Raw genomic sequence first — 72,089 nt, 5'->3', positions numbered from 1 at the left:
TCAGAGAAAACACATGGCCCTAAAGAGGCTGAGGGTTTTTTTGTTCTACCTATAAATGTATATGTATATTCACCTATATTCTACCTATGTATAAGTAAGAGAATGAGTTTTTGTTTTGGGGATATATATTTACACGTATCTATACAGACAGATATACACATACTTAATTTCTGTGTACCTATTAAGGTGCGGTGAGAGATGGAAAGTATTTTTAAGCATTTAGATAGCTTATTCTATAGCATATGTGTGCATATAGCCCCCCCCATAAAGCTTTGTCTCTTTTCTGGATATATTTAACAAGAGGCTAGAACAGAGTCCAAAATGTCAGAAATGTTTGAACATTCCATAGAAATGAAGGAGGTGTTTCCAAATGACCTATGTTTCTATGGCAATAAATAGAACTTGTGCTGCGTTGGATGGGTCAGGAGTAAGGAATATAAACAGTGTAAGTATGGCTATTCCAAGCAGAAATCTACCTTGTAAGAACAGCTTTGTGCAGTGAGCTCGACAACATTGATCAGTTAGCAGTCCGGTTCAGTACAACATTGATCAGGTAGCAAGACGGTTCGGCAGTGCCAGTCGGAGACACAGATGGGGACAATCAAAGAAGATGCAGGTCAGGACAAGGATGCAGACATGTACCTGTCACTACCATGGACTTCAGCAGCTTCTGAGTGAGCAGGTTTATGATCAAAGAAGAAAGACATCGTTGATATGTAAGCATGTTACAATTAATTTGCTGTTTAGTTACTAGCAAACTACATCAAGTTTTTAGTTTTTAGGTTTTTTTTTCTTTTTTCTTTTTTGAAACAGGTTCTTGTTCTGTCATCCAGGTTGGAGTGCAGTCGTTATCCAAGCTCACTGCAGCCTTAAAATCCTGGGCTCCGTAGATCCTCCCACCTCAGCCTCCCAAGAAGCTGGGACTACAGGTGCACACGACCATGGACAGCTAATATTTCTAATTTTTTCGTAGAGATGAGGCATTGATGAATTGCCCAGGCTGCTCTTGAGCTCCTGGCAGTGTAGATATTTCCATGTTTATACAGGTGATGGTGTAGATATTTCCATGTTTATACAGATGAGTGTGTAGATATTTCCATGTTTTTAAAGATGGCGGTGTAGATATTTCCATCTTTATAGAGATGGCGGTGTAGATATTTCTAGGTTTATACAGATAGCGGTGTAGATATTTCCACGTTTTTAAAGATAGCGGTGTAGATATTTCCATTTTTATACAGGTAGCGGTGTAGATATTTCCATGTGTACACAGATGGCGGTGTAGATATTTCCATGTTTATTGAGATAGCGGTGTAGACATTTCCATGTTTATACAGATAGTGGTGTAGATATTTACATGTTTATAGAGATAGCGGTGGAGATATTTCCATATTTATACATATAGCGGTGTAGATATTTCCATGGTTATAGTGATAGCGGTGTAGGAATTTCCATGTTTATAGTGATAGTGGTGTAGATATTTCCATGTTTATACGGATAGCGGTGTAGATATTTCCATGTTTATACGGATAGCGGTGTTGATACTTTCATGTTTATACAGATAGCGGTGTAGGTATTTCCATGCTAATACAGATAGCGGTGTAGATATTTCCATGTTTATATAGATGGCTGTGTAGATATTTCCATGTTTATACAGATGGCAGTGTAGATATTTCCATGTTTATGCAGATGGTGGTGTTGATATTTCCGTGTTTACAGAGATAGCGGTGTAGATATCTCCATCTTTGCACAGATTGCGGTGTAGGTATTTCCATCTTTACACAGATAGTGGTGTAGATATTTCCGAGTTTACAAAGATAGCTGTGTAGATATTTCCATGTATACACAGATGGCGTTGTAGATATTTCCATGTTTACACAGATAGCGTTGTACATATTTCCATGTTTATACAGATAGCGGTGTAGGTATTTCCATGTTTATACAGATAGCGGTGTAGATATTTCCATGTTTATAGAGATAGCAATGTAGATATTTCCATGTTTGTACAGATGGCGGTGATGATGTTTCCGTCTATACACAGATTGCCGTGTAGGTATTTCCATGTGTATACAGATGGCATTGAAGATATTTCCTTGTTTATACAGTTGGTGGTGTAGATATTTCCATGTTTACACAGATGACTGTATAGGTATTTCCATGTTTATACAGATGGCGTTGTACATATTTCCATGTTTATAGAGATAGCAGTGTAGATATTTCCATATTTATACAGATAACGGTGTAGAAACTTCCATGTTTATACAGATATCGGTGTAGATATTTCCATGTTTATAGAGATAGCGGTGTATATATTTCCATGTTTATACAGACCGCGGTGTAGATATTTCCATTTTTATACAGATAGCGGTGCAGATATTTCCATGTTTGTACAAATGGAGGTGTTGATATTTCCATCTATACACAGATGACCGTGTAGATATTTCTATGTTTATACAGATGGCGGCGCAGATATTTCTATGGATATGTATATGGCGGTGTAGTTATTTCCATGTATATACAGATAGCGGTGTAGTTATTTCCATGTTTATATAGAGAGCGGTGTAGATATTTCCATGTATGTACACATGGCTGTGTAGATATTTCCATGTTTATACAGATGGCGGTGTAGTTATTTCCATGTTTATACAGATAACTTTGTAAGTATTTCCATGTTTATACAGATGGCGGTGTAGATATTTCGATGTTTATAGAGATAGCAGTGGAGATATTTCATGTTTATACAAATAGCGGTGTAGTTATTTCCATGTTTATATAGATAGCGGTGTAGATATTTCCATGTATATATACATGGTTGTGTAGATATTTCCATGATTAAACAGATGGCGGTAGAGATATTTCCATGTTTATACAGATAACTTTGTAAGTATTTCCATGTTTATACAGATGACGGTGTAGATATTTCGATGTTTATAGAGATAGCAGTGGAGATATTTCCATGTTTATACAGATCGCGGCGTAGATATTTCCATGTTTATACAGATCGCAGTGTAGATATTTCCATGTTTATACAGATATCGGTGTAGATATTTCCATGTTTATGCAGATAGCGCTGTAGATATTTCCATGTTTATACAGATGGCGGTGTAGATATTTCCATGTTTATAGAGATGGCGGTGTAGATATTTCCATGTTTATAGAGATAGCGGTGTAGATATATCCATGTTCATAGAGATAGCAGTGAGGATATTTCTATGTTTATACAGATAGCAGTGTAGATATTTCCATTTTTAAAGAGATCGCGGTTTAGATATTTCATATTTATACAGATAGCGGTGTAGATATTTCCATGTTTATACAGATTGCGGTGTAGATATTTCCAGGTTTATTCAGATGACTGTGTAGATATTTCCATGTTTTTACAGATGGCAGTGTAGATATTTCAATGTTTATACAGATGGCGCTGTAGATATTTCCATGTTGATACAGATAACGGTGGAGAAATTTCCATGTTTATACAGAGAGCAGTGGAGATATTTCCATGTTTATACACATAGCGGTGTACATATTTCCATGTTTTTAGAGACAACGGTGTAGGTATTTCCATGTTTATACAGATAGCGGTGCAGATATTTCCATGTGTATACAGATGCCTATGCATATATTTTCTTATTAATAGAGAGGGCTGTGTAGATATTTCTATGTTTATACAGATGGCAGTGTAGATATTTCCATGTTCCTACACATGACTGTGTAGGTATTTCCATGTTTATACAGATGGCTTTGTAGATATTTCAATGTTTATAGAGATAGCGGTTCAGATATTTCCATGTTTATACAGGTAGAATTGTACATATTTCCATGTTTATACATCTCGTGGTGTAGATATTTCCATGTTTATACAGATACCGGTGTAGCTATCTCCATGTTTATACAGACCACAGTGTAGATATTTCCATGTTTATAGAGATAGCGGTGTAGATATTTCCACGTTTGTACAGATGGCGTTGTTGATGTTTCCATCTATACACAGATTGCCGTGTAGGTATTTCCATGTGTATACAGATGGCATTGTAGATATTTCCATGTTTATACAGATGGTGGTGTAGATATTTCCATGTTTACACAGATGACTGTATAGGTATTTCCATGTTTATACAGATGGCGGTGTAGATATTTCCAAGTTTACAGAGATAGCGGTGTAGATATTTCCATATTTATACAGATCACTGTGTAAAAGTTTCCATGTTTATAGAGATAGCGGTGTAAATATTTCCATGTTTATACAGATCACTGTGTAGATATTTCCATGTTTATAGAGATAGCAGTGTAGATATTTCCATGTTTATAGAGATAGCGGTGTAGATATTTCCATGTTTATACAGACCGTGGTGTAGATATTTCCATGTTTATACAGATAGCGGTGCAGATATTTCCATGTTTGTACAGATGGCGGTGTTGATATTTCCACCTATACACAGATGACCGTGTAGATATTTCCATGTTTATACAGATGGTGGCGCAGATATTTCCATGGATATATATATGGCGGTGTAGATATTTCCATGTATATACAGATAGCGGTGTAGTTATTTCCATGTATATATAGGTAGCGGTGTAGATATTTCCATGTATATACACATGGCTGTGTAGATATTTCCATGTTTATACAGATGGCAGTGTAGATATTTCCATGTTTATACAGATAACTTTGTAAGTATTTACATGTTTATACAGATGGCGATGTAGATATTTCGATGTTTATAGAGATAGCAGTGGAGACATTTCCATGTTTATACAGGTAGCGGTGTAGATATTTCCATGTTTATACTGATCGTGGTGTTGATATTTCCATGTTATAGAGATGGCGGTGTAGATATTTCCATGTTCATAGAGATAGTGGTGTTGATTTTTCCATGTTTATAGAGATAGCGGTGTGGATATTTCCATGTTTATACAGATAGGGGTGTAGATATTTCCATGTTTATAGAGATGGCTTTGTAGATATTTCCATGTTTATACAGATGGCTTTGTAGATATTTCCATGTTTATACAGATGGCATTGTAGATATTTCCATGTTTATACAGATGACTGTATAGGTGTTTCCATGTTTATACAGATGGCGGTGTAGATATTTCCATGTTTATAGAGATAGCTGTGTAGATATTTCCATGTTTATACAGATAGCGGTGTAGATATTTCCATGTTTATAGAGATCACGGTGTAGATATTTCCATGTTTATACAGATCGCGGTGCAGATATTTCCATGTTTATACAGATACCAGTCTAGATATTTCCATGTTTTTACAGATACCGGTGTAGATATTTCCATGTTTACAAAGATTGCAGTGTAGATATTTCCATCTTTCTACAGATGGCATTGTACATATTTCCATGTTTATACAGATGGCGGTGTGGATATTTCCATGTTTATATAGATGGTGGTGTAGATATTACCAGGTTTATACAGATAGCGTTGTAGATATTTCCATGTTTATACAGATCGTGGTGAAGATATTTCCATGTTTATACAGATCGCGGTGTAGATATTTCCATGTTTATAGAGATAGCGGTGTAGATATTTCCATGTTTATACAGATAGCGGTGTAGATATTTCCATGTTTATAGAGATAGCGGTGTAGGTATTTCCATGTTGATAGACAAAGCGGTGTAGATATTTCCATGTTTATATAGATGGTGTTGTAGATATTTCCATGTTTATATGGATAGCGGTGTTGGTATTTCCACGTTTCTACAGATAGCGATGTAGATATTTCCATGTTTATACAGCTCGCGGTGCAGATATTTATATCTTTATACAGATGGCATTGTAGATATTTCCTTATTCACACAGAGGGCAGTGTAGATGTTTCCATGTTTATATAGATGGCGGAGTAGTTAGTTCTATGTTTATGGAGATGGCAGTGTAGATATTTTCATGTTTATAGAGATGGCGGTGTAGATATTTCCATGTTTATAGAGATAGCAGTGTAGATATTTCCATGTTTATACTGATGGCTGTGTAGATATTTCCATGTGTATACAGATGGCATTGTAGATATTTCCATGTTTATACAGATGACTGTATAGGTATTTCCATGTTTTTACAGATGGCAGTGCTGATATTTCCATGTTTATAGAGATAGCAGTGTAGATATTTCCATGTTTGTACAGATGGCGGTGCTGATATTTCCATCTATACACAGATGGCCGTGTGGATATTTCCATGTTTATACAGATGGCGGCATAGATATTTCCATGGACATGCAGATGGCGGTGTAGATATTTCCATGTTTATACAGATAGCGGTGTAGATATTTCCATGTTTACACAGATGGTGGTGTAGATATTTCCGTGTTTATACACATGGCGGAGTAGATACTTCCATCTTTATGGAGATGGCAGTGTAGATATTTTCATGTTTATAGAGATGGCGGTGTAGATATTTCCAAATTTATAGAGATAGCGGTGTAGATATTTCCATCTTTCTACAGATGGCAGTGTAGATATTTCCATGTTTATACAGATGGCGGTGTAGATATTTCCATATTTATACAGATGTCTGTGTAGATATTTCCATGTGTATACAGATGGTATTGTAGGTATTTCAATGTTTATACAGATGGTGGTGTAGATATTTCCATGTTTATTCAGATAACTGCGTAGATGTTTCCATGTTTTTACAGATGGCAGTGTAGACACTTCAATGTTTATAGAGATGGCGCTGTAGATATTTCCATGTTTATACAGATAACGGTGGAGGTATTTCCATTTTTATACAGAGAGCAGTGGAGATATTTCCATGTTTATACAGATGGCTTTGCAGATATTTCCATGTTTATACAGATGACTTTGTAGGCATTTCCATGTTTATACAGATGGCGGTGTAGATATTTCCATGTTTATAGAGATAGCTGTGTAGATATTTCCATGTTTATACAGATAGCGGTGTAGATATTTCCGTGTTTATACAGATCACGGTGTAGATATTTCCATGTTTATACAGATCGCGGTGTAGATATTTCCATGTTTATACAGATAGCAGTGTAGATATTTCCATGTTTTTACAGATATCGGTGCAGATATTTCCATGTTTACACAGATTGCGGTGTAGATATTTCCGTCTTTCTACAGATGGCATTCTAGATATTTCCATGTTTATACAGATGGAGGTGTAGATATTTCCATGTTTATATAGATGGTGGTGTAGATATTACCATGTTTATACAGATAGCGGTGTAGATATTTCCATGTTTATACCGATCGTGGAGAAGATATTTCCATGTTTATACAGATCGCGGTGTAGATATTTCCATGTTTATACAGATAGCGGTGTAGATATTTCCATGTTTATACAGATAGCGGTGTAGATATTTCCATGTTTATAGAGATAGCGGTGTAGGTATTTCCATGTTGATAGACATAGCGGTGTAGATATTTCCATGTTTATATAGATGGTGTTGTAGATATTTCCATGTTTATATCGATAGCGGTGTTGGTATTTCCACGTTTATACAGATAGCGATGTAGATATTTCCATGTTTATACAGCTCGCGGTGCAGATATTTATATCTTTATACAGATGGCATTGTAGATATTTCCTTATTCACACAGATGGCGGTGTAGATGTTTCCATGTTTATACAGATGGCGGAGTAGTTAGTTCTATGTTTATGGAGATGGCAGTGTAGATATTTTCATGTTTATAGAGATGGCGGTGTAGATATTTCCATGTTTATAGAGATAGCAGTGTAGATATTTACATGTTTATACTGATGGCTGTGTAGATATTTCCATGTGTATACAGATGGCATTGTAGATATTTCCATGTTTATACAGATGACTGTACAGGTATTTCCATGTTTTTACAGATGGCAGTGCTGATATTTCCATGTTTATAGAGATAGCAGTGTACATATTTCCATGTTTGTACAGATGGCGGTGCTATTTCCATCTTTACACAGATGGCCTTGTGGATATTTCCATGTTTATACAGAGGGCGGCATAGATATTTCCATGGACATGCAGATGGCGGTGTAGATATTTCCATGTTTATACAGGTAGCGGTGTAGATATTTCCATGTTTACACAGATGGTGATGTAGATATTTCCGCGTTTATACACATGGCGGAGTAGATACTTCCATCTTTATGGAGATGGCAGTGTAGATATTTTCATGTTTATAGAGATGGCGGTGTAGATATTTCCAAATTTATAGAGATAGCGGTGTAGGTATTTCCATCTTTCTACAGATGGCAGTGTAGATATTTTCATGTTTATACAGATGGCGGTGTAGATATTTCCATATTGATACAGATGTCTGTGTAGATATTTCCGTGTGTACACAGATGGTATTGTAGGTATTTCCATGTTTATACAGATTGTGGTGTAGATATTTCCATGTTTATTCAGATGACTGTGTAGATGTTTCCATGTTTTTACAGATGGCAGTGTAGATATTTCAATGTTTATAGAGATGGTGCTGTAGATATTTCCATGTTTATACAGATAACGGTGGAGATATTTCCATGTTTATACAGAGAGCAGTGGAGATATTTCCATGTTTATACAGATGGCTTTGTAGATATTTCCATGTTTATACAGATGACTTTGTAGGTGTTTCCATGTTTATACAGATGGCGGTGTAGATATTTCCATGTTTATAGAGATAGCTGTGTAGATATTTCCATGTTTATACAGATCGCGGTGCAAATATTTCCATGTTTATACAGATACCAGTGTAGATATTTCCATGTTTTTACAGATATCGGTGTAGATATTTCCATGTTTACACAGATTGCGGTGTAGATATTTCCGTCTTTCTACAGATGGCATTGTAGATATTTCCATGTTTATACAGATGGCGGTGTAGATATTTCCATGTTTATATAGATGGTGGTGTAGATATTACCAGGTTTATACAGATAGAGTTGTAGATATTTCCATGTTTATACAGATCGTGGTGAAGATATTTCCATGTTTATACAGATCGCGGTGTAGATATTTCCATGTTTATACAGATAGCGGTGTAGATATTTCCATGTTTATAGAGATAGCGGTGTAGGTATTTCCATGTTGATAGACATAGCGGTGTAGATATTTCCATGTTTATATAGATGGTGTTGTAGATATTTAAATGTTTATATCGATAGCGGTGTTGGTATTTCCACGTTTATACAGATAGCGATGTAGATATTTCCATGTTTATACAGCTCGCGGTGCAGATATTTATATCTTTATACAGATGGCATTGTAGATATTTCCTTATTCACACAGATGGCGGTGTAGATGTTTCCATGTTTATACAGACGGCGGAGTAGTCAGTTGTATGTTTATGGAGATGGCAGTGTAGATATTTTCATGTTTATAGAGATGGCAGTGTAGATATTTCCATGTTTATAGAGATAGCAGTGTAGATATTTACATGTTTATACTGATGGCTGTGTAGATATTTCCATGTGTATACAGATGGCATTGTAGATATTTCCATGTTTATACAGATGACTGTATAGGTATTTCCATGTTTTTACAGATGGCAGTGCTGATATTTCCATGTTTATAGAGATAGCAGTGTAGATATTTCCATGTTTGTACAGATGGCGGTGCTGATATTTCCATCTATACACAGATGGCCGTGTCGATATTTCCATGTTTATACAGATGGCGGCGTAGATATTTCCATGGACATGCAGATGGCGGTGTAGATATTTCCATGTTTATACAGATAGCGGTGTAGATATTTCCATGTTTACACAGATGGTGGTGTAGATATTTCCGTGTTTATACACATGGCGGAGTAGATACTTCCATCTTTATGGAGATGGCAGTGTAGATATCTTCATGTTTATAGAGATGGCGGTGTAGATATTTCCAAATTTATAGAGATAGCGGTGTAGATATTTCCATCTTTCTACAGATGGCAGTGTAGATATTTCCATGTTTATACAGATGGCGTTGTAGCTATTTCCATATCTATACAGATGTCTGTGTAGATATTTCCATGTGTATACAGATGGTATTGTAGATATTTCCATGTTTATACAGAGGGTGGTGTAGATATTTCCATGATTATTCAGATGACTGTGTAGATGTTTCCATGTTTTTACAGATGGCAGTGTAGATATTTCAATGTTTATAGAGATGGCGCTGTAGATATTTCCATGTTTACACAGATAACGGTGGAGGTATTTCCATTTTTATACAGAGAGCAGTGGAGATATTTCCATGTTTATACAGATGGCTTTGCAGATATTTCCATGTTTATACAGATGACTTTGTAGGTATTTCCATGTTTATACAGATGGCGGTGTAGATATTTCCATGTTTATAGAGATAGCTGTGTAGATATTTCCATGTTTATACAGATAGCGGTGTAGATATTTCCGTGTTTATACAGATCACGGTGTAGATATTTCCATGTTTATACAGATCGCGGTGTAGATATTTCCATGTTTATACAGATAGCAGTGTAGACATTTCCATTTTTTTACAGATATCGGTGCAGATATTTCCATGTTTACACAGATTGCGGTGTAGATATTTCCGTCTTTCTACAGATGGCATTGTAGATATTTCCATGTTTATACAGATGGCGGTGTAGATATTTCCATGTTTATATAGATGGTGGTGTAGATATTACCATGTTTATACAGATTACGGTGTAGATATTTCCATGTTTATACAGATCGTGGAGAAGATATTTCCATGTTTATACAGATCGCGGTGTAGATATTTCCATGTTTATACAGATAGCGGTGTAGATATTTCCATGTTTATACAGATAGCGGTGTAGATATTTCCATGTTTTTAGAGATAGCGGTGTAGGTAATTCCATGTTGATAGACATAGCGGTGTAGATATTTCCATGTTTATATAGATGGTGTTGTAGATATTTCCATGTTTATATCGATAGCGGTGTTGGTATTTCCACGTTTATACAGATAGCGATTTAGATATTTCCATGTTTATACAGCTCGCTGTGCAGATATTTATATCTTTATACAGATGGCATTGTAGATATTTCCTTATTCACACAGAGCGCGGTGTAGATGTTTCCATGTTTATACAGATGGCGGAGTAGTTATTTCTATGTTTATGGAGATGGCAGTGTAGATATTTTCATGTTTATAGAGATTGCGGTGTAGATATTTCCATGTTTATAGAGATAGCAGTGTAGATATTTACGTGTTTATACTGATGGCTGTGTAGATATTTCCATGTGTATACAGATGGCATTGTAGATATTTCCATGTTTATACAGATGACTGTATAGGTATTTCCATGTTTTTACAGATGGCAGTGCAGATATTTCCATGTTTATAGAGATAGCAGTGTAGATATTTCCATGTTTCTACAGATGGCGGTGCTGATATTTCCATCTATACACAGATGGCCGTGTGGATATTTCCATGTTTATACAGATGGCGGCGTAGAGATTTCCATGGACATGCAGATGGCCGTGTAGATATTTCCCTGTTTATACAGATAGCGGTGTAGATATTTCCATGTTTACACAGATGGTGGTGTAGATATTTCCGTGTTTATACACATGGCGGAGTAGATACTTCCATCTTTATGGAGATGGCAGTGTAGATATTTTCATGTTTATAGAGATGGCGGTGTAGATATTTCCAAATTTATAGAGATAGCGGTGTAGATATTTCCATCTTTCTACAGATGGCAGTGTAGATATTTCCATGTTTATACAGATGGCAGTGTAGATATTTCCATATTTATACAGATGTCTGTGTAGATATTTCCATGTGTATACAGATGGTATTGTAGGTATTTCCATGTTTATACAGATGGTGGTGTAGATATTTCCATGTTTATTCAGATAACTGTGTAGATGTTTCCATGTTTTTACAGATGGCATTGTAGATATTTCAATGTTTATAGAGATGGCGCTGTGGATATTTCCATGTTTATACAGATAACGGTGGAGGTATTTCCATTTTTATACAGAGAGCAGTGGAGATATTTCCATGTTTATACAGATGGCTTTGCAGATATTTCCATGTTTATACAGATGACTTTGTAGGTATTTCCATGTTTATACAGATGGCGGTGTAGATATTTCCATGTTTATAGAGATAGCTGTGTAGATATTTCCATGTTTATACAGATAGTGGTGTAGATATTTCCATGTTTATACAGATCACGGTGTAGATATTTCCATGTTTATACAGATCGCGGTGTAGATATTTCCATGTTTATACAGATAGCAGTGTAGATATTTCCATGTTTTTTTAAGATATCGGTGTAGATATTTCCATGTTTACACAGATTGCGGTGTAGATATTTCCGTCTTTCTACAGATGGCATTGTAGATATTTCCATGTTTATACAGATGGCAGTGTAGATATTTCCATGTTTATATAGATGGTGGTGTAGATATTACCATGTTTATACAGATAGCGGTGTAGATATTTCCATGTTTATACAGACCGCGATGTAGATATTTCCCTGTTTATACAGATAGCGGTGCAGATATTTCCATGTTTTTACAGATGGCGGTGTTGATATTTCCATCTATACATAGATGACCGATTAGATATTTCCATGTTTATACAGATGGCGGCGCAGATATTTCTATGGATATGTAGATGGTCGTGTAGATATTTCCATGAATATACAGATAGCACTGTACTTATTTGCATGTTTACATAGAGATCGGTGAAGTTATTTCCATGGATGTACACATGGCTGTGTAGATATTTCCATGTTTATACAGATGGCGGTGTAGATATTTCCATGTTTATACAGATAACTTTGTAAGTATTTCCATGTTTATACAGATGGCGGTGTAGATATTTCGATGTTTATAGAGATAGCAGTGGAGATATTTCCATGTTTATACAGGTAGCGGTGTATATATTTCCATGTTTATACTGATCGCGGTGTAGATATTTCCATGTTTATAGAGATGGCGGTGTACATATTTCCATGTTCATAGAGATAGCGGTGTTGATTTTTCCATGTTTATAGAGATAGGTGTGTGGATATTTCCATGTTTATACAGATAGGGGTGTAGATATTTCCATGTTTATAGAGATGGCGGTGTAGATATTTCGATGTTTATAGAGATAGCAGTGGAAATATTTCCATCTATACACAGATGGCCATGTAGATATTTCCATGTTTATACAGATAGGCGTGTAGATATTTCCATGTTTTCACAGATGGTGGTGTAGATATTTCCGTGTTTATACACATGGCGGAGTAGATACTTCCATCTTTATGGAAATGGCAGTGTAGATATTTTCACGTTTATAGAGATGGCGGTGTAGATATTTCCCTATTTATAGAGATAGCGGTGTAGATATTTCCATCTTTCTACAGATGGCAGTGTAGATATTTCCATGTTTATACAGATGGCGGTGTAGATATTTCCATATTTATACAGATGTCTGTGTAGATATTTCCATGTGTATACAGATGGTATTGTAGCTATTTCCGTGTTTATACAGATGGTGGTGTAGATATTTCCATGTTTATTTGATGACTGTGTAGATATTTCCATGTGTATACAGATGGTATTGTAGCTATTTCCATGTTTATACAGGTGGTGGTGTAGATACTTCCATGTTTATTCAGATGACTGTGTAGATATTTCCATGTTTTTACAGATGACAATGTAGATATTTCAATGTTTATAGAGATGGCACTGTGGATATTTCCATGTTTATACAGATACCGGTGGAGATATTTACATGTTTATACAGACCGCAGTTTAGATATTTCCATGTTTATAGAGATAGCAGTGTAGATATTTCCGAGTTTGTACAGATGGCGGTGTTGATGTTTCCATCTATACATAGATTGCCGTGTAGGTATTTCCATGTGTATACAAATGGCACTGTAGATATTTCCATGTTTATACAGATGGTGGTGTAGATATTTCCATGTTTACACTGATCGTGGTGAAGATATTTCCATGTTTATACGGATAGCGGTGCAGATATTTATATCTTTATACAGATGGCATTGTAGATATGTCCTTATTCACACAGATGGCGGTGTAGATGTTTCCATGTTTATACAGATGGCAGAGTAGTTAGTTCCATGTTTATGGAGATGGCAGTGTAGATATTTTCATGTTTATAGAGATGGCGGAGTAGATATTTCCATGTTTATAGAGATAGCAGTGTAGATATTTGCATGTTTATACAGATGGCTGTGTAGATATTTCCATGTGTATACAGATGGCATTGTAGATATTTCCGTGTTTATACAGATGACTGTATAGGTATTTCCATGTTTTTACAGATGACAGGGCAGATATTTCCATGTTTATAGAGATAGCGGTGTAGATATTTCCATCTTTGTACAGATGGCGGTGTTGATATTTCCATCTATACACAGATGGCCGTGTAGATATTTCCATGTTTATACAGATGGCGGCGTAGATATTTCCATGGACATGCAGAATGCGGTGTAGATATTTCCATGTTTATACCGATAGTGGTGTAGTAATTTCCATGTTTATATAGATAGCGGTGTAGATATTTCCATGTATATACACAAGTCTGTGTAGATATTTCCATGTTTATACAGATTGCGGTGTAGATATTTCCATGTTTATACCGATAACTTTGTAAATATTTCCATGTTTATACAGATGGCGGTGTAGATATTTCGATGTTTATAGAGATAGCAGTGGAAATATTTCCACGTTTATACTGATCGCGGTGTAGATATTTCCATGTTTATAGAGATGGCGGTGTAGATATTTCCATGTTCATAGAGATAGCGGTGTTGATTTTTCCATGTTTATAGAGATAGCGGTGTGGATATTTCCATGTTTATACAGATAGGGGTGTAGATATTTCCATGTTTATAGAGATGGCGGTGTAGATATTTCCATGTTTATACAGATCACGGTGTAGATATTTCCATGTTTATACAGATAGCGGTGTAGATATTTCCATGTTTATACATATCGCAGTGTAGATATTTCCATGTTTATACAGATATCGGTGTAGATATTTCCATGTTTAAACAAATAGCGGTGTAGATATTTCCATGTTTATAGAGATAGCGGTGTAGGTATTTCCATGTTTATAGACATAGCAGTGTAGATATTTCCATGTTTTTATAGATGGCGTTGTAGATATTTCCATGTTTATACCGATAGCGGTGTTGGTATTTCCATGTTTATACTGATAGCGATGTAGATATTTCCATGTTTATACAGCTCACGGTGCAGATATTTATATCTTTGTACAGATGGCATTGTAGATATTTCCTTATTCATACAGACGGCGGTGTAGATATTTCCATGTTTATAGAGACAGCGGTGTAGGTATTTCCATGTTTATAGACATAGCGGTGTAGATAATTCCATGTTTATACAGATGGCCGTGTAGATATTTCCATATTTATACAGATGTCTGTGTAGATATTTCCATGTGTATACAGATGGTATTGTAGCTATTTCCCTGTTTATACAGATGGTGGTGTTGATATTTCCATGTTTATTCCGATGACTGTGTAGATATTTCCATGTTTTTACAGATGGTATTGTAGATATTTCAATGTTTATAGAGATGGCGCTGTAGATATTTCCATGTTTATACAGATAACGGTGGAGATATTTCCATGTTTATACAGAGAGCAGTGGAGATATTTCCATGTTTATACAAATAGCGGTGTACATATTTCCTTGTTTATAGAGACAGCGGTGTAGGTATTTCCATGTTTATACAGATAGTGGTGCAGATATTTCCAGGTTTACACAGATGCCTATGCAGATATTTCCATATTTATACAGAGGGCTGTGTAGATATCTCTATGTTTATACAGATGGCAGTGTAGATATTTAAATTTTCCTACACATGACTGTGTAGGTATTTCCATGTTTATACAGATGTCTTTGTAGATATTTCCATGTTTATAGATATAGCGGTGCAGATATTTCCATGTTTATACAGATAGCGGTGTATATATTTCCATGTTTATACAGATCATGGTGTAGATATTTCCATGTTTATACAGACCGCAGTGTAGATATTTCCAAGCTTATAGAGATAGCATTGTAGACATTTCCATGTTTGCATAGATGGCCGTGTTGATGTTTCCATGTATACACAGATTGCCGTGTAGTTGTTTCCATGTATATACAGATGGCATTGTAGATATTTCCATGTTTATACAGAAGGTGGTGTAGATATTTCCATGTTTACACAGATGACTGTATAGGTATTTCCATGTTTATACAGATGGCAGTGTAGATATTTCCATGTTTATAGAGATAGCGGAGAAGATATTTCCATATTTATACAGATAACGGTGTAGAAATTTCCATGTTAATACAGATAGCGTTGTAAATATTTACATGTTTATACAGATCACGGTGTAGATATTTCCATGTTTATAGAGATAGCGGTGTATATATTTCCATGTTTATACAGATAGCGATGTAGATATTTCCATGTTTATACAGATGACTTTGTAGGTATTTCCATGTTCATACAGATGGCGGAGTAGTAATTTCCATGTTTATAGAGATAGCTGTGTAGATATTTCCATGTTTATACAGATGGTGCTGTAGGTATTTCCATGTTTATGGAGATAGCTGTGTAGCTATTTCCATGTTTATACAGATAGCGGTGTAGATATTAACATGTTTATACAGATCGCGGTGTATATATTTCCATGTTTATACAGACAGCAGTGGAGATATTTCCATGCTTATACACATAGCGGTGTACATATTTCCATGTTTATAGAGACAGCGGTGTAGGTATTTCCATGTTTATACAGATAGCGGTGCAGATATTTCCATGTTTATACAGATGCCTATGCAGATATTTCCATATTTATACAGAGGGCTGTGTAGATATTTCCATCTTTATACAGATGGCGATGTAGATATTTCCATGTTTATAGAGATAGCGGTGCAGATATTTCCATGTTTATACAGATAGCGGTGTAAATATTTCCATGTTTATACAGATCATGGTGTACATATTTCCATGTTTATACAGATACCGGTGTAGATATTTCCATGTTTAACAGACCGCAGTGTAGATATTTCCATGTTTATAGAGATAGCGGTGTAGATATTTCCATGTTTGTACAGATGGCGGTGTTGATGTTTCCATCTATACACAGATTGCCGTGTAGGTATTTCCATGTGTATACAGATGGCATTGTAGATATTTCCATGTTTATACAGATGGTGGTGTAAATATTTCCATGTTTATACAGATGACTGTACAGGTATTTCCATGTTTTTACAGATGGCATTGTAGAAATTTCCATGTTTATACAGAGAGCAGTGTAGATATTTCCATGTTTATACAGATGGCGGTGTAGATATTTCCATGTTTATAGAGATAGCGGTGTAGATATTTCCATATTTAAACAGATAATGGTGTAGATATTTCCATGTTTATACAGATAGCCGTGTAAATATTTCCATATTTATACAGATCACGGTGTAGATATTTCCATGTTTACAGAGATAGCGGTGTAGATATTTCCATGTTTATACAGATAGCGAAGTAGATATTTCCATGTTTATACAGACAGCATTGGAGATATTTCCACGTTTATACACATAGCGGTGTACATATTTACATGTTTATAGAGACAGCCGTGTAGGTATTTCCATGTTTATAGTGATGGCGGTGTAGATATTTCCATATTTATAGAGATAGCGGTGTAGATATTTCCATCTTTCTACAGATGGCAGTGTAGATATTTCAATGTTTATACAGATGGCGGTGTAGATATTTCCATATTTATACAGATGTCTGTGTAGATATTTCCATGTGTATACATATGGTATTGTAGTTATTTCCATGTTTATACAGAGGGTGGTGTAGATATTTCCATGTTTATTCAGATGACTGTGCAGATATTTCCATGTTTTTACAGATGGCAGTGTATATATTTCAATGTTTATAGAGATGGCGCTGTAGATATTTCCATGTTTATACAGATAACGGTGGAGATATTTCCATGTTTATACAGACAGCATTGGAGATATTTCCATGTTTATACACATAGCGGTGTACATATTTCCATGTTTATACAGACAGCGGTGTAGGTATTTCCATGTTTATAGAGATAGCGGTGCACATATTTCCATGTTTAAACAGATGCCTATGCAGATATCTCCATATTTATATAGATGCTGTTTAGATATTTCTATGTTTATATAGATGGCAGTGTAGATATTTCCATGTTCATACACATGACTGTGTAGGTATTTCCATGTTTATACAGATGGCCGTGTAGATATTTCCATGTCTATAGAGATTGCAGTGCAGATATTTCCATGTTTATACAGATAGCGGTGTATATATTTCCATGTTTATAGAGATCGTGGTGTAGATATTTCCATGTTTATACAGATAACGGTGTAGATATTTCCATGTTTATACAGACCGCAGTGTAGATATTTCCATGTTTATAGAGATAGCAGTGTAGATATTTCCAAGTTTGTACAGATTGCGGTGTTGATGTTTCCATCTATACACAGATTGCCGTGTAGGTATTTCCATGTGTATACAGACGGCATTGTAGATATTTCCATGTTTATACAGATAGCGGTGCAGACATTTCCATGTTTATAAAGATGGCGGTGTTGATATTTCCATTTAAACACAGATGACCGTGTAGATATTTCCATGTTTATACAGATGGCGGCACAGATATCTCTATGGATATGTAGGTGGCGGTGTAGATATTTCCATGTTGATACGAATAGCGGTGTAGTTATTTCCATGTTTATATGGATGGTGGTGTAGATATTTCCATGTATATACGCATGGCGGTGTAGATATTTCCATGTTTATACAGATGGCGGTGTAGATATTTCGATGTTTATAGAGATAGCAGTGGAGATATTTCCATGTTTATACAGATAGCGTTGTAGATATTTCCATGTTTATACAGATCGTGGTGTAGATATTTCCATGTTTATAGAGACGGCGGTGTAGATATTTCCATGTTCATAGAGATAGTGGTGTTGATTTTTCCATGTTTATAGAGATAGCTGCGTGGATATTTCCATGTTTATACAGATAGAGGTGTAGATATTTCCATGTTTATAGAGAGAGCGGTGTAGATATTTCCATGTTTATACAGATAGCGGTGCAGATATTTCCATGTTTGTACAGATGGCGCTGTTGATATTTCCATCTCTACACAGATGACCGTGTAGATATTTCCATGTTTATACAGATGGAGGTGCAGATATTTCCATGGATATGTAGATGGCGGTGTGGATATTTCCATGTTTATACAGATAGCGGTGTAGTTATTTCCATGTTTATGTAGATAGCGGTGTAGATATTTCCATGTATTTACACATGGCTGTGTAGATATTTCCATGTTTATACAGATGGCGGTGTAGATATTTCCATGTTTATATAGATCGTGGTGTAGATATTACCATCTTTTTACAGATAGTGGTGTGGATATTTCCATGTTTATACAGATCGTGGTGAAGATATTTCCATGTTTATACAGATCGCGGTGTAGATATTTCCCTGTTTATACAGATCGCGGTGTAGATATTTCCATGTTTATACAGATCGCGGTGTAGATTTTCCATGTTTATGCAGATCACAGTGTAGATATTGCCATGTTTATACAGATAGCAGTGTAGATATTACCATGTTTATACAGATAGCGGTGTAGATATTTCTATGTTAATACCGATGGCGATGTAGACATTTCCATGTTTATAGAGATAGCGGTGGAGATATTTTCATGTTTATACAGATTGCGGTGGAGATATGTCCATGTTTATACAGATAGCAATGGACATATTTCCACATTAATACACATAGCGGTGTAGATATTTCCATGTTTATACAGATAGCGGTGTAGGTATTTCCATGTTTATACAGATGGCTGTGCAGATATTTCCATGTTTATACAGATAACTTTGTAAGTTTTTCCATGTTTATATAGATGGCGGTGTAGATATTTCGATGTTTATAGAGATAGCAGTGGAGATATTTCCATGTTTATACAGATAGCGGTGTAGATATTTCCATGTTTATACTCATCGCGGTGTAGATATTCCCATGTTTATAGAGATGGCGGTGTAGATATTTCCATGTTCATAGAGATAGCGGTGTTGATATTTCCATGTTTTTAGAGATAGCGGTGTGGATATTTCCATGTTCATACAGATAGGGGTGTAGATATTTCCATGTTGATAGAGACGGCACTGTAGATATTTGCATGTTTATACTGATCACGGTGTAGATATTTCCATGTTTATACAGATCATGGTGTAGATATTTCCATGTTTATACAGATCATGGTGTAGATATTTCCATGTTTATACAGATCGCGGTGTTGATATTACCATGTTTATAGGGATAGCGGTGCAAATATTTCCACATTTATACAGATAGCAATGTAGTTATTAACATGTTTATACAGATAGCAGTGTAGATATTTCCATGTATAAACCGATGTCTGTGTAGATATTTCCATGTTTCAACAGTTGGTGGTGTAGATATTTCCTTGTTTATACAAATAGCGGTGTATTTATTTCCATGTTTATACATATAGCGGTGTAGATATTTCCATGTGTATACAGACGGCTGCGTAGATATTTCCATGTTTATACAGATGGCTGTGTAGACATTTCCATGTTTATACAGATGAGTTTGTAGGTATTTCCATGTTTATACAGATTGCGGTGTAGATATTTCCATGTTTATAGAGATAGCTGTGTAGATATTTCCATGTTTATACAGATACCGGTGTAGAAATTTCCATGTTTATACAGACCGCAGTGTAGATATTTCCATGTTTATACAGATAGCGGTGAAGATATTTCCATGTTTGTACAGATGGAGGTGGAGATATGTCCATGTTTATACAGAGAGCAATGGAGATATTTCCACGTTAATACACATAGCGGTGTAGATATTTCCATGTTTATACATATAGCAGTGCAGATATTTCCATGTTTGTAGAGATGGCGGTGTTGATATTTCCATCACTACACAGATGACCGTGTAGATATTTCCATGTTTATACAGATGGCGGCGCAGATATTTCCATGGACATGTAGATGGCGGTGTAGATATTTCCATGTTTATACAGATAGCGGTGTAGTTATTTCCGTGTTTATAGAGATAGCAGTGTAGATATTTCCATGTATATACACACGGCTATGTAGATATTTCCATGTTTATACAGATGGCGGTGTAGATATTTCCATGTTTATAGAGATAACTTTCTAAGTTTTTCCATGTTTATACAGATGGCGGTGTAGATATTTCGATGTTTACAGAGATAGCACTGGAGATATTTCCATGTTTATACAGATAGCGGTGTAGATATTTCCATGTTTATACTGATCACGGTGTAGATATTCCCATGTTTATAGACATGGCGGTGTAGATATTTCCATGTTCATAGAGATAGCAGTGTTGATTTTTCCATGTTTATAGAGATAGCGGTGTGGATATTTCCATGTTTATACAGATAGGGTTGTAGATATTTCCATCTTTATCCCGATAGCAGTGTAGATATTACCATGTTTATACAGATAGCGGTGTAGATATTTCCATGTTTATACAGATGGCGATGTAGATAATACCATGTTTATAGAGATGGCAGGGTAGATATTTCCATGTCTATTTAGATAGCGGTGTAGATATATCCATGTTCATAGAGATAGCAGTGAGGATATTTCCATGTTTATACAGATAGCAGTGTAGATATTTCCATTTTTGTAGAGATAGCGGTTTAGATATGTCATATTTATACAGATAGCGGTGTAGATATTTCCATGTTTATACAGATTGCGGTGTAGATATTTCCATTTTTATACAGATAGCGGTGTAAATGTTTCCACGTTTATACAGATGGCGGTGTAGATATTTTCATCTTTCTACAAATGGCAGTGTAGATATTTCCATGTTTATAGAGATGGCGGTGTAGATGTTTCCATGTTCATATAGATGGCAGTGTAGATATTTTCTTGTTTATGTAGATTGCGTTGTAGATATCTCCATGTTTAAAGAGATGGCGGTGTATATATTTCCATGTTGATGGAAATAGCGGTGTAGATATTTCCATGTTTATAGAGATAGCGGTGTAGATATTTCCATGTTTCTACAGATAACTGTGTAGATATTTCCATGTTTGTACAGATGGCATTGTAGATATTTCCATGTTTATAGAGATAGCGGTGTAGATATTTTCATGTTTATACAGATTGCGGTTGAGATAAGTCCATGTTTATACAGATAGCAATGGAGATATTTCCACGTTAATACACATAGCGGTGTAGATATTTCCATGTTTATACAGATGGCAGTGTAGATATTTCCATGTTTATACAGATAACTTTGTAAGTATTTCCATGTTTATACAGATGGCGGTGTAGATATTTCGATGTTTATAGAGATAGCAGTGGAGATATTTCCATGTTTATACAGATAGCGGTGTAGATATTTCCATGTTTGTATAGATAGCGGTGTAGATATTTCCATGTATATACACATGGCTGTGTAGATATTTCCATGTTTATACAGGTGGCGGTGTAGATATTTCCATGTTTAAACAGATAACTTTGCAAGTATTTCCATGTTTATACAGATGGCGGTGTAGATATTTCGATGTTTATAGAGATAACAGTGGACATATTTCCATGTTTATACAGATAGCGGTGTAGATATTTCCATGTTTATACTGATCACGGTGTAGATATTTCCATGTTTACAGAGATGGCGGTGTAGATTTTTCCATGTTCATAGAGATAGCGGTGTTGATTTTTCCATGTTTATAGAGATAGCTGTGTGGATATTTCCATGTTTATACAGATAGGGGTGTAGATATTTCCATGTTGATAGAGATGGCGGTGTAGATATTTCCATGTTTATACAGATCACGGTGTAGATGTTTCCATGTTTATAGAGATCGCGGTGTAGATATTTCCACGTTTCTACAGATCACGGTGTAGATATTTCCATGTTTATAGAGATGGCGGTGTAGATATTTCCATGTTTATACAGATAGCGGTGTAGATATTTCCATGTTTATACAGACCGCGGTGCATATATTTCCATGTTTATACAGATAGGGGTGTAGATATTTCCATGTTTATACAGATCACGGTGTAGATATTTCCATGTTTATACAGATCGCGGTGTAGATATTTCCATGTTTATACTGATCATGGGGTAGATATTTCCATGTTTATACAGATTACAGTGTAGATGTTTCCATGTTTATACAGATCATGGTGTAGATATTTCCATGTTTATACAGATCACGGTGTTGATATTACCATGTTTATAGGGAGAGCGGTGCAAATATTTCCTCATTTATACAGATAGTGGTGTAGTTATTAGCATGTTTATACAGATAGCGGTGTAGATATTTCCATGTGTAAACAGATGTCTGTGTATATATTTCCATGTTTAAACAGATGGCGGTGTAGACATTTCCTTGTGTATACAAATAGCGGTGTAGTTGTTTCCATGTTTATACAGATAGTGGTGTAGATATTTCCATGTTTATAGAGATAGCCTTGTAGATATTTCCATGTTTATACAGATCGCGGTGTTGATATTTCCATGTTTATACAGATGGCGGTGTAGATATTTCCATGTATATACAGATCGCGGTGTAGATATTTCCATGTTTATACAGATCGCGGTGTAGATATTTCCAGGTTTATACAGATAGCGATGTAGATATTTCCATGTTTATACAGATAGCGCTGTAGATATTTCCATGTTCATACAGATGGCGGTGTAGACATTTCCATGTTTATAGAGATGGCGGTGTGGATATTTCCATGTTTGTAGAGATAGCGGTGTAGATATATCCATGTTCATAGAGATAGCAGTGTGGATATTTCCATGTTTATACAGATAGCAGTGTAGATATTTCCATGTTTATAGAGATAGCGGTGTAGATATTTCCATATTTATACAGATAACTGTGTAGATATTTCCATGTTTATACAGATAGCGGTGTAAATATTTCCATGTTTATAAAGATCATGGTGTAGATATTTCCATGTTTATACAGATCGCGGTGTACATATTTCCATGTTTATACAGATAGCGGTGTAGATATTTCCATGCTTATAGAGATGGCGGTGTAGATAATTCCATGTTTATAGGGATGGCAGTGTAGATATTTCCATGTTTATTTAGATGGTGGTGTAGATATATCCATGTTCATAGAGATAGCAGTGAGGTTATTTCCATGTTTATACAGAGAGCAGTGTAGATATTTCCATTTTTATAGAGATAGCGGTTTAGATATTTCATATTTATACAGATAGCGGTGTAGATATTTCCATGTTTATACAGAATGCGGTGTAGATATTTCCATGTTTATACAGATAGCGGTGTAGATATTTCCACGTTTATACAGATGGCGGTGTAGATATTTCCATCTTTCTACAAATGGCAGTGGAGATATTTTCATGTTTATAGAGATGGCGGTGTAGATTTTCCATGTTTATATAGATGGCAGTGTAGATATTTTCTTGTTTATGTAGATGGCATTGTAGATATCTCCATGTTTAAAGAGATGGTGGTGTATATATTTCCATGTTGATGGAGATAGCGGTGTAGATATTTACATGTTTATAGAGATAGCGGTGTAGTTATTTCCATGTTTATAGAGATAGCGGTGTAGATATTGCCATGTTTCTACAGATAACTGTGTAGATATTTCCATGTTTATACAAATGGCATTGTAGTTATTTCCATGTTTATACAGATCCTGGTGTAGATATTTCCATGTTTATACAGATAGCGGTGTAGATATTTCCAAGTTTTTACAAATATCGGTGTAGATATTTCCATGTTTACAGAGATTGCGGTGTAGATATTTCCATCTTTCTACAGATGGCATTGTAGATATTTCCATGTTTATACAGATGGCGGTGTAGATATTTCCATGTTTAGATAGATGGTGGTGTAGACATAACCATGTTTATACAGATAGAGGTGTAGATATTTCCATGTTTATACAGATCGTGGTGAAGATATTTCCATGTTTACAGATCCCAGTGTAGATATTTCCATGTTTATATAGATGGTGGTGTAGATATTACCATGTTTATACAGATAGTTGTGTAGATATTTCCATGTTTATACAGATCGTTGTGAAGATATTTCCATGTTTATACAGATCGCGGCGTAGATATTTCCATGTTTATACAGATGACCGTGTAGATATTTCCATGTTTATACAGATGTCGGCGCAGATATTTCTATAGATATGTAGATGGCGGCGTAGATATTTCCATGTATATACAGATAGCTGTGTAGTAATTTCCATGTTTACATGGAGAGCGGTGTAGATATTTCCATGTATGTACACATGGCTGTGTAGATATTTCCATGTTTATACAGATGGCAGTGTAGATATTTCCATGTTTATACAGATAACTTTGTAAGTATTTCCATGCTTATACAGATGGCGGTGTAGATATTTCGATGTTTATAGAGATAGCAGTGGAGATATTTCCATGTTTATACAGATAGCGGTGTAGATTTTTCCATGTTTGAAGAGATAGCGGTGTAGATATTTCCATGTATATACACATGGCTGTGTAGATATTTCCATGTTTATACAGGTGGCGGTGTAGATATTTCCATGTTTATACAGATAACTTTGTAAGTATTTCCATGTTTATACAGATGGCGGTGTAGATATTTCGATGTTTATAGAGATAACAGTGGACATATTTCCATGTTTATACAGATAGCGGTGTAGATATTTCCATGTTTATACTGATCACGGTGTAGATATTTCCATGTATACAGAGATGGCGGTGTAGATTTTTCCATGTTCATAGAGATAGCGGTGTTGATTTTTCCATGTTTATAGAGATAGCTGTGTGGATATTTCCATGTTTATACAGATAGGGGTGTAGATATTTCCATGTTTATAGAGATGGCGGTGTAGATATTTCCATGTTTACACAGATCACGGTGTAGATGTTTCCATGTTTATAGAGATCGCGGTGTAGATATTTCCACGTTTCTACAGATCACGGTGTAGATATTTCCATGTTTATAGAGATAGCGGTGTAGATATTTCCATGTTTACACAGATAGCGGTGTAGATATTTCCATGTTTATACTGACCGCGGTGCAAATATTTCCATGTTTATACAGATAGCGTTGCAGATATTTCCATGTTTGTTCAGATGGCGGTGTTGATATTTCCATCTATACACAGATGACCGTGTAGATATTTCCATGTTTATACAGATGGCGGAGCAGATATTTCTATGGATATGTAGATGGCGGTGTAAATATTTCCATGTTTATACAGAAAGCGGTGTAGATATTTCCATGTTTATACTGATCGCGGTGTAGATATTTCCATGTTCATAGAGATGGCGGTGTAGATATGTCCATGTTCATAGAGATAGCGGTGTTGACTTTTCCATGTTTATAGAGATGGCGGTGTAGATATTTCCATGTTTATACAGATCACGGTGTAGATGTTTCCATGTTTATACAGATCATGGTGTAGATATTTCCATGTTTATACAGATCGCGGTGTTGATTTTACCATGTATATAGGGATAGAGGTGCAAATATTTCCACATTTATACAGATAGCGTTGAAGTTATTTGCATGTTTATACAGATAGCGGTGTAGATATTTCCATGTATAAAGAGATGTCTGTGTATATATTTCCATGTTTAAACAGATGGCGGTGTAGATATTTCCTTGTTTATACAAATAGAGGTGTAGTTAATTCCAGGTTTATACAGATAGCGGTGTAGATATTTACATGTATATACAGATGGCTGTGTAGATATTTCCATGTTTATACAGATGGCTGTGTAGATATTTCCATGTTTATACAGATGACTTTGTAGGTACTTCCATGTTTATACAGATGGCGGTGTAGATATTTCCATGTTCATAGAGATAGCTGTGTAGTTATTTCCATGTTTATACAGATAGCGGTGTAGATATTTCCATGTTTATACAGATCGTGGTGTAGATATTTCCATGTTTATACAGATCGCAGTGTAGATATTTCCATGTTTATACAGATAGCGGTGTAGATATTTCCATGTTTATACAGATAGCGCTGTAGATATTTCCGTGTTTATACAGATGGCGGTGTAGGTATTTCCATGTTTATAGAGATGGCGGTGTAGATATTTCCATGTTTATAGAGATAGCGGTGTAGATATATCCATGTTTATAGAGATACCAGTGAGGATATTTCCATGTTTATACAGATAGCAGTGAAGTTATTTCCATTTTTACAGAGATAGCGGTTTAGATATTTCATATTTATACAGATAGCGGTGTAGATATTTCCATGTTTATACAGATGGCGTTGTAGATATTTCCACGTTTATATAGATAGCGGTGCAGATATTTCCATGTTTATGCAGATAGCGGTGTAAATATTTCCATGTTTATACAGATCGGGGTGTAGATATTTCCATGTTTATACAGATACCGGTGTAGATATTTACATGTTTATACAGACCGCAGTTTAGGTATTGCCATGTTTATAGAGATAGCGGTGTAGATATTTCCATGTTTGTACAGATGGCGATTTTGATGTTGCCATCTATACACAGATTGCAGTGTAGGTATTTCCATGTGTATACAGATGGCATTGTAGATATTTCCATGTTTATACAGATGGTGGTGTAGATATTTCCATGTTTATACAGATGACTGTATAGGTATTTCCACGTTTTTACAGATGGCATTGTGGATATTTCCATGTTTATAGAGATAGCAGTGTAGATATTTCCATGTTTATGCAGATGGCGGTGTAGATATTTCCATGTTTATACAGATAGCGGTGTAGATATTTCCATGTTTATACAGATAGCGTTGTAGATATTTCCATGTTTATACAGACCGCGGTGTAGATATTTCCATGTTTATACAGACCGCGGTGTAGATATTTCCATGTTTATACAGATAGCGGTGCAGATATTTCCATGTTTATACAGATGGCGTTGTTGATATTTCCATCTATACACAGATGACCGTGTAGATATTTCCATGTTTATACAGATGGCGGCGCAGATATTTCCATGGATATGTAGATGGCGGTGTAGATATTTCCATGTTTATACAGATAGCGGTGTAGTTATTTCCATGTTTATATAGATAGCGGTGTATATATTTCCATGTATATACACATGGCTGTGTAGATATTTCCATGTTTATACAGATGGCGGTGTAGATATTTCCATGTTTATACAAATAACTTTGTAAGTATTTTCATGTTTATGCAGATGGCGGTGTAGATATTTTGATGTTTATAGAGACAGCAGTGGAGATATTTCCATGTTTATACAGATAGCGGTGTAGATATTTCCATGTTTATACTGATCGTGGTGTAGATATTTCCATGTTTATAGAGATGGCGGTGTAGGTATGTCCATGTTTATAGACATAGTGGTGTAGATATTTCCATGTTTATATAGATGGCGTTGTAGTTATTTCCATGTTTATACCGATTGCGGTGTTGGTATTTCCACGTTTATACAGATAGCGATGTAGATATTTCCATGTTTATACAGCTCGCGGTGCAGATATTTATATCTTTATACAGATGGCATTGTAGATATTTCCTTATTCACACTGATGGTGGTGTAGATGTTTCCATGTTTATACAGATGGCGGAGTAGTTAGTTCCATGTTTATGGAGATGGCAGTGTGGATATTTTCATGTTTATAGAGATGGCGGTGTAGATATTTCCATGTTTATAGAGATAGCAGTGTAGATATTTACATGTTTATACAGATGGCTTTGTAGATATTTCCATGTGTATACAGATGGCATTGTAGATATTTCCATGTTTATACAGATGACTGTATAGGTATTTACATGTTTTTACAGATGGCAGTGCAGATATTTCCATGTTTATAGAGATAGCGGTGAAGATATTTCCATGTTTGTACAGATGGCGGTGTTGATATTTCCATGTATACACAGAAGGCCGTGTAGACATTTCCATGTTTATACAGATGGCGGCGTAGATATTTCCATGGACATGCAGATGGCGGTGTAGATATTTCCATGTTTATACAGATAGCGGTGTAGATATTTCCATGTTTTCACAGATGGTGGTGTAGGTATTTCCGTGTTTATACACTTGGCGGAATAGATACTTCCATCTTTATGGAGATGGCAGTGTAGATATTTTCATGTTTATAGAGATGGCGGTGTAGATATTTCCATATTTATAGAGAGAGCGGTGTAGATATTTCCATCTTTCCACAAATGGCAGTGTAGATATTTCCATGTTTATACAGATGGTTGTGTAGATATTTCCATGTTTATTCAGATGACTGTGTAGATATTTCCATGTTTTTACAGATGGCAGTGTAGATATTTCAATGTTTATAGAGATGGCGCTGTAGATATTTCCATGTTTATACCGATAACGGTAGAGATATTTCTATGTTTATATAGACAGCAGTGGAGATATTTCCATGTTTATACACATAGCAGTGAACATATTTCCATGTTTATACAGACAGCGGTGTAGGTATTTCCATGTTTATACAGATAGCGGTGCAGATATTTCCATGTTTATACAGATGCCTATGCAGATAACTCCATATTTATACAGAGGGCTGTGTAGATATTTCTATGTTTATACAGATGGCAGGGTAGATATTTCCATTTTCCTAAACATGACTGCGTAGGTATTTCCATGTTTATACAGATGGCTTTGTAGATATTTCCATGACTATAGAGATAGCGGTGCAGATATTTCCATGTTTATACAGATAGCGGTGTATATATTTCCATGTTTATACAGATCGTGGTGTAGTTATTTCCATGTTTATTCAATTACCGGTGTAGATATTTCCATGTTTCTACAGACCGCAGTTTAGATATTTCCATGTTTATAGAGATAGCAGTGTAGATATTTCCAAGTTTGTACAGATGGCGGTGTTGATGATTCCATCTATACACAGATTGCCGTGTAGGTATTTCCATGTGTATACAGATGGCATTGTAGTTATTTCCATGTTTATACAGATGGTGGTGTAGATATTTCCATGTTTACACAGATGACTGTATAGGTATTTCCATGTTTATACAGATGGCGGTGTAGATATTTCCATGTTTATAGAGATAGCGGTGAAGATATTTCTATATTTATACAGATAACTGTGTAGAAATTTCCATGTTTATACAGATAGCGGTGTAAATATTTCCATGTTTATACAGATCACGGTGTAGATATTTCCATGTTTATAGAGATAGCGGTGTAGATATTTCCATGTTTATACAGATAGCGGTGTAGAAATTTCCATGTTTATACAGATAGCGGTGTATATATTTCCATGTTTATACAGATCATGGTGTAGATATTTCCATGTTTATACAGATACCGGTGTATATATTTCCATGTTTATACAGACCGCAGTGTAGATATTTCCATGTTAATAGAGATAGCAGTGTAGATATTTCCAGGTTTGTACAGATGGCGGTGTTGATGTTTCCATCTATACACAGATTGCCGTGTAGGTATATCCATGTGTATACAGATGGCATGGTAGATATTTCCATGTTTATACAGATGGTGGTGTAGATATTTCAATGTTTACACAGATGAATGTATAGGTATTTCCATGTTTATACCGATGGCGATGTAGATATATCCATGTTTATAGAGATAGCGGTGAAGATGTTTCCATATTTATACAGATAACGGTGTAGATATTTCCATGTTTATACAGACAGCAGTGGAGATATTTCCATGTTTATACACATAGCAGTGAACATATTTCCATTTTTATACAGACAGCGGTGTAGGTATTTCCATGTTTATACAGGTAGCGGTGCAGATATTTCCATGTTTATACAGATGGCGGTGTAGATATTTCCATATTTATACAGATGTCTGTGTAGGTATTTCCATGTTTATACAGGTAGCGGTGCAGATATTTCCATGTTTATACAGATGGCGGTGTAGATATTTCCATATTTATACAGATGTCTGTGTAGATATTTCCATGTGTATACAGATGATATTGTAGGTATTTCCATGTTTATACAGATGGTTGTGTAGATATTTCCATGTTTATTCAGATGACTGTGTAGATATTTCCATGTTTTTACAGATGGCAGTGTAGATATTTCAATGTTTATAGAGATGGCGCTGTAGATATTTCCATGTTTATACAGATAACGGTGGAGATATTTCCATGTTTATACAGACAGCAGTGGAGATATTTCCATGTTTATACACATAGCAGTGAACATATTTCCAAGTTTATACAGACAACGGTGTAGGTATTTCCATGTTTATACAGATAGCGGTGCAGATATTTCCATGTTTATACAGATGCCTATGCAGATAACTCCATATTTATACAGAGGGCTGTGTAGATATTTCTATGTTTATACAGATGGCATTGTAGATATTTCCATGTTCCTACACATGACTGTGTAGGTATTTCCGTGTTTATACAGATGGCTTTGTAGATATTTCCATGTCTATAGAGATAGCAGTGCAGATATTTCCATGTTTATACAGATAGCGGTGTATATATTTCCATGTTTATACAGATCGTGGTGTAGTTATTTCCATGTTTATTCATATACCGTTGTAGATATTTCCGTGTTTATACAGACCGCAGCTTAGATATTTCCATGTTTATAGAGATAGCAGTGTAGATATTTCCAAGTTTGTACAGATGGCGGTGTTGATGTTTCCATCTATACACAGATTGCCGTGTAGGTATTTCCATGTGTATACAGATGGCATTGTTGATATTTCCATGTTTATAGAGATGGTGGTGTAGATATTTCCATGTTTACACAGATGACTGTATAGGTATTTCCATGTTTATACAGATGGCGGTGTAGATATTTCCATGGTTATAGAGATAGCGGTGAAGATATTTCCATATTTATACAGATAACGGTGAAGAAATTTCCATGTTTATACAGATAGCGGTGTAAATATTTCCATGTTTATACAGATCACGGTGTAGATATTTCCATGTTTATAGAGATAGCGGTGTAGATATTTCCATGTTTATACAGATAGCGGTGTAGATATTTCCATGTTTATACAGACCGTGGTGTAGATATTTCCATGTTTATACAGATAGCAGTGCAGATATTTCCATGTTTGTACAGATGGCGGTGTTGATATTTCCATCTTTATACGGATGACCGTGTAGATATTTCCATGTTTATACAGATGGCGGCACAGATATTTCCATGGATATGTAGATGGCGGTGTAGATATTTCCACGTTTATACAGATAGCGGTGTAGTTATTTCCATGTTTATATAGATAGCGGTGTAGATATTTCCATGTATATACACATGGCTGTGTTGATATTTCCATGTTTATACAGATGGCGGTGTAGATATTTCCACGTTTATACAAATAACTTTGTAAGTATTTCCATGTTTATACAGATGGCGGTGTAGATATTTCGATGTTTATAGAGACAGCAGTGGAGATATTTCCATGTTTATACAGATAGCGGTGTAGATATTTCCATGTTTATACTGATCGTGGTGTAGATATTTCCATTTTTATACAGATGGCCGTGTAGATACTTCCATGTTTACAGACATAGCGGTGTAGATATTTCCATGTTTATATAGATGGCGTTGTAGTTATTTCCATGTTTATACCAAAAGCGGTGTTGGTATTTCCACGTTTATACAGATAGCGATGTAGATATTTCCATGTTTATACAGCTCGCGGTGTAGATATTTCCATATTTATACAGATGTCTGTGTAGATATTTCCATGTGTATACAGATGATATTGTAGGTATTTCCATGTTTATACAGATGGTTGTGTAGATATTTCCGTGTTTATTCAGATGACTGTGTAGATATTTCCATGTTTTTAGAGATGGCAGTGTAGATATTTCAATGTTTATAGCATGGCGCTGTAGATATTTCCATGTTTATACAGATAACGGTGGAGATATTTCCATGTTTATACAGGCAGCAGTGGAGATATTTCCATGTTTATACACATAGCAGTGAACAAATTTCCATGTTTATACAGACAGCGGTGTAGGTATTTCCATGTTTATACAGATAGCGGTGCAGATATTTCCATGTTTATACAGATGCCTACGCAGATAACTCCATATTTATACAGAGGGCTGTGTAGATATTTCTATGTTTATACAGATGGCAGTGTAGATATTTCCATGTTCCTACACATGACTGTGTAGGTATTTCCATGTTTATAGACATAGCGGTGTAGATATTTCCATGTTTATATAGATGGCGTTGTAGTTATTTCCATGTATATACCGATAGGGTTGTTGGTATTTCCACGTTTATACACATAGCGATGTAGATATTTCCATGTTTATACAGCTCGCGGTGTAGATATTTCCATGTTTTCACAGATGGTGGTGTAGATATTTCCGTGTTTATACACATGGCGGAGTAGATACTTCCATCTTTATGGAGATGGCAGTGAAGCTATTTTCATGTTTATTGAGATGGCGGTGTAGATATTTCCATATTTATAGAGATAGCGGTGTAGATATTTCCATCTTTCCACAGATGGCAGTGTAGATATTTCCATGATTATACAGATGGTTGTGTAGATATTTCCATGTTTATTCAGATGACTGTGTAGATATTTCCATGTTTTTACAGACGGCAGTGTAGATATTTCAATGTTTATAGAGATGGCGCTGTAGATATTTCCATGTTTATACAGATAACGGTGGAGATATTTCCATGTTTATACAGACAGCAGTGGAGATATTTCCATGTTTATACACATAGCAGTGAACATATTTCCATGTTTATACAGACAGCGGTGTAGGTATTTCCATGTTTATACAGATAGCGGTGCAGATATTTCCATATTTATACAGATGCCTATGCAGATAACTCCATATTTATACAGAGGGCTGTGTAGATATTTCTATGTTTATACAGATGGCAGTGTAGATATTTCCATGTTCCTAAACATGACTGTGTAGGTATTTCCATGTTTATACAGATGGCTTTGTAGATATTTCCATGTCTATAGAGGTAGCGGTGTAGATATTTCCATGTTTAATCAGATGGTGGTGTAGACATTTCCATGTTTACACAGATGACTGTACAGGTATTTCCATGTTTATACAGATGGCGGTGTAGATATTTCCATGTTGATAGAGATAGCGGTGAAGATATTTCCATATTTATACAGATAACGGTGTAGAAATTTCCATGTTTATACAGATAGCGGTGTAAATATTTCCATGTTTATACAGATCACCGTGTAGACATTTCCATGTTTATAGAGATAGCGGTGTAGATATTTCCATGTTTATACAGATAGCGGTGTAGATATTTTCATGTTTATACAGATAGCGGTGTATATATTTCCAAGTTTATACAGATCATGGTGTAGATATTTCCATGTTTATACAGATACCGGTGTAGATATTTCCGTGTTTATACAGACCGCAGTGTAGATATTTCCATGTTAATAGAGATAGCAGTGTAGATATTTCCAGGTTTGTACAGATGGCGGTGTTGATGTTTCCATCTATACACAGATTGCCGTGTAGGTATTTCCATGTGTATACAGATGGCATTGTAGATATTTCCATGTTTATACAGACGGTGGTGTAGATATTTCCATGTTTACACAGATGACTGTATAGGTATTTCCATGTTTATACAGATGGCGGTGTAGATATTTCCATGTTTATAGAGATAGCGGTGTAGATATTTCCATGTTTATACAGATAGCGGTGTAGATATTTCCATGTTTATACAGACCGTGGTGTTGATATTTCCATGTTTATACAGATAGCGGTGCAGATATTTCCATGTTTGTACAGATGGCGGTGTTGATATTTCCATCTATACACAGATGACCGTGTAGATATTTCCATGTTTATACAGATGGCGGCGCAGATATTTCCATGGATATGTAGATGGCGGTGTAGATATTTCCATGTTTATACAGATATCGGTGTAGTTATTTCCATGTTTATATAGATAGCGGTGTAGATATTTCCATGTATATCCACATGGCTGTGTAGATATTTCCATGTTTATACAGATGGCGGTGTAGATACTTCCATGTTTATACAAATAACTTTGTGAGTATTTCCATGTTTATACAGATGGCGGTGTAGATATTTCGATGTTTATAGAGACAGCAGTGGAGATATTTCCATGTTTATACAGATAGCGGTGTAGATATTTCCATGTTTATACTGATCGTGGTGTAGATATTTCCATGTTTATAGAGATGGCGGTGTAGGTATTTCCATGTTTATAGACATAGCGGTGTAGATATTTCCATGTTTATATAGATGGCGTTGTAGTTATTTCCATGTTTATACCGATAGCGGTGTTGGTATTTCCACGTTTATACAGATAGCGATGTAGATATTTCCATGTTTATACAGCTCGCGGTGCAGATATTTATATCTTTATACAGATGGCATTGTAGATATTTCCTTATTCACACTGATGGTGGTGTAGATGTTTCCATGTTTATACAGATGGCGGAGTAGTAAGTTCCATGTTTATGGAGATGGCAGTGTAGATATTTTCATGTTTATAGAGATGGTGGTGTAGATATTTCCATGTTTATAGAGATAGCAGTGTAGATATTTACATGTTTATACAGATGGCTGTGTAGATATTTCCATGTGTATACAGATGGCATTGTAGATATTTCCATGTTTATACAGATGACTGTATAGGTATTTCCATGTTTTTACAGATGGCAGTGCAGATATTTCCATGTTTATAGAGATAGCGGTGTAGATATTTCCATGTTTGTACAGATGGCGGTGTTGATATTTCCATCTATACACAGAAGGCCGTGGAGATATTTCCATGTTTATACAGATGGCGGCATAGATATTTCCATGGACATGCAGATGGCGGTGTAGATATTTCCGTGTTTATACAGATAGCGGTGTAGATATTTCCATGTTTTCACAGATGGTGGTGTAGATATTTCCGTGTTTATACACATGGCGGAGTAGATACTTCCATCTTTATGGAGATGGCAGTGTAGATATTTTCATGTTTATAGAGATGGCGGTGTAGATATTTCCATATTTATAGAGATAGCCGTGTAGATATTTCCATCTTTGTACAGATGGCAGTGTAGATATTTCCATGTTTACACAGATGGCGGTGTAGATATTTCCATATTTATACAGACGTCTGTGTAGATATTTCCATGTGTATACAGATGATATTGTAGGTATTTCCATGTTTATACAGATGGTTGTGTAGATATTTCCATGTTTATTCAGATGACTGTGTAGGTATTTCCATGTTTTTAGAGATGGCCGTGTAGATATTTCAATGTTTATAGAGATGGCGCTGTAGATATTTCCATGTTTATACAGATGACTTTGTAGGTATTTCCATGTTTATAGAGATGGCGGTGTAGATATTTCCATGTTCATAGAGATAGCAGTGAGGATATTTCCATGTTTATACAGATAGCGGTGTAGATATTTACATGTTTATACAGACCGCATTGTAGGTATTTCCATGTTTATAGAGATAGCGGTGTAGATATTTCCATGTTTATACAGATGGCTGTGTAGATATTTCCATGTTTATACAGATGACTTTGTAGGTATTTCCATGTTTATAGAGATGACGGTGTAGATATTTCCATGTTTATAGAGATAGCTGTGTAGATATTTCCATGTTTATACAGATAGCGGTGTAGATATTTCCATGTTTATACAGATCGCGGTGTAGATATTTCCATTTTTATAGATATCGCATAGTAGATATTTCCATGTTTATACAGATAGCGGTGTAGATATTTCCATATTTATACAGATAGCGCTATAGATATTTCCGTGTTTATACAGATGGCGGTGTAGATATTTCCATGTTTATAGAGATGGCGGTGTAGATATTTCCATGTTTATAGAGACAGCGGTGTAGATATATCCATGTTCATAGAGATAGCAGTGAGGATATTTCCATGTTTATACAGATAGCAGTGAAGACATTTCCATTTTTATATAGATAGCGGTTTAGATATTTCATATTTATACAGATAGCGGTGTAGATATTTCCATGTTTATACAGATTGCGGTGTAGATATTTCCATGTTTATACACATGACTGTGTAGGTATTTCCATGTTTATACAGATGGCTTTGTAGATATTTCCATGTTTATATAGATAGCGGTGCAGATATTTCCATGTTTATACAGATAGCCGTGTAGATATTTCCATGTTTATACTAATCGCGGTGTAGATATTTCCATGTTTATAGAGATGGCGGTGTAGATATTTCCATGTTCATAGAGATAGCGGTGTTGATTCTTCCATGTTTATAGAGATAGCTGTGTGGATATTTCCATGTTTATACAGATAGGGGTGTAGATATTTCCATGTTTATAGAGATGGCGGTGTAGATATTTCCATGTTTATACAGATCACGGTGTAGATATTTCCATGTTTATACAGATCGCGGTGTACATATTTCCATGTTCATACAGATCATGGTGTAGATATTTCCATGTTTATACAGATCACGGTGTAGATGTTTCAATGTTTATACAGATCATGGTGTAGATATTTCCATGTTTATACAGATCGCGGTGTTGATATTACCATGTTTATAGGGATAGCGGTGCAGATATTTCCACATTTATGCAGATAGCGGTGTAGTTATTAGCATGTTTATACAGATAGCGGTGTATATATTTCCATGTATAAACACATGTCTGTGTATATATTTCCATGTTTAAACAGATGGCGGTGTAGATATTTCCTTATTTATACAAATAGTGGTGTAGTTGTTTCCATGTTTATACAGATAGCGGTGCAGATATTTCCATGTATATACAGATGGCTGTGTAGATATTTCCATGTTTATACAGATGGGTGTGTAGATATTTCCATGTTTATACAGATGACTTTGTTGGTATTTCCATGTTTATACAGATGGCGGTGTAGATATTTCCATGTTTATATAGATAGCTTTGTAGATATTTCCATGTTTAAACAGATAGCGGTGTAGATATTTCCATGTTTATACAGATGGCGGTGTAGATATTTCCAGGTATATACAGACAGCGGTGTAGATATTTCCATGTTTATACAGATAGCGCTGTAGATATTTCCATGTTTATACAGATGGCGGTGTAGATATTTCCATGTTTATAGAGATGGCGGTGTAGATATTTCCATGTTTGTAGAGATAGCGGTGTAGATATATCCATGTTCATAGAGATAGCACTGAGGATATTTCCATGTTTATACAGATAGCGGTGTAGATATTTCCATTTTTATAGAGATAGCGGTTTAGATATTTCATATTTATACAGATAGCGGTGCAGATATTTCCATGTTTATACAGATTGCGGTGTAGATATTTCCATATTTATACACATGACTGTGTAGGTATTTCCATGTTTATACAGATAGCTTTGTAGATATTTCCATGTTTATAGAGATAGCGGTGCAGATATTTCCATGTTTATACAAATAGCGGTGTAAATATTTCCATGTTTATACAGATCGTGGTGTAGATATTTCCATGTTTATACAGATACCGGTGTAGATATTTACATGTTTATACAGACCGCATTGTAGGTATTTCCATGTTTATAGAGATAGCGGTGTAGATATTTCCATGTTTGTACAGATGGCGATGTTGATGTTTCCATCTATACACAGATTGCCGTGTAGGTATTTCCATGTGTATACACATGGCATTTTAGATATTTCCATGTTTATACAGATGGTGGTGTACATATTTCCATGTTTCTATAGATGACTGTATAGGTATTTCCGTGTTTTTACAGATGGCATTGTAGATATTTCCATGTTTATAGAGATAGCAGTGTAGATGTTTCCATGTTTATACAGATGGTGGTGTAGATATTTCCATGTTTATAGAGATAGCGGTGTAGATATTTCCATATTTATACAGATAACTGTGTAGATATTTCCATGTTTATACAAATAGCGGTGTAAATATTTCCATGTTTATACAGATCATGGTGTAGATATTTCCATGTTTATAGAGATAGCGGCGTAGATACTTCCATGTTTATACAGATAGCGGTGTAGATATTTCCATGTTTATAGAGACCGCGGTGTAGATATTTCCATGTTTATACAGATAGCGGTGCAGATATTTCCATGTTTCTACAGATGGCGGTGTTGATATTTCCATCTATACACAGATGACCGTGTAGATATTTCCATGTTTATACAGACGGCGGCACAGATATTTCTATGGATATGTAGATGGCGGTGTAGATATTTCCATGTTTATACAGATAGCGGTGTAGTTATTTCCATGTTTATATAGATAGCGGTGCAGATATTTCCATGTTTATATGCATGGCTGTGTAGATATTTCCATGTGTATACAGATGGCGGTGTTGATATTTCCATGTTTATACAGATAACTTTGTAGGTATTTCCATGTTTATACAGATGGCGGTGTAGATATTTCGATGTTTATAGAGATAGCATTGGAGGTATTTCCATGTTTATACAGATAGCGGTGTAGATATTTCCATGTTTATACTGATCGCGGTATAGATATTTCCATGTTTATAGAGATGGCGGTGTAGATATTTCCACGTTCATAGAGATAGCGGTGTTGATTTTTCCATATTTATAGAGATAGCTGTGTGGATATTTCCATGTTTATACAGATAGGGGTGTAGATATTTCCATGTTTATAGAGATGGCGGTTTAGATATTTCCATGTTTATACAGATCACGGTGTAGATATTTCCATGTTTATACAGATCGCGGTGTATATATTTCCATGTTTATACAGATCATGGTGTAGATATTTCCATGTTTACAGATCACGGTGTAGATGTTTCCATGTTTATACAGATCATGGTGTAGATATTTCCATGTTTATACAGATCGCCGTGTTGTTATTACCATGTTTATAGGGATAGCGGTGCAAATATTTCCACATTTATACAGATAGCGGTGTAGTTATTACCATGTTTATACAGATAGCGGTGTAGATAATTCCCTGTATAAACACATGTCTGTGTATATATTTCCATGTTTAAACAGATGGTGGTGTAGTTATTTCCTTGTTTATACAAATAGCGGTGTAGTTGTTTCCATGTTTATACAGATAGCGGTGTAGATATTTCCATGTTTATACAGATGGCTGTGTAGATATTTCCATGTTTATACAGATGACTTTGTAGGTATTTCCATGTTTATACAGATGGCTGTGTAGATATATCCACGTTTATAGAGATAGCTGTGTAGACATTTCCATGTTTATACAGATCGCAGTGTAGATATTTCCATGTTTATACAGATCGCGGTGTAGATATTTCCATGTATATACAGATCACGGTGTAGATATTTCCGTGTTTATACAGATCGCGGTGTAGATATTTCCAGGTTTATACAGATAGCGGTGTAGATATTTCCATGTTTATATGGATAGCGCTGTAGATATTTCCATGTTCATACAGATGGCGATGTAGATTTTACCATGTTTATAGAGATGGCAGTGTAGATATTTCCATGTTTGTAGAGATAGCAGTGTAGATATATCCATGTTCATAGAGATAGCAGTGAGGATATTTCCATGTTTATACAGATAGCAGTGTAGATATTTCCATTTTTACAGAGATAGCGGTTTAGGTATTTCATATTTATACAGATAGCGGTGTAGATATTTCCATGTTTATACAGATTGCGGTGTAGATATTTCCATGTTTGTACACATGACTGTGTAGATATTTCTATGTTTATACAGATGGCTTTGTAGATATTTCCATGTTTATAGAGATAGCGGTGCAGATATTTCCATGTTTATACAGATAGCGGTGTAAATATTTCCATGTTTATACAGATCGTTGTGTAGATATTTCCATGTTTATACAGATAGCAGTGTAGATATTTACTTGTGTATACAGACCGCAGTGTAGGTATTTCCATGTTTATAGAGATAGCGGTGTAGATATTTCCATATTTGTACAGATGGCGATGTTGATGTTTCCATCTATACACAGATTGCCGTGTAGGTATTTCCATGTGTATACAGATGGCATTGTAGATATTTCCATGTTTATACAGATGGTGGTCTAGATAATTCCATGTTTATACAGATGACTGTATAGGTATTTCCACGTTTTTACAGATGGCATTGTGGATATTTCCATGTTTATAGAGATAGCAGTGTAGATATTTCCATGTTTATACAGATGGCGGTGTAGATATTTCCATGTTTATACAGATAGCGGTGTAGATATTTCCATGTTTATATAGATAGCGGTGTAGATATTTCCATGTTTATACAGACCGCGGTGTAGATATTTCCATGTTTTTATAGATAGCGGTGCAGATATTTCCATGTTTGTACAGATGGCGGTGTTGATATTTCCATCTATACACAGATGACCATGTAGATATTTCCATGTATATACAGATGGCGGCACAGATATTTCTCTGGATATGTAGATGGTGGTGTAGATATTTCCATGTTTTTACAGATCATGGTGTAGATATTTCCATGTTTATACAGATCGTGGTGTAGATATTTCCATGTTTATACAGATCATGGTGTAGGTATTTCCATGTTTATACAGATCGCAGTGTTGATATTACCATGTTTATAGGGATAGCGGTGCAAATATTTCCACATTTATATAGATAGCGGTGTAGTTATTAGCATGTTTATACAGATAGCGGTGTAGATATTTCCATGTATAAACAGATGTCTGTGTATATATTTCCATGTTTAAACAGATGGCGGTGGAGATATTTCCTTGTTTATACAAATAGCGGTGTAGTTATTTCCATGTTTATACAGATAGCGGTGAAGATATTTCCATGTATATACAGATGGCTGTGTAGATATTTCCATGTTTATACAGATGGCTGTGTAGATATTTCCATGTTTATACAGATGACTTTGTAGGTATTTCCATGTTTATACAGATGGCTGTGTAGATATTTCCATGTTTATAGAGATAGCTGTGTAGATATTTCCATGTTTATACAGATCGCAGTGTAGATATTTCCATGTTTATACAGATCGCGGTGTAGATATTTCCATGTATATACAGATCACGGTGTAGATATTTCCATGTTTATACAGATCGCGGTGTAGATATTTCCAGGTTTATACAGATAGCGGTGTAGATATTTCCATGTTTATATGGATAGCGCTGAAGATATTTCCATGTTCATACAGAGGGCGATGTAGATATTACCATGTTTATAGAGATGGCAGTGTAGATATTTCCATGTTTGTAGGTATAGCGGTGTAGATATATCCATGTTCATAGAGATAGCAGTGAGGATATTTCCATGTTTATACAGATAGCGGTGTAGATATTTCCATTTTTATAGAGATAGCCGTTTAGATATTTCGTATTTATACAGATAGCAGTGTAGATATTTCCATGTTTATACAGATTGTGGTGTAGATATTTCCATGTTTATACACATGACTGTGTAGGTATTTCCATGTTTATACAGATGGCTTTGTAGATATTTCCATGTTTATAGAGATAGCGGTGCAGATATTTCCATGTTTATACAGATAGCGGTGTAAATATTTACATGTTTATACAGATCGTGGTGTAGATATTTCCATGTTTATACAGATACCAGTGTAGATATTTACATGTGTATACAGACCGCAGTGTAGGTATTTCCATGTTTATAGAGATAGCGGTGTAGACATTTCCATGTTTGTACAGATGGCGGTGTTGATGTTTCCATCTATACACAGATTGCCGTGTAGGTATTTCCATGTGTATACAGATGGCATTGTAGATATTTCCATGTTTATACAGATGGTGGTGTAGATATTTCCATGTTTATACACATGACTGTAGAGGTATTTCCAAGTTTTTACGGATGGCATTGTGGATATTTCCATGTTTACAGAGATAGCAGTGTAGATATTTCCATGTTTATACAGATGGCGGTGTAGATATTTCCATGTTTAGACAGATAGCGGTGTAGATATTTCCATGTTTATACAGATAGCGGTGTAGATATTTCCATGTTTATACAGACCGCGGTGTAGATATTTCCATGTTTATACAGATAGCGGTGCAGATATTTCCATGTTTGTACAGATGGTGGCACAGAAATTTCTATGGATATGTAGATGGCGGTGTAGATATTTCCATGTTTATTCAGATAGCGGTGTAGTTATTTCCATGTTTATATAGATAGCGGTGTAGATATTTCCATGTATACACGCATGGCTGTGTAGATATTTCCATCTGTATACAGATGGCGGTGTAGATATTTACATGTTTATACAGATAACTTTGTAGGTATTTCCATGTTTATACAGATGGCGGTGTAGATATTTCGATGTTTATAGAGATAGCAGAGGAGATATTTCCATGTTTATACAGATAGCGGTGTAGATATTTCCATGTTTATACTGATCGCGGTGTAGATATTTCCATGTTTATAGAGATGGCGGTGTAGATATTTCCATGTTCATAGAGATAGCGGTGTTGATTTTTCCATGTTTATAGAGATAGCTGTGTGGATATTTCCATGTTTATACAGATAGGGGTGTAGATATTTCCATGTTTATACAGATGGCAGTGTAGATATTTCCATGTTTACACAGATCATGGTGTAGATATTTCCATGTTTATACAGATCACGGTGGAGATGTTTGTATGTTTATACAGATCATGGTGTAGATATTTCCATGTTTATACAGATCGCGGTGTTGATATTACCATGTTTACAGGGATAGCGGTGCAAATATTTCCACATTTATACAGACAGCGGTGTAGTTATTAGCATGTTTATACAGATAGCCGTGTAGATATTTCCATGTATAAACAGATGTCTGTGTATATATTTCCATGTTTAAACAGATTGCGGTGTAGATATTTCCTTGTTTATACAAATAGCGGTGTAGTTTTTTCCATCTTTATACAGATAGCGGTGTAGATATTTCCATGTATATACAGATGGCTGTGTAGATATTTCCATGTTTATACAGATGGCTGTGTCGATATTTCCTTGTTTATACAGAAGATTTTGTAGGTATTTCCATGTTTATACAGATGGCGGTGTAGATATTTCCATGTTTGTAGAGATAGATGTGTAGATATTTCCATGTTTATACAGATAGCGGTGTAGATATTTCCATGTTTATACAGATCGCGGTGTAGATATTTCCATGTTTATACAGATCGCTGTGTAGATATTTCCATGTTTATACAGATAGCGCTGTAGATATTTCCATGTTCATACAGATGGCGGTGTAGATATTTCCATGTTTATAGAGATGGCGGTGTAGATATTTCCAAGTTTGTAGAGATAGCAGTGTAGATATATCCATGTTCGTAGAGATAGCAGTGAGGATATTTCCATGTTTATACAGATAGCAGTGTAGATATTTCCATTTTTATATAGATAGCGGTTTAGATATTTCATATTTATACAGATAGCGGTGTAGATATTTCCATGTATATACAGATGGCTGTGTAGATATTTCCATGTTTATACAGATGGCTGTGTAGATATTTCTATGTTTATACAGATGACTTTGTAGGTATTTCCATGTTTATACAGATGGCTGTGTAGATATATCCATGTTTATAGAGATAGCTGTGTAGATATTTCCATGTTTATACAGATCGCAGTGTAGATATTTCCATGTTTATACAGATCGCGGTGTAGATATTTCCATGTATATACAGATCACGGTGTAGATATTTCCGTGTTTATACAGATCACGGTGTAGATATTTCCAGGTTTATACAGATAGCGGTGTAGATATTTCCATGTTTATATGGATAGCGCTGTAGATATTTCCATATTCATACAGATGGCGATGTAGATTTTACCATGTTTATAGAGATGGCAGTGTAGATATTTCCATGTTTGTAGAGATAGCGGTGTAGATATATCCATGTTCATAGAGATAGCAGAGAGGATATTTCCGTGTTTATACAGATAGCAGTGTAGATATTTCCATTTTTACAGAGATAGCGGTTTAGGTATTTCATATTTATACAGATAGCGGTGTAGATATTTCCATGTTTATACAGATTGCGGTGTAGATATTTCCATGTTTGTGCACATGACTGTGTAGGTATTTCCATGTTTATACAGATGGCTTTGTAGATATTTCCATGTTTATAGAGATAGCGGTGCAGATATTTCCATGTTTATACAGATAGCTGTGTAAATATTTTCAAGTTTATACAGATCGTTGTGTAGCTATTTCCATGTTTATACAGATACCAGTGTAGATATTTACATGTGTATACCGACCGCAGTGTAGGTATTTCCATGTTTATAGAGATAGCGGTGTAGATATTTCCATGTTTGTACAGATGGCGATGTTGATGTTTCCATCTATACACAGATTGCCGTGTAGGTATTTCCATGTGTATACAGATGGCATTGTAGATATTTCCATGTTTATACAGATGGTGGTCTAGATAATTCCATGTTTATACAGATGACTGTATAGGTATTTCCACGTTTTTACAGATGGCATTGTGGATATTTCCATGTTTATAGAGATAGCAGTGTAGATATTTCCATGTTTATACAGATGGCGGTGTAGATATTTCCATGTTTATACAGATAGCGGTGTAGATATTTCCATGTTTATATAGATAGCGGTGTAGATATTTCCATGTTTATACAGACCGCGGTGTAGATATTTCCATGTTTATACAGATAGCGGTGCAGATATTTCCATGTTAGTACAGATGGCGGTGTTGATATTTCCATCTATACACAGATGACCGTGTAGATATTTCCATGTATATACAGATGGCGGCAGAGATATTTCTCTGGATATGTAGATGGTGGTGTAGATATTTCCATGTTTATACAGATCACGGTGTAGATATTTCCATGTTTATACAGATCGTGGTGTAGATATTTCCATGTTTATACAGATCATGGTGTAGGTATTTCCATGTTTATACAGATCGCAGTGTTGATATTACCATGTTTATAGGGATAGCGGTGCAAATATTTCCACATTTTAATAGATAGCGGTGTAGTTATTAGCATGTTTATACAGATAGCGGTGTAGACTTTTCCATGTATAAACAGATGTCTGTGTATATATTTCCATGTTTAAACAGATGGCGGTGGAGATATTTCCTTGTTTATAGAAATAGCGGTGTAGTTATTTCCATGTTTATACAGATAGCGGTGTAGATATTTCCATGTATATACAGATGGCTGTGTAGATATTTCCATGTTTATACAGATGGCTGTGTAGATATTTCCATGTTTATACAGATGACTTTGTAAGTATTTCCATGTTTATACAGATGGCTGTGTAGATATTTCCATGTTTATAGAGATAGCTGTGTAGATATTTCCATGTTTATACAGATCGCAGTGTAGATATTTCCATGTTTATACAGATCGCGGTGTAGATATTTCCATGTATATACAGATCACGGTGTAGATATTTCCATGTTTATACAGATCGCTTTGTAGATATTTCCAGGTTTATACAGATAGCGGTGTAGATATTTCCATGTTTATATGGATAGCGCTGAAGATATTTCCATGTTCATACAGACGGCGGTGTAGATATTTCCATGTTTATGGAGATGGCAGTGTAGATATTTCCATGTTTGTAGGTATAGCGGTGTAGATATATCCATGTTCATAGGGATAGCAGTGAGGATATTTCCATGTTTATACAGATAGCAGTGTAGATATTTCCATTTTTATAGGGATAGCGGTTTAGATATTTCATATTTATACAGATAGCGGTGTAGATATTTCCATGTTTATACAGATTGCGTTGTAGATATTTCCATGTTTATACACATGACTGTGTAGTTATTTCCATGTTTATACAGATGGCTTTGTAGATATTTCCATGTTTATATAGATAGCGGTGCAGATATTTCCATGTTTATACAGACAGCGGTGTAAATATTTCCATGTTTATACAGATCGTGGTGTAGATATGTCCATGTATATAGAGATAGCGGTGTACATATTTACATGTTTATACAGACCGCAGTGTAGGTATTCCCATGTTTATAGAGATAGCGGTGTAGATATTTCCATGTTTGTACAGATGGCGATGTTTATGTTTCCATCTACACAAATTGCCGTGTAGTTATTTCCATGTGTATACAGATGGCATTGTAGATATTTCCATGTTTATGCAGATGGTGGTGTAGGTATTTCCATGTTTATACAGATGACTGTATAGGAATTTCCACGTTTTTACAGATGGCATTGTGGATATTTCCATGTTTATAGAGATCGCAGAGTAGATATTTCCATGTTTATACATATGGCGGTGGAGATATTTCCATGTTTATACAGATGGCTGTGCCGATATTTCCATGTTTATAAAGAGTTCTCTGTAGATATTTCCATGTTTATACAGATAGCGGTGCAGATATTTCCATGTTTGTACAGATAGCGGTGCAGATATTTCCATGTTTGTACAGATAGCGGTGTAGTTATTTCCATGTTTATATAGATAGCGGTGTAGATATTTCCATATTTATACAGATAACTGTATAGATATTTCCATGTTTATACAGATAGCGCTGTAAATATTTCCATGTTTATACAGATCATGGTGTAGATATTTCCATGTTTATAGAGATAGCGGTGTAGATATTTCCATGTTTATACAGATAGCAGTGTAGATATTTCCATGTTTATACAGACCGCGGTGTAGATATTTCCATGTTTATACATATAGTGGTGCAGATATTTCCATGTTTGTACAGATGGCAGTGTTGATATTTCCATCTATACACAGATGACCGTGTAGATATTTCCAGGTTTATACAGATGGCGGCACAGATATTTCTATGGATATGTAGATGGCCGTGTAGATATTTCCATGTTTATACAGATAGCGGTGTAGTTATTTCCATGTTTATATAGATAGCGGTGTAGATATTTCCATGTATATATGCATGGCTGTGTAGATATTTCCATGTTTATACAGATGGCGGTGTAGATATTTCCATGTTTATACAGATAACTTTGTAAGTATTTCCATGTTTATACAGATGTCGGTGTAGATATTTCGATGTTTATAGAGATAGCAGTGTAGATATTTCCATGTTTATACAGATAGCGGTGTAGATATTTCTATGTTTATAGAGATGGCGGTGTAGATATTTCCATGTTAATAGAGATTTCGGTGTTGATTTTTCCATGTTTATAGAGATAGCTGTGCGGATATTTCCATGTTTATACAGATAGTGGTGTAGATAATTCCATGTTTGTAGAGATGGCGGTGTAGATATTTCCATGTTTATGCAGATCACGGTGTAGATATTTCCATGTTTATACAGATCGCGGTGTAGATATTTCCATGTCTATACAGATCATTGTGTAGATATTTCCATGTTTATAGAGATAGCGGTGTAGATATTTCCATGTTTTAACAGACCGCGGTGTAGATATTTCCATGTTTATACAGATAGTGGTGCAGATATTTCCATGTTTGTACAGATGGCGGTATGGATATTTCCATGTATACACAGATGACGGTGTAGATATTTCCATGTTTGTACTGATGGCGGCACAGATATTTCTATGGATATGTAGATGGTGGTGTAGATATTTCCATGTTTATACAGATAGCGGTGTAGTTATTTCCATGTTTATATAGATAGCGGTGCAGAAATTTCCATGTATATACGCATGGTTGTGTAGATATTTCCATGTTTATACAGATGGCGGTGTAGATATTTCCATGTTTATACAGATAACTTTGTAAGTATTTCCATGTTTATGCAGATGGCGGTGTAGATATTTCGATGATTATAGAGATAGCAGTGGAGATATTTCCATGTTTATACAGATAGCGGTGTAGATATTTCCATGGTTATACTGATGGAGGTGTAGATGTTTCTATGTTTATAGAGATGGCGGTGTTGATATTTCCATGTTTATACAGATAACTTTGTAGGTATTTCCATGTTTATACAGATGGCGGTGTAGATATTTCGATGTTTATAGATATAGCAGTGGAGATATTTCCATGTTTATACAGATAGCGGTGTAGATATTTCCATGTTTATACTGATCGCGGTGTAGATATTTCCATGTTTATAGAGATGGCGGTGTAGATATTTCCATGTTCATAGAGGTAGCCGTGTTGATTTTTCCATGTTTATAGAGATAGCTGTGTGGATATTTCCATGTTTATACAGAAAGGGGTGTAGATATTTCCATGTTTATAGAGATGGCGGTGTAGATATTTCCATGTTTTTACAGATCACGGTGTAGATATTTCCATGTTTATACGGAGGGCGGTGTAGGTATTTCCATGTTTACACAGATCATAATGTAGATATTTCCATGTTTATACAGATCACGGTGGAGATGTTTCCATGTTTATACAGATCATGGTGTAGATATTTCCATGTTTATACAGATTGCAGTGTTGATATTACCATGTTTATAGGGATAGCGGTGCAAATATTTCCACATTTATACAGATAGCGGTGTAGTTATTAGCATGCTTATACAGATAGAGGTGTAGATATTTCCATGTATAAACAGATGTCTGTGTATATATTTCCATGTTTAAACAGATGGCGGTGTAGATATTTCCTTGTTTATACAAATAGCAGTGTAGTTGTTTCCGTGTTTATACAGATAGCGGTGTAGATATTTCCAAGTATATACAGAAGACTATGTAGGTATTTCCATGTTTATAGAGATGGCGGAGTAGATATTTCCATGTTTATAGAGATAGATGTGTAGATATTTCCATGTTTATTCAGATCGCGGTGTAGATATTTCCATGTTTATACAGATCGCGGTGTAGATATTTCCATGTTTATACAGATCGCTGTGTAGATATTTCCATGTTTATACAGATAGCGCTGTAGATATTTCCATGTTCATACAAATGGCGGTGTAGATATTTCCATGTTTATAGAGATGGCGGTGTAGATATTTCCATGTTTGTAGAGATAGCGGTGTAGATATATCCATGTTCGTAGAGATAGCAGTGAGGATATTTCCATGTTTATACAGATAGCAGTGTAGGTATTTCCATTTTTATATAGATAGCGGTTTAGATATTCCATATTTATACAGATAGCGGTGTAGATATTTCCATGTATATACAGATGGCTGTGTAGATATTTCCATGTTTATACAGATGGCTGTGTAGATATTTCCATGTTTATACAGTTGACTTTGTAGGTATTTCCATGTTTATACAGATGGCTGTGTAGATATATCCATGTTTATAGAGATAGCTGTGTAGATATTTCCATGTTTATACAGATCGCAGTGTAGATATTTCCATGTTTATACAGATCGCGGTGTAGATATTTCCATGTATATACAGATCACAGTGTAGATATTTCCGTGTTTATACAGATCGCGGTTTAGATATTTCCAGGTTTATACAGATAGCGGTGTAGATATTTCCATGTTTATATGAATAGCGCTGTAGATATTTCCATGTTCATACAGATGGCGATGTAGATTTTACCATGTTTATAGAGATGGCAGTGTAGATATTTCCATGTTTCTAGAGATAGCGGTGTAGATATATCCATGTTCATAGAGATAGCAGTGAGGATATTTCCATGTTTATACAGATAGCAGTGTAGATATTTCCATTTTTACAGAGATAGCGGTTTAGATATTTCATATTTATACAGATAGCGGTGTAGATATTTCCATGTTTATACAGATTGCGGTGTAGATATTTCCATGTTTGTACACATGACTGTGTAGGTATTTCCATGTTTATACAGATGGCTTTGTAGATATTTCCATGTTTATAGAGATAGCGGTGCAGATATTTCCATGTTTATACAGATAGCGGTGTAAATATTTCCATGTTTATACAGATCGTGGTGTAGATATTTCCATGCTTATACAGATACCAGTGTAGATATTTACATGTGTATACAGACCGCAGTGTAGGTATTTCCATGTTTATAGAGATAGCGGTGTAGATATTTCCATGTTTGTACAGATGGCGATGTTGATGTTTCCATCTATACACAGATTGCCGTGTAGGTATTTCCATGTGTATACAGATGGCATTGTAGATATTTCCATGTTTATACAGATGGTGGTCTAGATAATTCCATGTTTATACAGATGACTGTATAGGTATTTCCACGTTTTTACAGATGGCATTGTGGATATTTCCAAGTTTATAGAGATAGCAGTGTAGTTATTTCCATGTTTATACAGATGGCGGTGTGGATATTTCCATGTTTATACAGATAGCGGTGTAGATATTTCCATGTTTATATAGATAGCGGTGTAGATATTTCCATGTTTATACAGACCGCGGTGTAGATATTTCCATGTTTATACAGATAGAGGTGCAGATATTTCCATGTTTGTACAGATGGCGGTGTTGACATTTCCATCTATACACAGATGACCGTGTAGATATTTCCATGTGTATACAGATGGCGGCACAGATATTTCTCTGGATATGTAGATGGTGGTGTAGATATTTCCATGTTTATACAGATCACGGTGTAGATATTTCCATCTTTATACAGATCGTGGTGTAGATATTTCCATGTTTATACAGATCATGGTGTAGATATTTCCATGTTTATACAGATCGCAGTGTTGATATTACCATGTTTATAGGGATAGCGGTGCAAATATTTCCACATTTATATAGATAGCGGTGTAGTTATTAGCATGTTTATACAGATAGCGGTGTAGATATTTCCATGTATAAACAGATGTCTGTGTATATATTTCCATGTTTAAACAGATGGCGGTTGAGATATTTCCTTGTTTATACAAATAGCGGTGTAGTTATTTCCATGTTTATACAGATAGCGGTGTAGATATTTCCATGTATATACAGATGGCTGTGTAGATATTTCCATGTTCATACAGATGGCTGTGTAGATATTTCCATGTATATACAGATGACTTTGTAGGTATTTCCATGTGTATACAGATGGGTGTGTAGATATTTCCATGTTTATAGAGATAGCTGTGTAGATATTTCCATGTTTATACAGATCGCAGTGTAGATATTTCCATGTTTATACAGATCGCGGTGTAGATATTTCCATGTATACACAGATCACGGTGTAGATATTTCCATGTTTATACAGATCGCGGTGTAGATATTTCCAGGTTTATACAGATAGCGGTGTAGATATTTCCATGTTTATATGGATAGCGCTGAAGATATTTCCATGTTCATACAGAGGGCGATGTAGATATTACCATGTTTATAGAGATGGCAGTGTAGATATTTCCATGTTTGTAGGGATAGCGGTGTAGATATATCCATGTTCATAGAGATAGCAGTGAGGATATTTCCATGTTTATACAGATGGCGGTGTTGATATTACCATGTTTACAGGGATAGCGGTGCAAATATTTCCACATTTATACAGACAGCGGTGTAGTTATTAGCATGTTTATACAGATAGCGGTGTAGATATTTCCATGTATAAACAGATGTCTGTGTATATATTTCCATGTTTCAACAGATGGCGGTGTAGACATTTCCTTGTTTATACAAATAGCGGTGTAGTTGTTTCCATGTTTATACAGATAGCGGTGTAGATATTTCCATGTATATACAGATGGCTGTGTAGATATATCCATGTTTATACAGATGGCTGTGTAGATATTTCCATGTTTATACAGAAGACTTTGTAGGTATTTCCATGTTTATACAGATGGAGGTGTAGATATTTCCATGTTTATAGAGATGGCGGTGTAGATATTTCCATGTTTGTAGAGATAGCGGTGTAGATATATCCATGTTCATAGAGATAGCAGTGGGGATATTTCCATGTTTATACAGATAGCAGTGTAGACATTTCCATTTTTATAGAGACAGCGGTTTAGATATTTCATATTTATACAGATAGCGTTGTAGATATTTCCATGTTTATATAGATTGCGGTGTAGATATTTCCGTGTTTATACACGTGACTGTGTAGGTATTTCCATGTTTATACAGATGGCTTTGTTGATATTTCCATGTTTATATAGATAGCGGTGCAGATATTCCCATGTTTATACAGATAGCGGTGTAAATATTTCCATGGTTATACAGATCGTTGTGTAGATATTTCCGTGTTTATAGAGATAGCGAGGTAGATATTTACATGTTTATACAAACCGTAGTGTAGCTATTTCCATGTTTATAGAGATAGCGGTGTAGATATTTCCATGTTTGTACAGATGGCGATGTTGATGTTTCCATCTATACACAGATTGCCGTGTAGGTATTTCATGTGTATACAGATGGCATTGTAGATATTTCCATGTTTATACAGATGGTGGTGTAGATATTTCCATGTTTATACCGATGACTGTATAGGTATTTCCACGTTTTTACAGATGGCATTGTGGATATTTCCATGTTTATAGAGATAGCAGTGTACATATTTCCATGTTTATACAGATGGCGGTGTAGATATTTCCATGTTTATACCGATAGCGGTGTAGATATTTCCATATTTATACAGATAGCGGTGTAGATATTTCCATGTTTATACAGACCGCGGTTTAGATATTTCCATGTTTATACAGATAGCGGTTCAGATATTTCCATGTTTGTACAGATGGCGGTGTTGATATTTCCATCTATACACAGGTGACCTTGTAGATATTTCCATGTTTATACAGATGGCGGCACAGATATTTCTATGGATATGTAGATGGCGGTGTAGATATTTCCATGTTTATACAGATAGCGGTGTAGTTATTTCCATGCTTATATAGATAGCGGTGTAGATATTTCCATGTATACACGCATGGTTGTGTAGATATTTCCATGTGTATACAGATGGCGGTGTAGATATTTCCATGTTTATACAGATAACTTTCTAGGTATTTCCATGTTTATACAGATGGCGGTGTAGATATTTCGATGTTTATAGAGATAGCAGTGGAGATATTTCCATGTTTATACAGATAGCGGTGTAGATATTTCCATGCTTATACTGATCGCGGTGTAGATATTTCCATGTTTATAGAGATGGCGGTGTACATATTTCCATGTTCATAGAGATAGCGGTGTTGATTTTTCCATGTTTATAGAGATAGCTGTGTGGATATTTCCATGTTTATACAGATAGGGGTGTAGATATTTCAACGTTTATAGAGATAGCGGTATAGATATTTCCATGTTTATACAGATCACGGTGTAGATATTTCCATGTTTATACAGATGGCGGTGTAGGTATTTCCATGTTTACAAAGATCATGGTGTAGATATTTCCATGTTTATACAGATCACGGTGGAGATGTTTCCATGTTTATACAGATCATGGTGTAGATATTTCCATGTTTATACAGATCGAGGTGTTGATATTACCATGTTTATAGGGATAGCCGTGCAAATATTTCCACATTTATACAGACAGCGGTGTAGTTATTAGCATGTTTATACAGATAGCGGTGTAGATATTTCCATGTATAAACAGATGTCTGTGTATATATTTCCATGTTTAAACAGATGGCGGTGTAGATATTTCCTTGTTTATACAAATAGCGGTGTAGTTGTTTCCATGTTTATACAGATAGCGCTGTAGATATTTCCATGTATATACAGATGGCTGTGTAGATATTTCCATGTTTCTACAGATGGCTGTGTAGATATTTCCATGTTTATACAGAAGACTTTGTAGGTATTTCCATGTTTCTACAGATGGCGGTGTAGATATTTCCATGTTTATAGAGATAGCTGTGTAGATATTTCCATGTTTATACAGATAGCGGTGTAGATATTTCCATGTTTATACAGATCGCGGTGTAGATATTTCCATGTTTATACAGATCGCGGTGTAGATATTTCCATGTTTATACAGATAGCGGTGCAGATATTTCCATGTTTGTACAGATGGCGGTGTTGATATTTCCATCTATACACAGGTGACCGTGTAGATATTTCCATGTTTATACAGATGGCGGCACAGATATTTCTATGGATATGTAGATGGCGGTGTAGATATTTCCATGTTTATACAGATAACTTTCTAGGTATTTCCATGTTTATACAGATGGCGGTGTAGATATTTCGATGTTTATAGAGATAGCAGTGGAGATATTTCCATGTTTATACAGATAGCGGTGTAGATATTTCCATGCTTATACTGATCGCGCTGTAGATATTTCCATGTTTATAGAGATGGCGGTGTAGATAATTCCATGTTCATAGAGATAGCGGTGTTGATTTTTCCATGTTTATAGAGATAGCTGTGTGGATATTTCCATGTTTATACCGATAGGGGTGTAGATATTTCCATGTTTATAGAGATAGCGTTATAGATATTTCCATGTTTATACAGATCACGGTGTAGATATTTCCATGTTTATACAGATGGCGGTGTAGATATTTCCATGTTTACAAAGATCATGGTGTAGAGATTTCCATGTTTATACAGATCACGGTGGAGATGTTTCCATGTTTATACAGATCATGGTGTAGATATTTCCATGATGATACAGATCGCGGTGTTGATATTACCATGCTTATAGGGATAGCGGTGCAAATATTTCCACATTTATACAGATAGCGGTGTAGTTATTAGCATGTTTATACAGATAGCGGTGTAGATATTTCCATGTATAAACAGATGTCTGTGTATATATTTCCATGTTTAAACAGATGGTGGTGTAGATATTTCCTTGTTTATACAAATAGCGGTGTAGTTGTTTCCATGTTTATATAGATAGCGGTGTAGATATTTCCATGTATATACAGATGGCTGTGTAGATATTTCCATGTTTATACAGATGGCTGTGTAGATATTTCCATGTTTATACAGAAGACTTTGTAGGTATTTCCATGTTTCTACAGATGGCGGTGTAGATATTTCCATGTTTATACAGATAGCGGTGTTGATATTTCCATGGTTATACAGATCGCGGTGTAGATATTTCCATGTTTATACAGATCGCGGTGTAGATATTTCCATGTTTATACAGATAGCGCTGTAGATATTTCCATGTTCATACAGATGGCGGTGTAGACATTTCCATGTTTATAGAGATGGCGGTGTAGATATTTCCATGTTTGTAGAGATAGCGGTGTAGATATATCAATGTTCGTAGAGATAGCAGTGAGGATATTTCCATGTTTATACAGATAGCAGTGTACATATTTCCATTTTTATAGAGATAGCGGTTTAGATATTTCATATTTATACAGATAGCGGTGTAGATATTTCCATGTATATACAGATGGCTGTGTAGATATTTCCATGTTTATAGAGATGGCTGTGTAGATATTTCCATGTTTATACAGATGGCTTTGTAGGTATTTCCATGTTTATACAGATGGCTGTGTAGATATTTCCGTGTTTATGCAGATAGCTGTGTAGATATTTCCATGTTTATACAGATCGCAGTGTAGATATTTCCATGTTTATACACATCGCGGTGTAGATATTTCCATGTATATACAGATCATGGTGTAGATATTTCCATGTTTATACAGATCGCGGTGTAGATATTTCCAGGTTTATACAGATAGCGGTGTAGATATTTCCATGTTTAGATGGATAGCGCTGAAGATATTTCCATGTTCATACAGAGGGCGATGTAGATATTACCATGTTTATAGAGATGGCAGTGTAGATATTTCCATGTTTGTAGAGATAGCGGTGTAGATATATCCATGTTCATAGAGATAGCAGTGAGGATATTTCCATGTTTATACAGATAGCAGTGTAGATATTTCCATTTTTATAGACATAGCGGTTTAGATATTTCATATTTATACAGATAGCGGTGTAGATATTTCCATGTTTATACAGATTGCGGTGTAGATATTTCCATGTTTATACACATGACTGTGTAGGTATTTCCATGTTTATACAGATGGCTTTGTAGATATTTCCATGTTATAGAGATAGCGTTGCAGATATTTCCATGTTTGTACAGATGGCTGTGTTGATATTTCCATATATACACAAATGACCGTGTATATATTTCCATGTTTATACAGATGGTGGCACAGAAATTTCTATGGATATGTAGATGGCGGTGTAGATATTTCCATGTTTATACAGATAGCGGTGTAGTTATTTCCATGTTTATATAGACAGCGGTGTAGATATTTCCATGTATACACGCATGGCTGTGTAGATATTTCCATCTGTATACAGATGGCGGTGTAGATATTTCCATGTTTATACAGATAACTTTGTAGGTATTTCCATGTTTATACAGATGGCGGTGTAGATATTTCGATGTTTATAGAGATAGCAGAGGAGATATTTCCATGTTTATACAGATAGCGGTGTAGATATTTCCATGTTTATACTGATCGCGGTGTAGATATTTCCATGTTTATAGAGATGGCGGTGTAGATATTTCCATGTTCATAGAGATAGCGGTGTTGATTTTTCCATGTTTATAGAGATAGCTGTGTGGATATTTCCATGTTTATACAGATAGGGGTGTAGATATTTCCATGTTTATACAGATGGCGGTGTAGATATTTCCATGTTTACACAGATCATGGTGTAGATATTTCCATGTTTATACAGATCACGGTGGAGATGTTTCCATGTATATACAGATCATGGTGTAGATATTTCCATGTTTATACAGATGGCGGTGTTGATATTACCATGTTTACAGGGATAGCGGTGCAAATATTTTGAAATTTATACAGACAGCGGTGTAGTTATTAGCATGTTTATACAGATAGCGGTGCCGATATTTCCATGTATGAACAGATGTCTGTGTATATATTTCCATGTTTCAACAGATGGCGGGGTAGACATTTCCTTGTTTATACAAATAGCGGTGTAGTTGTTTCCATGTTTATACAGATAGCGGTGTAGATATTTCCATGTATATACAGATGGCTGTGTAGATATTTCCATGTTTATACAGATGGCTGTGTAGATATTTCCATGTTTATACAGAAGACTTTGTAGGTATTTCCATGTTTAGACAGATGGCGGTGTAGATATTTCCATGTTTATAGAGATGGCGGTGTAGATATTTCCATTTTTGTAGAGATAGCGGTGTAGATATATCCATGTTCATAGAGATAGCAGAGAGGATATTTCCATGTTTATACAGATAGCAGTGTAGATATTTCCATTTTTATAGAGACAGCGGTTTAGATATTTCATATTTATACAGATAGCGGTGTAGATATTTCCATGTTTATACAGATTGCGGTGTAGATATTTCCGTGTTTATACACGTGGCTGTGTAGGTATTTCCATGTTTATATAGATGGCTTTGTTGATATTTCCATGTTTATATAGATAGCGGTGCAGATATTTCCATGTTTATACAGATAGCGGTGTAAATATATCCATGGTTATACAGATCGTTGTGTAGATATTTCCATGTTTATAGAGATAGCGAGGTAGATATTTACATGTTTATACAAACCGCAGTGTAGCTATTTCCATGTTTATAGAGATAGCTGTGTAGATATTTCCATGTTTGTACAGATGGCGATGTTGATGTTTCCATCTATACACAGATTGCCGTGTAGGTATTTCATGTGTATACAGATGGCATTGTAGATATTTCCATGTTTATACAGTTGGTGGTGTAGATATTTCCATGTTTATACCGATGACTGTATAGGTATTTCCACGTTTTTACAGATGGCATTGTGGATATTTCCATGTTTATAGAGATAGCAGTGTACATATTTCTATGTTTATACAGATGGCGGTGTAGATATTTCCATGTTTATACCGATAGCGGTGTAGATATTTCCATGTTTATACAGATAGCGGTGTAGATATTTCCATGTTTACACAGACCACGGTGTAGATATTTCCATGTTTATACAGATAGCGGTGCAGATATTTCCATGTTTGTACAGATGGCGGTGTTATTTCCATCTATACACAGGTGACCGTGTAGATATTTCCATGTTTATACAGATGGCGGCACAGATATTTCTATGGATATGTAGATGGCGGTGTAGATATTTCCATGTTTATACAGATAGCGGTGTAGTTATTTCCATGCTTATATAGTTAGCGGTGTAGATATTTCCATGTATACACTCCTGGTTGTGTAGATATTTCCATGTGTATACAGATGGCGGTGTAGATATTTCCATGTTTATACAGATAACTTTCTAGGTATTTCCATGTTTATACAGATGGCGGTGTAGATATTTCGATGTTTATAGAGATAGCAGCGGAGATATTTCCATGTTTATACAGATAGCGGTGTAGATATTTCCATGCTTATACTGATCACGGTGTAGATATTTCCATGTTTATAGAGATGGCGGTGTAGATATTTCCATGTTCATAGAGATAGCGGTGTTGATTTTTCCATGTTTATAGAGATAGATGTGTGGATATTTCCATGTTTATACAGACCGGGGTGTAGATATTTCCATGTTTATACAGATAACGGTGCAGATATTTCCATGTTTGTACAGATGGCGGTGTTGATATTTCCATCTATACACAAATGACCGTGTAGATATTTCCATGTTTATACAGATGGTGGCACAGAAATTTCTATGGATATGTAGATGGCGGTGTAGATATTTCCATGTTTATACAGATAGCGGTGTAGTTATTTCCATGTTTATATAGACAGCGGTGTAGATATTTCCATGTATACACGCATGGCTGTGTAGATATTTCCATCTGTATACAGATGGCGGTGTAGATATTTCCATGTTTATACAGATAACTTTGTAGGTATTTCCATGTTTATACAGATGGCGGTGTAAATATTTCGATGTTTATAGAGATAGCAGAGGAGATATTTCCATGTTTATACAGATAGCGGTGTAGATATTTCCATGTTTATACTGATCGCGGTGTAGATATTTCCATGTTTATAGAGATGGCGGTGTAGATATTTCCATGTTCATAGAGATAGCGGTGTTGATTTTTCCATGTTTATAGAGATAGCTGTGTGGATATTTCCATGTTTATACAGATAGGGGTGTAGATATTTCCATGTTTATACAGATGACGGTGTAGATATTTCCATGTTTACACAGATCATGGTGTAGATATTTCCATGTTTATACAGATCACGGTGGAGATGTTTCCATGTATATACAGATCATGGTGTAGATATTTCCATGTTTATACAGATGGCGGTGTTGATATTACCATGTTTACAGGGATAGCGGTGCAAATATTTCCACATTTATACAGACAGCCGTGTAGTTATTAGCATGTTTATACAGATAGTGGTGTAGATATTTCCATGTATGAACAGATGTCTGTGTATATATTTCCATGTTTCAACAGATGGCGGTGTAGACATTTCCGTGTTTATACAAATAGCGGTGTAGTTGTTTCCATGTTTATACAGATAGCGGTGTAGATATTTCCATGTATATACAGATGGCTGTGTAGATATTTCCATGTTTATACAGATGGCTGTGTAGATATTTCCATGTTTATACAGAAGACTTTGTAGGTATTTCCATGTTTATACTGATGGCGGTGTAGATATTTCCATGTTTATAGAGATGGCGGTGTAGATATTTCCATTTTTGTAGAGATAGCGGTGTAGATATATCCATGTTCATAGAGATAGCAGAGAGGATATTTCCATCTTTATACAGATAGCAGTGTAGATATTTCCATTTTTATAGAGACAGCGGTTTAGATATTTCATATTTATACAGATAGCGGTGTAGATATTTCCATGTTTATACAGATTGCGGTGTAGATATTTCCGTGTTTATACACGTGGCTGTGTAGGTATTTCCATGTTTATACAGATGGCTTTGTTGATATTTCCATGTTTATATAGATAGCGGTGCAGATATTTCCATGTTTATACAGATGGCGATGTTGATGTTTCCATCTATACACAGATTGCCGTGTAGGTATTTCATGTGTATACAGATCGCTTTGTAGATATTTCCATGTTTATACAGATGGTGGTGTAGATATTTCCGTGTTTATACCGATGACTGTATAGGTATTTCCACGTTTTTACAGATGGCATTGTGGATATTTCCATGTTTATAGAGATAGCAGTGTACATATTTCCATGTTTATACAGATGGCAGTGTAGATATTTCCATGTTTATACCGATAGCGGTGTAGATATTTCCATGTTTATACAGATAGCGGTGTAGATATTTCCATGTTTATACAGACCGCGGTGTAGATATTTCCATGTTTATACAGATAGCGGTGCAGATATTTCCATGTTTGTACAGATGGCGGTGTTGATATTTCCATCTATACACAGGTGACCGTGTAGATATTTCCATGTTTATACAGATGGCGGCACAGATATTTCTATGGATATGTAGATGGCGGTGTAGATATTTCCATGTTTATACAGACAGCGGTGTAGTTATTTCCATGCTTATATAGATAGCGGTGTAGATATTTCCATGTATACACTCATGGTTGTGTAGATATTTCCATGTGTATACAGATGGCGGTGTAGATATTTCCATGTTTATACAGATAACTTTCTAGGTATTTCCATGTTTATACAGATGGCGGTGTTGATATTTCGATGTTTATAGAGATGGCAGCGGAGATATTTCCATGTTTATACAGATAGCGGTGTAGATATTTCCATGCTTATACTGATCACGGTGTAGATATTTCCATGTTTATAGAGATGGCGGTGTAGATATTTCCATGTTCATAGAGATAGCGGTGTTGATTTTTCCAAGTTTATAGAGATAGCTGTGTGGATATTTCCATGTTTATACAGATAGGGGTGTAGATATTTCCATGTTTATAGAGATAGCGGTATAGATATTTCCATGTTTATACAGATCACGGTGTAGATATTTCCATGTTTATACAGATGGCGGTGTAGATATTTCCATGTTTACAAAGATCATGGTGTAGATATTTCCATGTTTATACATATCACGGTGGAGATGTTTCCATGTTTATACAGATCATGGTGTAGATATTTCCATGTTTATACAGATCGCGGTGTTGATATTACCATGTTTATAGGGATAGCGGTGCAAATATTTCCACATTTATACAGACAGCGGTGTAGTTATTAGCATGTTTATACAGATAGCGGTGTAGATATTTCCATGTATAAACAGATGTCTGTGTATATATTTCCATGTTTAAACAGATGGCGGTGTAGATATTTCCTTGTTTATACAAATAGCGGTGTAATTGTTTCCATGTTTATACAGATAGCGGTGTACATATTTCCATGTATATACAGATGGCTGGGTAGATATTTCCATGTTTATACAGATGGCTGTGTAGATATTTCCATGTTTATACAGAAGAATTTGTAGGTATTTCCATGTTTCTACAGATGGCGGTGTAGATATTTCCATGTTTATAGAGATAGCTGTGTAGATATTTCCATGTTTATACAGATAGCGGTGTAGATATTTCCATGTTTATACAGATCGCGGTGTAGATATTTCCATGTTTATACAGATCGCGGTGTAGATATTTCCATGTTTATACAGATAGCGGTGCAGATATTTCCATGTTTGTACAGATGGCGGTGTTGATATTTCCATCTATACACAGGTGACCGTGTAGATATTTCCATGTTTATACAGATGGCGGCACAGATATTTCTATGGATATGTAGATGGCGGTGTAGATATTTCCATGTTTATACAGATAGCGGTGTAGTTATTTCCATGCTTATATAGATAGCGGTGTAGATATTTCCATGTATACACGCATGGTTGTGTAGATATTTCCATGTGTATACAGATGGCGGTGTAGATATTTCCATGTTTATACAGATAACTTTCTAGGTATTTCCATGTTTATACAGATGGCGGTGTAGATATTTCGATGTTTATAGAGATAGCAGTGGAGATATTTCCATGTTTATACAGATAGCGGTGTAGATATTTCCATGTTTATACAGATCGCGGTGTTGATATTACCATGTTTATAGGGATAGCGGTGCAAATATTTCCACATTTATACAGACAGCGGTGTAGTTATTAGCATGTTTATACAGATAGCGGTTTAGGTATTTCCATGTATAAACAGATGTCTGTGTATATATTTCCATGTTTAAACAGATGGCGGTGTAGATATTTCCTTGTTTATACAAATAGCGGTGTAGTTGTTTCCATGTTTATACAGATAGCGGTGTAGATATTTCCATGTATATACAGATGGCTGTGTAGATATTTCCATGTTTATACAGATGGCTGTGTAGATATTTCCATGTTTATACAGAAGACTTTGTAGGTATTTCCATGTTTCTACAGATGGCGGTGTAGATATTTCCATGTTTATACAGATAGTGGTGTTGATATTTCCATGGCTATACAGATCGCGGTGTAGATATTTCCATGTTTATACAGATCGCTGTGTAGATATTTCCATGTTTATACAGATAGCGCTGTAGATATTTCCATTTTCATACAGATGGCGGTGTAGATGTTTCCATGTTTATAGAGATGGCGGTGTAGATATTTCCATGTTTGTAGAGATAGCGGTGTAGATATATCAATGTTCGTAGAGATAGCAGTGAGGATATTTTCATGTTTATACAGATAGCAGTGTACATATTTCCATTTTTATAGAGATAGCGGTTTAGATATTTCATATTTATACAGATAGCGGTGTAGATATTTCCATGTATATACAGATGGCTGTGTATATATTTCCATGTTTATAGAGATGGCTGTGTAGATATTTCCATGTTTATACAGATGGCTTTGTAGGTATTTCCATGTTTATACAGATGGATGTGTAGATATTTCCGTGTTTATAGAGATAGCTGTGTAGATATTTCCATGTTTATACACATCGCGGTGTAGATATTTCCATGTATATACAGATCATGGTGTAGATATTTCCATGTTTATACAGATCGCGGTGTAGATATTTCCAGGTTTATACAGATAGCGGTGTAGATATTTCCATGTTTATATGGATAGCGCTGAAGATATTTCCATGTTCATACAGAGGGCGATGTAGATATTACCATGTTTATAGAGATGGCAGTGTAGATATTTCCATGTTTGTAGAGATAGTGGTGTAGATATATCCATGTTCATAGAGATAGCAGTGAGGATATTTCCATGTTTATACAGATAGCAGTGTAGATATTTCCATTTTTATAGACATAGCGGTTTAGATATTTCATATTTATACAGATAGCGGTGTAGATATTTTCATGTTTATGCAGATAGCGGTGGAGATATTTCTACGTTTATAGAGACTGCGGTATAGATATTTCCATGTTTATACAGATAGCGGTGTAGATATTTCCATTTTTACAGAGATAGCGGTGTAGATATTTCCATCTTTGCACAGATTGCTGTATAGATATTTCCACTTTTACACAGATAGCTGTGTAGATATTTCCAAGTTTAGACAGTTAGCTGTGTAGATATTTCCATGTTTACAGAGATAGCGTTGTAGATATTTCCATGTTTATACAGATAGCGGTGTAGATATTTCCATGTTTATACAGATAGCGGTGTAGATATTTCCATGTTTATACAGATAGCGGTGGAGATATTTCCCTATTTATACAGATAGCAGTGTAGATATTTCCATGTTTATGCACATAGCGGTGTAGATATTTCCATGTTTATAGAGATAGCAGTGTAGATATTTCCATGTTTATACAGATGGCTGTGTAGATATTTCCATGTTTATACAGATGGCGCTGTAGATATATCAATGTTTATAGAGATGGCAGTGTAGATATTTCCATGTTTATACAGATATTGGTGTAGACATTTCCATGTTTACAGAGATAGCGGTGTAGGTATTTCCATCTTTGCACAGATTGCGGTGTAGTTATTGCCAAATTTACACAGATAGCGGTGTAGATATTTCCAAGTTTACACAGATAGCTGTGTAGATATTTCCATGTTTACAGATATAGCATTGTAGATATTTCCATGTTTATACAGATTGCGGTGTAGTTATTTCCATGTTGATACAGATGTCTGTGTAGATATTTCCATGTTTATAGAGATGGCGGTGTATTTATATCTATGTTTACAGAGATAGCGGTGTAAATATCTCCATGGTTATAGAGATGGTGGTGTAAGTATTTCCATGTTTATACAGATGGCGTTGTAGATAGTTCCATGTTTATGGAGATGGCGGTGTAGATATTTTCATGTTTATATAGATGGCGGTGTAGATATTTCCATGTTTGTAGAGATTGTGGTGTTGATATTTCCATGTTTATAGGATAGCGCTGTAGGTATTTCCTTGTTTATAGAGATAGTTGTGTAGATACATCCATGTTTATAGAGATGGCTGTGTAGATATTTCCATGTGTATACATATGACACTGTAGATATTTGTATGTTTACACAAATGGCGGTGTAGATATTTCCATGTTTATACAGATCGCGGAGTAGATATTTCCATGTTTATACAGATCGCGGTGTAGATATTTCCATGTTTATAGAGATGGCGGTGTAGATATTTCCATGTTTGTAGAGATAGCGGTGTAGATATATCAATGTTCGTAGAGATAGCAGTGAGGATATTTTCATGTTTATACAGATAGCAGTGTACATATTTCCATTTTTATACAGATAGCGGTTTAGATATTTCATATTTATACAGATAGCGGTGTAGATATTTCCATGTATATACAGATTGCGGTGTAGATATTTCCATGTTTATACAGATAGCGGTGTAGATATTTCCACGTTTATACAGATGGCGGTGTAGATATTTCCATCTTTCTACAAATGGCAGTGTAGATATTTCCATGTATATAGAGATGACGGTGTAGATATTTCCATGTTTATACAGATGTCTGTGTAGATAATTCCATGTTTATGCAGATAGCGGTGTAGATATTTCCATGTTTATAGAGATTGCGGTCTAGTTATTTCTAAGTTTATAGAGATAGCGGTGAAAATATTTCCATGTTTATAGAGACGGTGGTGTAAGTATTTTCATGTTTATAGAGGTAGCGGTGTAGATATTTCCATGTTTATACAGATAGCGGTGTTGGTATTTCCATGTTTATTCAGATAGCGGTGTAGATATTTGTATGGTTATACTGCTCGCGGTGTAGATATTTCCATCTTTATACAGATGGCAGTGTAGATATTTCCATGTTTATACAGATAGCGGTGTAGATATTTCCTTGTCTATAGAGATAGCGGTGCAGTTACTTCCATATTTATACAGATTGCGGTGTAGATATTTCCATCTATATGCAGATGGCGTTGTAGATGTTTCCATGTTTATAAAGATGGCAGTGAAGATATTTTCATGTTTATACAGATAGCGGTGGAGATATTTCCATGTTTATAGAGACTACGGTATAGATATTTCTATGTTTATACAGATAGCGGTGTAGATATTTCCATGTTTACAGAGATAGCGGTGTAGATACTTCCATCTTTGCGCAGATTGCTGTGCAGATATTTCCATTTTTACACAGATAGCTGGGTAGATATTTCCAAGTTTACACAGATAGCTGTGTAAATCTTTCCATGTTTACACAGATAGCCTTGTATATATTTCCATGTTTATACAGATAGCGGTGTAGCTATTTCCATGTTTTTACAGATAGCGGTGTAGATATTTCCGTGTTTATTCAGATAGCGGTGGAGATATTTCCCTGTTTATACAGATAGCAATGTAGTTATTTCCATGTTTATACAGATAGCGGTGTAGATATTTCCATGTTTATAGAGATAGTGGTGTAGATATTTCCATGTTTATACAGATGGATGTGTAGATATTTCCATGTGTGTCCAGATGGCAGTGTAGATATTTCCAAGTCTATACAGATAGCGCTGTAGATATTTCCATGTTTATACAGATGGCAGTGTAGATATTTCCATGTTTATACAGATAGCATTGTAGATATTTCCATGTTTACAGAGATAGCGGTGTAGATATTTCCATCTTTGCACAGATTGCGGTGTAATTATTGCCAAATTTACACAGATAGCGGTGTAGATATTTCCGAGTTTACACAGATAGCTGTGTAGATATTTCCATGTTTACAGAGATAGCATTGTAGATATTTCCATGTTTATACAGATTGCGGTGTAGATATTTCCATGTTTATAACAGCTCGCGGTCTAGATATTTCCATCTTTATACAGATGGCAGTGTAGATATTTCCATGTTTATACAGATAGCGGTGTAGATATTTACATGTCTATAGAGGTAGCGGTGTAGGTATTTCCATATTTATACAGATTGCGGTGTAGATATTTCCATCTATATACAGATGGCGGTGTGGATATTTCCATGTTTATAGAGAAGGCAGTGAAGATATTTCCATGTTTGTACAGATAGTGGTGTAGATATTTCCATGTTTATACAGATGGCGGTGTAGATACATGCATGTTTCTGAAGATGGCGGTGCAGATATTTTCATGTTTATAGAGATGGCGGTGTAGATATTTCCATGTGTATAGAGATTGCAGTGTAGATATTTTCTTGTTTATACAGATATCGGTGTAGTTATTTCCAGGTTGATACACAGAGCGGTGTAGATATTTCCAGGTTTTACAGATAGTGGTGTAGATATTTCCATCTTTATACAGATAGCGGTGCAGATATTTCCATGTTTACACAAATAGCCGTGTAGGTATTTCTATGTTTACACAGATAGAGTTGCAGATATTTCCATGTTTATAAAGATAGCGGTGCAGACATTTCCATGTTTATTCAGATAGCGGTGTGGCTATTTCCATGTTTATACAGATAGCGGTGTGGGTATTTCCATGTTTATACAGATAGCGGTATAGGTATTTCCATGTTTATAGAGATGACTGTCTAGATATTTCCATGTTTATACAGCTTTCCGTGTAGATATTTCCATGTTTATACAGATTTTGGTGTAGATATTTCCATGTTTATACAGATGACTGTGAAGTTATTTCCATTTTTATACATATGTCAGTGTAGATATTTTCATGTTTATAGAGATAACGATGTAGATATTTCCATGTTTATATAGATAGCGGTGTAGACATTTCCATGTTTAGAGAGACAGCGTTGTAGATGTTTCCATATTTATACAGATAGCTGTGTAGATCTTTCCAGGTTTATACAGATAGCGGTGAAGATATTTCCATGTTTATACAGATAGCGGTGTAGATATTTCCATGTTTATAGAGAAGGCGTTGTAGGTATTTCCATGTTTATAGAGATAGCGGTGTAGATATTTCCATGATTATACAACTCGCAGTGCAGATATTTCCATCTGTATACAGATGGCACTGAAGATTTTTTCATGTTTATACAGATAGTGGTGTAGATATTTTCATGTTTATAGAGATGGCGGTGTAGATAATTCCATGTTTATAGAGATTGCGATGTAGATAATTCCATGTTTATAGAGAAAGCGGTGTTGGTATTTCCATGTTTATAGAGATAGCGGAGTAGATATTTCCATATTTCTACCGATAGCGGTGTAGGTATTTCCATGTTTATACAGATGGTGGTGTAGATATTTCCATGTTTCTACAGATGGCGGTGTAGATATTTCCTTGTTTATACAGATAGCAGTGTAGATATTTCCATGTTTATACAGATAGCTGTGTAGATATATCCATGTTTATACAGATAGAAGTTTAGATATTTCCATGTTTATACAGACCGCGGTGAAGATATTTCCATGTTTATACAGATAGCGGTGCAGATATTTCCATGTTTGTACAGATGGAGGTGTTGATATTTCAATCTATACACAGATGACCTTGTAGATATTTCCATGTTTATACAGATGGTGGCGCAGATATTTCCATGGATATGTAGATGGCGGTGTAGATGTTTCGATGTTTATACAGATAGCGGTGTAGTTATTTCCATGTTTATATAGATAGCGGTGTAGATATTTCCATGTATATACACATGGCTTTGTGGATATTTCCATGTGTATACAGACGGCGTTGTAGATATTTCCAAGTTTATACAGATAACTTCGTAAGTTTTTCCATGTTTATACAGATGGCGGTGTAGATATTTCGATGTTTATAGAGATAGCAGTGGAGATATTTCCATGTTTATACAGATAGCGGTGTAGATATTTCCATGTTTATACTGATCGCGGTGTATATATTTCCATGTTTATAGAGATGACGGTGTAGATATTTCCATGTTCATAGAGATAGCGGTGTTGATTTTTCCATGTTTATAGAGATAGCGGTGTGGATATTTCCATGTTTATACAGATAGGGGTGTAGATATTTCCATGTTTATAGAGATGGCGGTGTACATATTTCCATGTTTATACAGATCACGGTGTAGATATTTCCATGATTATACAGATCGCTATGTAGATATTTCCATGTTTATACAGATCATGGTGTAGATATTTCCATGTTTATACAGATCGCAGTGAAGATATTTCCATATTTATACAGATAGTTGTGTAGATATTTCCATGTTTATACAGACGGCTTTGTAGATACATCCATGGTTCTGAAGATGGCGGTGTAGATATTTTCATGTTTATAGAGATGGAGGTGTAGATAGTTCCATGTACATAGAGATAGCAGTGTAGATATTTTCATGTTTATAGAGAAAGTGGTGTAGGTATTTCCATGTTTATACAGATGGCAGTGTAGATATTTCCATGTTTATAAAGATATCGGTGTAGATATTTCCATGTTTACAGAGATAGCGGTGTAGGTATTTCTATCTTTATACAGATAGCGGTGTAGATATTTCCATGTTTATACAGATGGCGTTGTAGATAGTTCCATGTTTATGGAGATGGCGGTGTAGATATTTTCATGTTTATATAGATGGCGGTGTAGATATTTCCATGTTTGTAGAGATTGTGGTGTTGATATTTCCATGTTTATAGGATAGCGCTGTAGGTATTTCCTTGTTTATAGAGATAGTTGTGTAGATACATCCATGTTTATAGAGATGGCTGTGTAGATATTTCCATGTGTATACATATGACACTGTAGATATTTGTATGTTTACACAAATGGCGGTGTAGATATTTCCATGTTTATACAGATCGTGGTGTAGATATTTCCATGTTTATACAGATAGCAGTGTAGATATTTCCATGTTTATACAGATAGCGGTGTAGATATTTCCATGTTTATACAGATAGCGGTGTAGATAATTCCATGTTTATAGAGATGGCAGTGTAGATATTTCCATGTTTATTTAGATAGCGATGTAGATACATCCATGTTAATAGAGATAGCAGTGAGGGTATTTTCATGTTTATACAGATAGCAGTGTAGCTATTTCCATTTTTATAGAGATAGCGATTTAGATATTTCATATTTATACAGATAGCGGTGTAGATATTTCCATGTTTATACAGATTGCGGTGTAGATATTTCCATGTTTATACAGATAGCGGTGTAGATATTTCCACGTTTATACAGATGGCAGTGTAGATATTTCCATCTTTCTACAAATGGCAGTGTAGATATTTCCATGTATATAGAGATGGCGGTGTAGATATTTCCATGTGTATACAGATGTCTGTGTAGATAATTCCATGTTTATGCAGATAGCGGTGTAGATATTTCCATGTTTATAGAGATTGCGGTCTAGTTATTTCCAAGTTTATAGAGATAGCGGTGAAAATATTTCCATGTTTATAGAGACGGTGGTGTAAGTATTTTAATGTTTATAGAGGTAGTGGTGTAGATATTTCCATGTTTATACAGATAGCGGTGTTGGTATTTCCATGTTTATTCAGATAGCGGTGTAGATATTTCCATGGTTATACTGCTCGCGGTGTAGATATTTCCATCTTTATACAGATGGCAGTGTAGATATTTCCATGTTTATACAGATAGCGGTGTAGATATTTCCTTGTCTATAGAGATAGCGGTGCAGTTACTTCCATATTTATACAGATTGCGGTGTAGATATTTCCATCTATATGCAGATGGCGTTGTAGATGTTTCCATGTTTATAAAGATGGCAGTGAAGATATTTCCATGTTTATACAGATAGCGGTGGAGATATTTCCATGTTTATAGAGACTGCGGTATAGATATTTCTATGTTTATACAGATAGCGGTGTAGATATTTCCATGTTTACAGAGATAGCGGTGTAGATACTTCCATCTTTGCGCAGATTGCTGTGTAGATATTTCCATTTTTACACAGATAGCTGGGTAGATATTTCCAAGTTTACACAGATAGCTGTGTAGATCTTTCCATGTTTACACAGATAGCGTTGTATATATTTCCATGTTTATACAGATAGCGGTGTAGATATTTCCATGTTTTTACAGATAGCGGTGTAGATATTTCCGTGTTTATTCAGATAGCGGTGGAGATATTTCCCTGTTTATACAGATAGCGATGTAGTTATTTCCATGTTTATACAGATAGCGGTGTAGATATTTCCATGTTTATAGAGATAGTGGTGTAGATATTTCCATGTTTATACAGATGGATGTGTAGATATTTCCATGTGTGTACAGATGTCAGTGTAGATATTTCCAAGTTTATACAGATGGCGCTGTAGATATTTCCATGTTTATACAGATTGCGGTGTAGATATTTCCATGTTTATAACAGCTCGCGGTGTAGATATTTCCATCTTTATACAGATGGCAGTGTAGATATTTCCATGTTTATACAGATAGCGGTGTAGATATTTACATGTCTATAGAGGTAGCGGTGTAGGTATTTCCATATTTATACAGATTGCGGTGTAGATATTTCCATCTCTATACAGATGGCGGTGTAGATATTTCCATGTTTATACAGAAGGCAGTGAAGATATTTCCATGTTTGTACAGATAGTGGTGTAGATATTTCCATGTTTATACAGATGGCGGTGTAGATACATCCATGTTTCTGAAGATGGCGGTGTAGATATTTTCATGTTTATAGAGATGGCGGTGTAGATATTTCCATGTGTATAGAGATTGCAGTGTAGATATTTCCTTGTTTGTACAGATATCCGTGTAGATATTTCCAGGTTGATACACAGAGCGGTGTAGATATTTCCACGTTTTACAGATAGTGGTGTAGATATTTCCATCTTTATACAGATAGTGGTGCAGATATTTCCATGTTTACACAAATAGCCGTGTAGATATTTCTATGTTTACACAGATAGAGTTGCAGATATTTCCATGTTTATAAAGATAGCGGTGCAGACATTTCCATGTTTATTCAGATAGCGGTGTGGCTATTTCCATGTTTATACAAATAGCGGTGTGGGTATTTCCATGTTTATACAGATAGCGGTATAGGTATTTCCATGTTTATGGAGATGACTGTCTAGATATTTCCATGTTTATACAGCTTTCCGTGTAGATATTTCTATGTTTATACAGATGGTGGTGTAGATATTT

This window comes from Pan troglodytes, chromosome 9 (genome assembly GCF_028858775.2).
Source record: "Pan troglodytes isolate AG18354 chromosome 9, NHGRI_mPanTro3-v2.0_pri, whole genome shotgun sequence".
Classification (NCBI taxonomy): Eukaryota; Metazoa; Chordata; class Mammalia; order Primates; family Hominidae; genus Pan; species Pan troglodytes.
Note: the sequence above shows the minus strand (reverse complement) of the source record.